This window comes from Puntigrus tetrazona, chromosome 16, assembly GCF_018831695.1.
Source record: "Puntigrus tetrazona isolate hp1 chromosome 16, ASM1883169v1, whole genome shotgun sequence".
Lineage (NCBI taxonomy): Eukaryota > Metazoa > Chordata > Actinopteri > Cypriniformes > Cyprinidae > Puntigrus > Puntigrus tetrazona.
This window is the reverse complement of record NC_056714.1, coordinates 24,873,129-24,925,697: the sequence shown is the minus strand read 5'-3', so window position 1 is coordinate 24,925,697 and position 52,569 is coordinate 24,873,129. Positions and strand designations below refer to the sequence as shown.

The 52,569-nt window shown below is 37.6% G+C and overlaps 3 protein-coding genes across 7 annotated transcripts; 1 reads left to right on the top strand and 2 right to left on the bottom strand.

Annotated features, from left to right (window-relative positions):
• Positions 1–1,755: 1,755 nt before the first annotated feature.
• si:ch211-1i11.3 (mitogen-activated protein kinase kinase kinase 5) lies at positions 1,756–18,321 on the bottom strand. Of its 2 annotated transcripts, XM_043260488.1 has the most exons (28): positions 17,856–18,318; positions 17,628–17,767; positions 16,243–16,430; positions 15,964–16,132; positions 15,275–15,381; positions 14,993–15,163; positions 13,760–13,872; positions 13,243–13,402; positions 12,600–12,750; positions 12,348–12,452; positions 12,085–12,134; positions 11,013–11,108; positions 10,519–10,609; positions 9,120–9,253; positions 8,566–8,693; positions 7,252–7,388; positions 7,061–7,166; positions 6,815–6,972; positions 6,266–6,461; positions 5,697–5,859; positions 5,425–5,593; positions 5,106–5,288; positions 4,796–4,901; positions 4,460–4,700; positions 3,565–3,683; positions 3,069–3,148; positions 2,885–2,961; positions 1,756–2,597 (listed from the first exon to the last, which is right to left on the bottom strand). In XM_043260488.1, exons 1-28 carry the CDS (start codon positions 18,184–18,186, stop codon positions 2,501–2,503), a joined length of 3,966 nt encoding a protein of 1,321 aa, XP_043116423.1. In that variant the 5' UTR covers positions 18,187–18,318; the 3' UTR covers positions 1,756–2,500. The 2 variants fall into 2 exon arrangements, with proteins under 2 accessions (XP_043116423.1, XP_043116424.1); XM_043260489.1 differs by lacking the exons at positions 1,756–2,597; positions 2,885–2,961; positions 3,069–3,148; positions 3,565–3,683 and adding an exon at positions 3,690–4,243 and having other exon boundaries at positions 17,856–18,321.
• An 855-nt stretch (positions 18,322–19,176) lies between these two features.
• LOC122360137 (polycomb protein SCMH1-like) lies at positions 19,177–32,852 on the top strand. Of its 4 annotated transcripts, none has more exons than XM_043260492.1 (16): positions 19,177–19,287; positions 20,661–20,707; positions 21,382–21,462; positions 21,680–21,750; positions 21,845–22,079; positions 22,416–22,504; positions 22,641–22,887; positions 25,389–25,633; positions 27,060–27,230; positions 27,322–27,448; positions 27,529–27,729; positions 28,977–29,144; positions 29,256–29,387; positions 29,482–29,622; positions 29,984–30,126; positions 31,521–32,852. In XM_043260492.1, exons 2-16 carry the CDS (start codon positions 20,683–20,685, stop codon positions 31,641–31,643), a joined length of 2,199 nt encoding a protein of 732 aa, XP_043116427.1. In that variant the 5' UTR covers positions 19,177–19,287; positions 20,661–20,682; the 3' UTR covers positions 31,644–32,852. The 4 variants fall into 4 exon arrangements, with proteins under 4 accessions (XP_043116427.1, XP_043116428.1, XP_043116426.1 ...); XM_043260493.1 differs by having other exon boundaries at positions 19,186–19,287; positions 21,385–21,462; XM_043260491.1 differs by lacking the exon at positions 19,177–19,287 and adding an exon at positions 19,943–20,066 and having other exon boundaries at positions 21,385–21,462.
• A 7,630-nt stretch (positions 32,853–40,482) lies between these two features.
• Positions 40,483–42,825, bottom strand: cited4b (Cbp/p300-interacting transactivator, with Glu/Asp-rich carboxy-terminal domain, 4b). The gene is made up of 2 exons (XM_043261492.1): positions 42,630–42,825; positions 40,483–41,903 (listed from the first exon to the last, which is right to left on the bottom strand). Exon 2 carries the CDS (start codon positions 41,892–41,894, stop codon positions 41,139–41,141), a length of 756 nt encoding a protein of 251 aa, XP_043117427.1. The 5' UTR covers positions 41,895–41,903; positions 42,630–42,825; the 3' UTR covers positions 40,483–41,138.
• Between the last annotated feature and the right edge of the window lie 9,744 nt (positions 42,826–52,569).

Below are 52,569 nucleotides of genomic sequence, written 5' to 3'. Positions count from 1 at the left end.
TTTTGGGAGCTGATTTTACAACATGTTTTGTTTTTATTTGTCAAAAAGATACAAAGGCTTTGAATGGGGTGATATACTTTCTACAGGTGCACCTTTGTAACTTTTGAGAGCGTACCATCCCAATATTAGCTTTTGTGCCTTTTTTTCCCTGAGAGCATAACATGCGATCATCAGCTGTTTAGTGTACAATGTCCAGTTTTAATAAAGAACCATTTACAAAATCTTCGTATTATCAATCAATCACCTTTATTAATATAGCACTTTTTAACAATAAATATCCTGTCAAAGCACCAAACAGTAATAAATCAGTAATGTATAATGACAAGATTAAACGCTCAATTTTCAGCTAAAAGCATTTCATCATTTAAGGGCAGTGACTTCATTGTCTAGATCAGCTGAGTTTCAATAGGATCTCTATAATTAAAATGACAATAACAGCTGGAAATAAAGTCTCCCCACTAAGAAAGCCAGAGGCGACAGTGGCAAGACACCAAAACTCCTTCTGTGACAGAATGGAGGAAAAAAAACCTTGGGTGAAACCAGGCTCAGCTGGGGACCAGTTCTCCACTGGCCAGACGAAACTATCAATTCATTTCCAGTTGAATTTTATTAGCTCATATCCTTTATGATGAATTGGGTGATTAAGACCTTTGTGTTCTTGCTTGATCATCGAAGTGCTTGACCGGACCAAAAAAGTTCAAACAACCTCACACACATTTAGCAAATCCAGGAAATTTCCCTGCGGTAAAACAATCCTCAACCTGGAGGCAGAAGTCAGAGGATGATGTAATATCTGTTGCTAAGGCAACATAAACAGTTCAGAAATACAGGAAGCACGGCTGGAACTGTTAGATCAGCTTTAGCGTATGGCATCACTTCTTCCAAAGACGACTGTGAACCACCCATCTACCAAACACACGCTCGACACACACTTTGTATTGCCAGTACGGACTGAAACACATCTCTGAGGAATGTGAATAACGTCAGTGAGATTTCACACTGGAAAATGATGCTGCTAAACCTTGTTTGTGCAGATGTTTTGGACTCCCATAAAATCATGTATTTAAATATTCATTAAACAGTATTTAGATACTGTATCTCCGCCGCAGCCTCTGTACATATACAATTAAAATAATATATTTTGAGAAATCGGTTTTGCATCTAGATAGATAAACAACGGTGCACAGTGTCATTCATGCACACAAACACCACCATGGTAAATAAATATGCAATAAACATGCATTTAACAACAAAGATGTAACATACAACCCCAATAAACATAACTGACAGGAAGAAACTAAAGAAACAGCGTTTTGTAATAAAATTTGAAATTAAAATTTTAATAAGATTTGAAATGCAAAGCATGGAATACCAATTTACAATTTTTCCCTGTAAATGTTTTTTTTTGTTACCTACAAAAACTGTATTTTACCATCAAATTGTCTGAAATGTCTATTAGTTTTCAGGGGAACTTACTGTTAGGTTTTTACTGTAGAATTTTCAGTTTTTCTTTTTTTTTGTTAATGCCACTGTCATTTTTTTAGTTACACACATTTGACCAGATGAATAGTGTGGAGAAGGGAAAAAAATAAAGCAAAAACCTTGTCAAAAAGCGAATTGCTAATATGGTTATATATAAACTTCTTGGGCTAAAAAAAAATACATTGGGATTACTTAACATTCGTTTAAAAATTGTATTTGTTATAGCATAGCACCATTCAAAATGAACAAGAAAGAAAAGCAGACCAGTAACCATTTCATTTCACTTGTTTATTAGAATTATTTATTTCTTTAATAAATTACTATATTGTAGTTATTTTTCCTAATTTAGCTGTCAGAATTGCTGTCTTTAAGTATATAGGTAGTTAGTATTTTTGAATGGATAAATGAAAGAATGGACAATTCATAAATAATTCATTTTTGTACCCTGTACAGTATATACACAACTCAATTCCCTGCGCAATAACATGACTTTCAGATAATGTTAGCAGAAATATTTCACACAATACAGAACTTTATATCCATATAAAATATATTTAATCTCTTTCTAAAAGGTAACATCTAAGAAACTAAACTGTTCTTAAGATAGTACACTACCATTTAAATGTTATTATCATTTATATTTCAAATAAATTCTTCAAATAATGTTTCCACAAACATATTAAGCAGCACAACCGATAATAATGTTCAACATTGCAAATGATAATAAATGTCTCTTCGGCGTCATATCAGCATAATGGAAATTATTTCTGAAGGATCGTGTGACACTGAATATGGAGTAATGACCACTAAAATGAATGCAGTCTGGAAGACCATAGGAGCCTTCTTTCAAAAACATGAAGATCTTGTTAATCCCAAACTTTTGAACAGTAGTGTTTTTGTGTGTCAGTCATACACGTAAAATAATAGTACCAAAAAAAAAGGCACAGACTCTATAAACTGCAAACTCACTGAGCTCATAGCATGTAAAAACTGGTCAAGAGAGAGTCATTCGTGTCCGTTAAAGAATGGTATCTTCAATGTCCTCTTTGACTGGACTGAGATGAGACTTCCTCTGCTTGGAGATGGCAGCCCACAAACGACACAGCACCCCGCCTCTGAGCGACAAACGCATGAACACGTTTACACATTATACAGACATGATCAAAAACATCGCTTACAAATAACTGCTTTTGAGCTTTCTAACTATAAATAAATAATAATGTATTTTCGATCAAATAAATGTAGCCTTGGAGAGCATAAGACTTACTTTTCTAAATCATACATCTACAGACCCCAAAGAGCAGTGCGTATATGATTTCTTCAACCAAATGCAGAATTTTAAATATATCTCCTGCACCTTGGCAGGTTATTGCCGTTCAATAGTGATGTCTAATAGACTTACTTAATGCCACAGTACTGCAGATCATCTCTGCAGGTGAGATGGAGGAGGGTGTCCAAGGTGAACTCGTGAAAAACGAGCTTAAAGAAATCAAAGGACAGGCAATCGCTATCAACTATGTTTTCGCTGTTACAAGTCTATAAATATGAATGAGCAAAGTGATCAAAAGTACCATTTTTTCACTTACTAATTCTATGGTTTTCTCATCCGCTGGAACCCCTCTTAACCAGCGCACCAAAGCAGCATTGTGGGGTGAAGTTTTTTTATCTGTGGGAAAGAACAGACATATCGTTACTATGGATGCATAACCATTACATTTACAGTAATGTTACTACTAAAAAAACTGGTCACTACACTTCCGGAACAGGGATAATATTTATAAAAATACATGTTGTGAAAACGCAAGCCTCGAGGGTAAGGCATAAAATTGGGTTGTTTGAAATTGGGTAACAGTTATAAACGATTACAGGGCGTGTTCTCCCGAGTCTCAAAGCCTCCTCCCAAAACAAAAGACAAGCAGTGGCGTGTGGACTGGATGTGAATAAATGTGACACATGGCCACACCTTTTGACCGCCTCAGGTGAGAGCTTTCTCTAGTATGGAGGAAGAAGTTTAAAAACTATTGTTCAGTGGTAAACAAAAGTTCTTATCTCAGAAGATATAGTTGAAAAACCACGAGTTACCTGCTGTTGCAGACGCAGTCCTGACCTCCAGGGCGCTGATGTGTCTTTGTTTGGTTTGAAGTGAGTTCCTCAGAAGCTCCTGGAATTCTTTCTCCTTTTCATTCAGTTGAATTAGCAAGCTGGAAGGCAATGAGCATGAAATCAGTGTGGTTTTCCCCTCATCGCCCTCTTGTGGCTACTTAAAACTTAGAAACTGCAGCACTTAGATAAATGCTTGTCTATAGCTGTGGCTGCATCACGCACACGCTACTAGTCCAGTGTTTGTGTGCTTTTAAATAAAAGTGTTTTATATGCTGGCTACATATATTTGGTTGACAATTCAGTATTGTAATAATGTTATGTAAAATGTATCACAAATTTCCCCTTTTTTTTTATATTTTAACCTCTGAAGACCCTGTGACCTCATATGAGGACATAATATATCAGAATTATTATGAAAATCATCTCAATTAATACTCCCATTATTACACTTAGCATTACATGTTGCCCCAAAACACATTATTTTGCTAATTAGAATTACACATAATTTTTTTTTTATGACCTAAAAACTTTTTTTTTACTTTTCAGCAGCTATTATTCCAGTCTTCCGTGTCATAAAATCTTTCAGAAAAAAATTGTTTTACTTACATGTCACATATTATCAATGTTTTTGTAGAAACCCTGACACATTTTCAGGATTCTGATAATGAATTGAAGGTTCAAGAGATAGAATATTATTTCTTTTTAAAATGCTTTCACTTTCACTTTTGATCAATAGAATTGCAGAATTAATCATTTTACTTAAAATTTACATTTTCTGACCTCAGACTTTTGAATGGTAGAGTACATTATACAAGTATTGTATTCAATAAACGCTTTTTTTGACAGCAAAAAAGGAAAGCATAGGTTTGAATACCTCCTGGACTCAAGTCGAAGTTCTGATAACTCCTTTGCAAGTGAAGAGTGGCTAGAGATGAGTTCACCGGGCAGACTGCTGCAATCGGCATGACTCTCTTCAGAATTTTGACTGACACAACATTCCTCTTTGTTCTTCGTGATGGGGGTGACGGTTGTTTCAGAATCGGCCTCAGTGGGCTGCTCGGTTTCTGGAGAACTTTCCTCGTTTTCAAACGATGACTGTAGCTGAAGCCTGAGCTCTGAAAAGATATTTTGAGAGATGGCAATGAAGTCAAACAAGTAACAGAGGACTCATGGATGCAATAAAAGTATCACCGTTTTAATTGAAATGCACCTGGGAGCAAAACCGTGATAGCATCTTGTACAGCCTGCCTCAGCAAGTTGTCCAAAGCAAACATCCAGTGAGGTTTTATTTGTTGTTTCCTCAGGACCTTTTTGACCTTCAAACACAATATTAGGTGAGATTTATGAGTAAATAAATGCTCAAATGTGTACACAATTATATAAAGAGCAGAAATAAACCTTTTTAAAAACGATTTTTAACAAATCCTTAACCCTAATTACAAATGTTGGTAATAAGTCTTTTAGTTTTAGCATGATTTAGGCTTCCTGAAATGAAAGCAAACTCAAAGCAAAGAACATACTGCATCCTGGAAGCTAAAGAGCACCGCCTGCAGGCTGCTTAGAGGCACGGAGGCTTTCAGTAGGCTGGAGCGCAAAGTCAGGAGGCTGTTAATCAGGTGCCTTTTGTCTGGAGAGCGGATGTTCTCTCGGAGGCAACCAATCAGCTCGTTGATGTGATCTGAGGTAATGCACGGCTCCTCTGCCTGTGAGATGAAATAAAAGACAAATCTTCACACACACCTCAATTCAGAATCATTCAAGCATTTAAGAAAAGGCATTGGTGGTGTGACAGCATTCCACATCAAACGCATCCGGTGACAGGGAAGTGTGTAAATGTACCTGCGGCATTGTTTCCTGAATGTTTTGAACCACACTGCTGATGTACTCTGTAAGGATCCTATGAAGCGTATCCCTGCGTTCGCTGTCCTTTCTCAGCATGAACAGACCCAGATTCTCTCCAGAACCAGCTGGGCTTGTGGTCATGTCTGCATGAGGCTCATCTGGCACTCTGTCACCAGAAAAATGAATACAGCATGAAGACATTTCAGGTGCTGGAAGAATGTTTCTCAATATGCAATTCCCAAAAATTGGGATATGATGCATGGACTCACGTCAAAAAGCTATTGGAGCCAGGTGGACTTTCAGCCATGTCATTTCCTTTGAAGGCAGGAGTGGTCCTTCTCAGATCAAAAGAGGAGGACAAGTCATTGCGTTCAGCATCTGTGTTCTCCACACGCAATGCAATGGGTACGGACATGCTCCTATGAAAGTCTCCTACAATATAATGACCATATAAAATCAAAATGTGCAAATATTCGGTAATTAGCATCAAATTGCTTTAATGTAGAAGTCATTCATAAGTGGGTGTTTGTTCCAATTTTTCACACTCAACTTCGGCACTTCATGTCCTGTGGTTCAGTTTCAGAGTTTCACTGGAATTGTATCCACTTTATTCTACTTTTGGCTATATGAAAATCTAAAATCTGGTTGTGAAACTTTTATTATGTCCTCATTTTAAAGCTGCCAGAAGGGCCAAAACAATGTACTTATAAAATAATTAAGTAATTTAATTATGAATGAATAACTACGAATGAAGTGTTTATTTCCAAAAGCAGCCAAAGCTGAAAAAGCTCCCATTTAAAGCATTTATAGATTAATAGATGCGTTTCTACAAGCTCACCAACAGGTTCTTTTAGAGTGCTGTCAGAATGTGGCTTTGCCTTTTTCCTGGAACTGGCCTTCAGAAAGCTGTTCTTCAGGAGCTCTGAAGCTGTTGCTCTCTTGTCTGGGTTGGGTTCAAAGCAGTACATGATGAAGCCTTTGGCTTCCTCTGACATGCACTCCGGCACTGTGGGATGGATCTTAAACATGCCCACCTGCAGGGCGAAAAAAATTATTAAACCTTTGTAAGAGTTTAAAAGTAAAACTTTCTAAGAGATATTAACATTTAGGCCTGAAACTCAAGCAAGTGCCAGAAAAAAAATCATAACATCAGCATTAGTCTTTTCCATAACGGAGCTGTAGCAAACATTAGCCTAACTATATTACTCTTTCATACTAGTTATTTGTCTGACCTAACTATAATATTAAATACTAAATATGCACTGAGCACGAAGTCAATTGGGAATGTGAGAACGGAATGTAAATAAACTTCACAGATCATTTAACATGGTTATATAAACATCAACTAAAATAACAATCAGATTCCTGCTTCAAAAACCTGGAGCACCTTAAACATGGCTGCTTGAGGACTTCCCAGCTCATGAAAAGGTGGCTTCCCGGTGGCCATTTCTATGATGGTGCAACCCAAAGACCAGATATCAGCCGGTTTGCCGTAGCCACGAGGACCTTGGTCGATGATTTCTGGAGCCATGTACTGCAGAGTGCCTGTGGACGAATGAATCAGGAGGAGTTAGAAAAGCAAACACACAAAAGTACATAATGTAATGTGAGAAGTATGTGCTACGAGACCCACCTGTGAACGTCTCTGTACATGGATTGATTCCTGCTAGTCTCTTCGAAGTGCCAAAATCTGATATCTTGAGCAGTCCGCTGTATGTATTGATCAAAACATTATCACCCTGGTGAGATGAAAAGTAATTGCGTGAGTAATTGTAAAATTGTAATTTTTCTGAAAGCAACAGTGGCAGAGTCATCTATTTGTACCTTAATATCTCTATGCACAATCTGATTATCGTGGAGATATTTCAGCCCTTCGAGAATCTGCTTGGTATAGAAGACAATGGTCGCCTCGTTATCTTTAAGAGGCCCCCACTTCGATCGTAAGAGAGAGGACAAACTTCCTGCGAAGGGAGGAAAAAATAAGTGGATCAATTTTAAAATAATACACTGTGCATTAACATAAATGAATAGAAAATGTTGGTTAAATATCTAAAAAAAAATTAATCTAAAACACGTTCTAAAAATATAACAATTATATTTATGTTAATGTAATGCTCTATTTTTATTACTTTAGGTTAAATTACTTGAAAATTAAAATGTCAATACATTAAATAAAAAAAATTTGAACTAAAAATATTTCTATCTTTAACATAAAGATACTTTTATTTAGTAAGGGCACATTAAACTAATTAAAAAGGGCCAGTAAAACATTTATAACGTTACAAAATTTTTTATAAATATATTTTTTTTATTTAATTCCTCCTCTCATCTCTCATTCACAGCAACCTAATGGTTGGAGGGATTGTCAAACTGATGTTATCAGAGAAGGAATGCAAATGATCAGATTTTGGACCAAGGCAAACAATTTTTGTCAGTGTTTTAACTTGCATTGGTTAATTGTTTACCCTAAGATTAGTAACGTGCACTAACATGAATACTGTAAAAGTAGTCTTTGACACACATTAATAACAACTGTTAACGAATAGGAAATAATTGATTCGGAACATTGATGAAATAATAAAAATGTTTAGTGCACTTTTTTATTATCATCAAATGTACAAAAGACAAAACATTTAAAAATAAATAATCTTATTAACCCCAAAACATATTTAATTCCCTTGAGCACATTTGAGTGTGCACATCTTACAGTACTTTTTACTTTTGTGACAGATTAGATTTTACTCCTTTTTAAAAGGAGTATACTGATCTTGTCGCGAAGATCTACAGCGATATAACTTCCTTTTTTTCTGACACTGGTAAACTAAAGCTGCTCAGATATTACCATTTTAAACCTACTACTTCACAACAAACTGCACATCTTTTTTTCATGACTCAGGTTAGTCAATATATAAAAGTGTAGGACCAAACGCATCAATGAGTGTTACATCACTGACACTGAACTGGTCTGTGCTGTTCGGTATAGCTCATTTCAATTACGCTCTCAGTTGGAGCTCATCCCACACATCACCATTACAAACGACACACCCTTCCTTAGAACCAAGAATTTCTCAATAGACTTTGTGAAAAATCGACATTTCCCCATGTCACCAAAAAGTAAAAGTCAAAAGCACGCCACACCTCCAGGGACCTCCTCCATGAAGATCTTGATGAAGCCATCTTCACTGACGGAGCCCAAATACTGAACAATATTCCTGTGCTTAAGCCTCTTGTGTAGGGCAATCTCCTCATGGAGCGGCTGAGAGTAGCTAAGTCCCAGAGGAAAAAAAAGAGAAAGAGACCAAAATTGTAAACAAAAAGTAAATATTATGATCATCCAAGTTATGCAGTTCTGACTATAAACATAACAGTGCGTATTTGGTTAAAACGGTAAAGTACAAGATTTGGATCACATGGAAAGGTCTACATCTGCTAACTCTCCATGTGACGACAGTTTAAACAAGCATCAGTCCTACAGACAAACATCACTGGGGACCTTTGAACAAGGTGAGAGGTCGACAAACAATCACTGCATTTCCACTGAAGCAGACCAACCGTGTACAAATAGTCCTTTTGATTCTTCATGATGCAGTTCCGATTATATGAAACTAATTTACAGCTAAACTGATAAGGAACATATTCTAAAGTATGCGCCCCACTAGAAAAATGATAGCAATGAGAAAACAAGTTCATACGTGCTGTCCTTCTCGGGGATCTCTTTGATTGCGATGCGCACTTGGTTGCTGAGGTCCCGTCCAGCGTACACCACACCATAGGTTCCTTTCCCCAGCACCACCTTGTCTCCATTCTCATTCCTCTCATAAATATACTGAAAGATTTGTTTTTAAGAAATTGTTACTTTTGCTCATCAGGATCAAAAGTGACAGCAAAGACAACAATAATGCTACAAAAGATGAGTTTCTAATAAATACTTCTTTTACCGTTTCAGCACAGCTGTTTTCAATACTGATAATAATAATAATAATAATAATTAGCGTGTGACACTAAAGACTGGAGTAATAACATCACACCAGATGCTGAATTGCAATATTTGACAATACTGCTGTTTTTTTTTACAGCATTTTTCATTATAAAAGATTATCCTCAACGATTATAAGAGATAAACATTTAAACTTAAGATTTTTGACCGATAATATGTTTCAGGAAATATTTGACATTTAATTAAACAGTGATTAAAAGAACATTTAATGTGTAACATTAAATTACAGATTAAAGAATCTGTGTAAAATAAACCAAGCTTATGTTCTGACAAAGCATCACATGAAAAACATTGCCTTTAGCATTTAAAGGTAACACCAGATGAATTATTCTCTCAAGCAAATTTTGTAGCAAGAGATTCCTGCCAGCTCCTGTTCTCTTATTATAAATAAATTTGAGTCAGTTTATTGAAACCCTCGCCTTTTATTTGTAACGGCTCTTGGTGGCTCTGCCCCCGTATTTGAGTAGTTTTGCTGACTGGATTAAGACTGGTGTAATGGGGGAAGGTTGCTATACCTGAATGCTTCATTTGCATGCTTTGTTTAAGGTCATCACCCAGCTGGTTTTTATCTCCATTTCTAAGCACTGCCCTCTAATGTATATAACCTACAATGTATCACTGCCTAGTTAGGCTTTTGATGACTGCAGGGAGTTCTGGTGAAGATACCTAAATGTCTTCTGGTCTTTGCTTCTGAGTTTCAAACAATGCCTAATGCTTGTTAAAAACCCCCCCAGCAAGTTTGCTAGGAGGAAGCATTACATTTCAAGGTTCACTAAGAATACATGCCAGCAGGAAGTAGGTTTAAATTTGGAGTTAAGGCAATACTAAAAATAGTATAAGTAGAAAAAAACGAAAACAAACAGACATCGCTGTTTCATTATAATAATGTCTTATACAGTGGTACCATATTTCATTAATATCATTAAATTCTACCACAGGTCTACATCAGCGGAAATCCTTTTAAGTGTATATCAAGACAAAGACGAAAACAGCTGCTCAATTAATCAAGTGCACATTTTCACTAATGCCGATCATGTTTACGAGCCTGAACAAAGAATAAAAGGTTATATGATATTTATGTTGATTTCTCTCACCTCTAAATCTCCTTCTCCTCCACTGATTGTGCTGGAATCTTCCACGGGACTTTCTGTGTGATGCAACAGAGAGTTCACCAGATCACAGAACCTGACATGCAACACACAAATGATAGGGTTTGAGAATATTTTCAATGGAAAAATCTCTTAAATTGTGACACATGATAATTTAGCAAAAAAATTCCTTTATGATGTTAAAATGCACCTAATCGTTCTGCTATTACATAATCGCTCCATACTTATTTCACTGGAAGAATGACAAGTTCATAAAATGAGGTCAAACGTGACTTGCAACAGATACAACAGAACACACGAGAAAATAAAATGACATGTATTTAAAGGCTCAGATTAGATTTACATTATTCTTAAAACATTTCTGAGAACATAATCTTATAAGAGATCATTCTGTGTCAAAACAATTATGACGCTGGAGCTCTTCCCTCATGTTGTCCTTGGCAGCGCGTTTAAGCAATGTGCTGATGGGAGGAGCTCACCCTTTACAATGAAGATCGCTGGGAAAGTACAACTGGAAGTCATCTGAATTGTACAGGACATACAAAAAGCAGCTCCGCTCGTCAAACTTGGAGATGCTGCAAGAGTGGAATAACAGAGATTCTAACAAGCCCAAAAAATAAAACAACAGATAAAGTGTCAAGCCTTTTTACACCGTTTCAAAATACTGATTCGGTTTTAAATATTTGTATATTTAAAAATGTAATTATAATTATACTTAATTATATTTTTAAACGCAACAAAGTGAATTTGACAAATGTTGTAGGGCTATAACTCACAATGGTTTCACAGTGTTTTAATAAGTTTATAAGCAGTAGGAGAATATGTAATTAAATGCGTTTAAAAAAAACATTTGAAACTCTCTTTAAATAATGTCAATGTACATTTTAAGCGATATTTAAATATTCACAGGAAATTCCTGAGGGAATCCATTGCAAATAAGCCTTCCCGGATGACCTACAAATTAACGTCTTGACTGAACAGCTAATTGAAAATATTTTGACAAATACAACACTTTATTAAAAAAAACCCAGACAAATTTTAAGATGCCAGATTTTTTTTTCAGTTAAAATGCCATAGAAAATAGAATCATGCGTAGATAAACAAATAGTGCACATCTGTGTGGAAATACTAATCCTACCAGGAATACAAACGCTTCCTGGAGCTATTATGGCATAACTGGAAAAAAAAGTTTTAACTATGGGTCAATCTGACCTTAAATATTAACACCCAGTGTCATTTATTTTGCAACCCGAGCTCTTAAACAAGGCATCTGTTGCCCTATGGGTTGGAAATAGGAACAGAAACAGAAAGTGACATTGACCTATAACTAAAAAGCTGGAAAGAGAATAACAGGCGTCAACCAGGCCAAGAAACAAGTAAGGAAGTTAAAAAAAAACCCAACATAAAATAAATGTCTATTCAGAGAAAGCCACTGAACTGTGGCCAAAACAGAGCAGCCCTTGTGGGATCATGAACGGCTGCAAGCTTGGAAATGGAAAAAAGAGAAAAAAAAAATGTGGAAATGACAGTATTCCCATAAGTGCATAGTACCTTACTCCACGAATCGCAGATGCTGGGAAAGTCCACTCATGAAGACCTTTCTGGGAAAGCCAAATACAGCGCATTACATTCCCACAGACATTTACACAATGCAGAAGTTTACAGCATAAAGCACCGGGTCACTCTGCCCTCTTCCGTGTTAAATGATGCCTATCACATAAATAATTTAATAACATGGAAACTCCGCTAGGTGACAACACACACTGCAGCCTGCGCAACGTGTGCAAAAAGCATCAAGGGTCAAGGGTGTTTACCTCGAGTGGAGTGACGTGTCTCAGCTGCACCGTACAACTGTCATCTTCTTCACTCACGCTTATTATACTAGGTTGGAAGACTTTAGTGGGTTCCAGGATCAGAACCTAAAAAAACATATATATTTTGAGTCTGTTTGTGTCTCCACTTTTTTGGCCTTTCCCGGTTGTTGCTGAAGCAAAGCGAAACAAGCTGTTTTTTGTACGGCAGGGTAATGTTGTACCAAGGAGAAGGGAGAGAAGAAGCAGTCTTACTGGGCAGCGAGCTGTGGAAACGGTAGGCTTGCATGCCTGCACCATTAACTCCATCCAAAAATCCACAGCTTCCTGTTTAGGATAACTGACTTCTCGAGGTTTGGCAAACTGCTTGTAAAGTATATATGTCTCCATGATGGACGCCACATACCTGTTTTTAGGGAGAAATCTTATTTAGGTTTGTCAGCTAGTGTGTAAATTTAAATAATATTGCAAATATTCTTGAATAATCTAACTTGAAGTATCACCTTCATGTTTTGTATAATATAAAATACTACAATCTGATTCCTTTTCGGTTTTATTTATTGAGGTGTTTCTCATGCAGTTTATTGATTTAATCTGTATATTGTGCAATGAATTATATTAAAATATGAAATGATAGGCCTACTCCTTTTTTGTATTAGGATTTTGAAAATAAAACATTTTAAATGTAAATGTAAATCAATTTGGAACCGCATTTTTATTATTATTATATTATTTATTCAGTAAAAGAAATATAGTTATTATTATATTTTTTATAAATAAAAATCATTCCAATAATATTCATTAATAGTAATAACCTGAAATTCTAATTTCACACTACTTTAAAATGATATAATAAAAATATATTAATAATAAATAAACCTTCACTTCCTTTACTCACCACATCGGCGCATTGAGCCTGTAGAGCTTCTCAGAAGCTTCAATGACTTTCTTGTGCTCATTGGCCAAGATTCCAGCCCCCAGATAAAAACCCACATCCCAGTAGTCCTGCATTTTCTCTAGACTGCCTTTCCGGCCCAGCAGGCTACTGAGGGTGACACCTGCACAACGCACAAAAAAACACCACAACTCAATAATAAAAACTGTTTGGTAAACTAATGAAGAGTTGGAGTCTAGCAGTGTGAAACACTTGTTTAACCACCTCAAACTGTTACTTTCTCACATTCTCTATTCACGTTCTTTGTGTCAACATGCATTCATGTTCAATGCCTGAAGCATCTGCATCGTACAAGTAGGCCACCAAATATCAGCTTCTACACACTAGCCTGTTATACAGTCATGCAATAGCCCACAAAGCACTACCGTACAAGATATGTAGACCAAACCATGACCCATCTCGCTGTTTAAAGTGCTCACAACCAGAGCAGTGAAGCTAAATGAGGGACACACAAACACACCGATTTTCCGCAGCTCAATAGAGGTGTCGAATTCGTGCCCAGCAGCTATCAGAAGCACAACGTTATTGATTCCAGAGTGCAGAGTTGGCTCAATCTCAAAAGCCTTTCCATACCTGCAGGACAACAAAAAGGTAGAAACATAAGACATCATTAGTGTAAATGATAAATATTAGAGAAATTAGCTTTACCACAAACACTTAAACATACATGATTGCATAGTGGTGATACATATTAGCACGCATAAAAAGTTTTTTTATGTAAAAAAAATATTTTCTCTCATGCTCAGTAAAAGAAAAGTGCATTAATTTGTATTTGTCTCAGGGAATAAATTAAAAGAATTAATTTATTTTTCTTAGCCCATTGCTTGTACGCATTTTGTTTATTTAAAGCATAAATATATAAAGCATTTTGTGTGTGTGTATATATATATATATATAGCTTAAATAATAATTGTTTATGTGAACATTTTATGAAAATATTTTTGCTTAAAACAGAAATCTACATATACATTTCAGAAAATAAGAAATTTGTTTTATTATTAAATTTGTGTTTTTTGTAGCGCTTTGTTATTTGTTACTTCCACAAAAATCTCTCTCCCCTCCCTCCAGGACATTTACTGCACCCGTCTCACCCGTAAAGCCCTCTGCATTGCAGGTGATCCTACCCACCCAACACACATCTTCTTCAGTCTGCTGCCATCAGGGAGGAGACTGCGGAGTCTCCAGGCTAGGACCAGTAGAGTGAAGGACAGCTCTCACACCCCAGGTCCCAGTTAAATATAAGACTGCGATTTATTTTTACACTTTAATCAAACTGATAAGCTCTTTTGCACTACATTCTCTATATGCACTGTCATTTTCAATGGTTTGCACTCCTGTCCTCCTTTATTTATCTCTTACTGTCCATATCTGCATATAATTGTATAGTTACTCTTTATATATTTTTTCTTTTTTAAATTTATATGTAATTGTACTGTCAGTGTTACCTGTATAAACTTAGGAGTAACGCAATTTAAATTCTCTGTATGTATGTGCTGTAAGTATGGAAGAACTGACAATATAGCAGACTTTACTTGAATTGATTAAACATGCGCAGACTATTGGATTACTATATTTTCTTTGTATAATTTTAGATCAGATGTGAAGTGGTGTTTATAAATGTGGGCAACACACATAAAAATCAACAGTTACGTGGCGACTCTATTGATCAAGAGGGTAATTTGTAATGACTCACCAGTAACAAGCTTGATCTCTGCTGTTTGTGTCTTTGAAGCTCGAACTCAGGAACATGTCCTTGTAAATGCGGCCGCACAGGCAGTACACATCCGAGGCCACGGTGCCCCCCGATTCCACGATGGGCAAAATGAGCTTTAAAGCCTTGGCACGATCACCAGGGTGATTCCTCCTTTAAACACATTTCAAAATGTTTTACAGAGAAAAATTTATATTTTCTCAAATAAATGCTTGTTTTTGTGCACTGCATTATTATATATATATATTTTTTTTTAAAGTTTACCTGTTCAGTGCAAATATATACTGAAACTTGATGTTCTGATGTGCGGTCACCATGCACATGGGCAAATTATTTAAGGTCTCCACCAGATTTATGATGGCATTGTAGTCCTCGAATCACAATAAGAAAGAGAGTTACATTTCAATGAATTATTCACACATTTGGGCTGGCGCCTCTAATATTTCACAACCATTGTCAAATATTCTTGCTTATACCTCTGGGTAGGCAGGAAATTGCATATAATCAAATTAAAAAGAGCAGAATTAAAATATTCAAGAACAATACTTTAATACTTTTACTATATGATTTATTATATCAAGGACGGTGAGATCTCATGAAATGAATCTTAATAATTAAACAGATTCAGGTGCGCACCCTAGGAACAATCATAAATATTCACACAAAGAAATTCTGGCACAAACATGCATAGAATGGCAACAATTAAAAATTAAATAAAAATATATATATATAAATATATATATATATATATATATATATATATATATATATATATATATATATATATATATATATATATATATATATATATATACATATATATATATACATATACACACACACACACACACACACACACACACCGTACTTTCATATACTACGCACTATGAGATCATTCATAATTGCCATGTTTGCAAGTTTAGTGTTATGCGTATGCAACTTTAAAAACTCACTGGGATGTCCCGGTAAGATAGCAGGAGGCTCATAACAATGTCTGGAGTCAAAAGCTCTACTGAGTCCAGGCGCTTCTGGATGCGGCCCAGCTCCTCACTGAGGGCCGGTCCGGCGAAGTGCTCTCGGGCCAGACGGATCTCTCTGCGGATTGCCTCGTGGAGGTATTCGCTATGAGGCAAGAGTGTACTAAACGTTAACGCATGCAGTTTCAAAGCTAGTATTTAGCAACTGACTTCCAAGAAAAGACGACTCACAAAAAAAAAAACATCACATCCTACCTAGAATGAATGTGAACGCTCTCCAGCAACTTGACCAGTCGGTCCACCAGAGGAGTCAGCAGGGATTCGATTTTAAAGCTGGAATGAAGGAAATCTTTGATGCCCCTCATCAGTGTGACATCAGAGGCAAATACTTTACCTTGTGGTGACACCATATAGGGGATGAAAGTGTAGCTCCCACATTGCTCCTAGAATAAAGAACACAAAAGACCAAATAAACACATATGATACTGGGGGTTTGTCACAAGATGGTGGTAACTATAACGTTAGAGCGATAAGTCTAATTCGATCGTGACTCTCATAACTGAGATAAATAAGATTTTAGCATGGTGATGCATATGACAGAGTTAATGTATCTGGTCTTGGCGGGCTAGATATGCTATGCTGTCAACTGAATTGCTGCTGCAAGCAAGTAGAGGAAAGCATATGGCGATACAGTGCTGTGAGTATTTAAGACATACTGCTGCACGAAGAGAGCAGATCTACACAGGCGGAGCTAGGGAAGGTGGAGGGTTTCAGTGAAACTGTGAAAGCATGTGGCAATAATCTCAAGTGAATGCTAGCCAACCATAGAAATGCAAGGCCGTTAGGCTGCATATGTAGCATGGACAAACCAGCTTGCGCCAAATTGTTTTAACTCTCTGATATCATCAGTTACGTTAACAACCCATCAGCCTGCGGCATCTAGAGTTTCACGGCTGAACAAAATATTGTATATAAAGCAGCTTTTTTACATTAGTTTCAAACATCAAGTTAAATACTTAAATTGCAATTTTATTTGTAAATGCTGCCATCCAAACAGTGCCTAAAATATCAGTATCATTATATTTTGAACCGTATGTTCGTAAATGTGTTCACAATAAGAACCAACAACTATTTAATGAAATTTTACTGAAATGTCAAACTGTGTTTTCTGGATTTTTTTTTTATCTCTTATTTTAAGAATAATTTTAAGTAAGATTAAGTAATGTTTGTTTGTTATCAGAAAAATACAACACACACACACAAACACACACACACACACACACACACACACACACACACACACACACATATTACTAGAAAGCAAGGCACAAAATATTGTATTTTAGAGGAAAAGTGGTTTGCTATTTATGTATGTTTCAAATCATGCCTGATTATTAATCATTTCACGTTTCATATTAGTAGTACTGTTTCAAAAGAAGGCCCCATTACCCCATATTGCGTCATGTATTTATTTTTTTATACATTTTTTTGTTTGTTTGTTTCTATACAGAAACTGACATTCAAAAAAATGACTCGCACTGAAAAATATTCAATATTCATTGGAATAAAAGGTGTGACAACTGGTATCAGTGTACTTGGTGACTTTCTGAACTATGTTTTTGTGTGCAGCGCAGTCTCACCTTCACAACCTGAAGATCGTCTTCTCGTTTGTTACAGTACAGGATGACATTATTGGTCATACTGAAACTCTCCCTGACACCCAGGTGATAAAACAGAGAGGGCTGGCAGATGGTGTTATTTATCTCCACCACAACAACATCTAAACACAGAGTTAAAATAACAACCGCTTACAAATGCACTTTGGAAATATTCCCGATTATCCCAGATGTGTACGTGCCACAACTTGCCTGCGTTGTAGAAAGTGTCCAGAATTTCAGTGGTGCCCAAAGCAACGCGCTCAAAAGAAACGCTCTTCAGGACCGCGTGCGAGTCTGCGCAAGCTTCTTTAAGGCATGTCAGTGAAAGATTCGCCTCGGTTTGAGGCGTGGACCCGTCGTCCACGACGATGTACACCACGGATAAAGCCCTGGTCCGACTCCGTGGGGATATTACGCCTTTGCTCCCGACGCCGATTTCGAGAGCCAAAGGATCCTGCCATAAACTTCCAGCTGAAACTCGCACTGGGTCCTTTCTCTTGGTCTCGTGCAGGCTCATGCGCCTGCGTTCAGTCGTGTACATGGTGTAGGTTGAAAACAGTGCCTAGCTAATTAAAAAGAAACATCCTGTGACCGCGTCCTGGACATGCCTTCACTATGGCGTTAAAGTATTCCTGTAGTTTTTTCCAGGTAAGACTGAAGGAGGATCCTTTTAGACGCGCCCTCCTCCGGTTCCCCGCCTCCTCGCGTCGCGCTCCACAGCTGTGCGACCTCTGCCTGCGGCACGCTGCAAAATAAAATAAAAAAACAACCTGACATGGATTTAGCTCACTATTAAAGGTATTAATACTTTTTTTCATGTCTCATACCTATTACATAGCACCGTTTTGACTCATTGATAAAAAATAAAATAAAATATATAGAAAAAGAAACAAAAATGAAGGAATAAAATTCTGGCAGAGACTAATAAATGTTTACATTTTATTTTATATTTGAAATAATTCGTTTTTTTCCACTCCTTTCCTTTTTTTTTATCCCACCACAACACATCTGTCAGGGATTTTTTTTTTTTTTTTTTTTTTTTATCACAGTGCACTATGGATGTGAAACAACACGGGAAGCATAAATAAATAAAATAATACAAATATGAAACAAAATGTTAAATACAAATGCGCCTCGAAATAAAGTCCAGCGAACAACATAAATAAAATATATTTATAATAAAAGGAAATAAATAAATATAATTAATATGCCTATATAGTTAAATTGAATACATCATGCAGTCAATATAAGTTGATGTACACTTCACTGTACCTTTAAGTATTTATTGCAACATTACATGTTTTGATCATTTTATTGTATGCTCTATTTAGTATGCAATTCATTAGTCAGGATTTCTGCATTATTTTTTATCTATAACCTGTTCGGATAAATAAAAGAAACCAATCAACTAGTTTAGTGTTTATTGCAGACATTGTTGTTGTTCCAGGCAAATTTACACTACAAAACAGATAACTAGTAGTTGGCTTCTTGTCCCATTTGATAGGAGTCTAATCGTCCCGTGCAGTCGCGTGCAGCCCCTCCCCTCCACTGACACACACAAGACTACACGCGCACTAAAAACATGGCGGATAAACACTAACCCTCACACTTGAGAAATCACACAAAAACCTTTCTCCGCAAGGTAAACAGTCCCCTTCATACCGTCCGCAATAATTGCCTAGCAATTATTGCACCACTTTATAACTTTAGTTTTGTTAAACGGAGAGAAAAAAACAAAAAGTGACTCAGAGTTGCTAGAGGTTAGCCTTTAGCTAAGGCTTGTTGTATAAGCATTGAAGGCGAAGTGTTGCCTCATAATAACAGAAACCCAAAGAAGTATATTTTTGCTGTCTGTTTCTTGTGATCAAGGTCAGTGTAGCGTAAAGAAATGTGAAGTTGCGAAACGCGATGCGAAACATGGCATGATGCTACGTAGCATAGCGGTATATTTGATGTGGATTTGAGAAGAGTGTGGTGTTTTCTGTGTTGTGTCCTTAAAAGTGTATTGATTTATATCGATAAATGCATATCAATCGTCCCTTGAGGGTTCGGCGTGATTTTAAATGTACAAAATAATAAACAATAGGATTTTGTTAGAGTTATCTAGTGGGAACGCCGTAGCGTCCCAATGAAATGAGGCTGCTGTGGTGTTTGGATTGTGAATGAATCTTCTGAGTGAATGAATTATCCGTTTCCATGTATCGACTCGTATTCAAGCGCGCGGTGGCTGCTTTCCTGCCGCGCTAATGGATCATTTGAGCGAACCGATTCTAAAGATTCGATGCACTGGGATGAATCAAATCCCCGCCACTACAGCGCTGTCATTTATGGAGAGGGAGGGACTGTGTGTTTGGCGCTCAAAGGCGCTCTGCTTTTGAACAGAGAACTGGAAAACTGGGAGACAGGGAGCCATCTTTTGAGGTATCTGTGCGCATACAATTAGTTTGAATTCATTCATCTAGTCGGAATTTTGACATAAAAGGGGGCTGTACGAAAACAGAAACGATCACATGCTCGCGGGAAGAATAACTTGGGTTCAGATTTGATTGACTGCTGGAAAACGGTGCGCGTGGTTTAACTGGATGTTTGCGTTGTTATTACTGCAATTGTTTTATATTCTTCCGTTAAATACGGTAGGTTCCGACTGTCTAAAAGCAGCCCGTGTCGCTTGTTGTTTACTAGTTCACATTGACCTTTTGGGTCATCGCTTCTTGTTAAGCGTCTGACCCAGCGACCCCCCCAGTCATTCTAGACAGGAAAATTGTGAAGTGTTCAATTCGTGTTAGAAAAATTACCTTTTCTTATCGATGTGCATGTTATAGATCTTTGGGGAATAGAGCTGGCAGGGGTTTGTGGTTAACGGTTCAGCATGTAAAGAATGAGAGAGCTGTGACAGCTGAGCAGGACACAGATTCACAGCCTGGGAGACAGACAGACAGGCCAGATCGAACCACATAAAACAGACCGGCGTAAGAAGTAGCTTTACAATCTCAGTTCTGTGTTCGTCTTTTGCAGAGAGGTTGGAATAATCTGGATCATGAAGAAACCAGTACCACAAAAAGGTGAGAGTCTTGTTTCGGTATTTTAAAATGAGATAATTTTAAACCGATTTCAAAATAAATCTGTCACTTTACGTTGCTATGATTATGTGTGATGTGTCTGGCACATTACTTTAATTTTCTCTCATTTACAAATCTGTAATTGATATTAAATCTATAATTAAATCTTTCAAATAAACATTTTTTTTGTGATTAGTTATTACTATATGAACATTTAGATCAACATTTAAACAGAAAAAAACCCCAAATATGTATTTTATACAAATAAAATAAACAGTGCTTTTTAAGTTTTTTCAGATAGGTTTAAGCTTTAAGAAAAAAAATATATAAGTGATATTAAAATATTAAATTATAATGCACAGATGTCACTATATAAGTTACATTAAAATTTATTCAGTCTAGAGTAGTGAGGTTTTTTTCTGTTTATTAACATCAAGCACACAGACAATAGCAGGTATATTATACTAACCTAATGTACCAATCTAATATATTGATGTAAAATCGCAGATATTTTACTGAGATTTTAGGCATAACCTACTATGTAGCAGGATATTCACCAATTTTGGCATAATTTAATTTTCTTGAGGTTACTGTAATCAGGAGATGTACTGTGACTTATGATCCAGGTTTCATAGTAAATGTAGTATTATTATATTGAAGTTTTTTTCCTCTCACAGCAGCTATTGAATGGAAAGATGGCAAACGGATCAAGCATGCTCGCAGTGGTCGCCCATCTCGTGTCCCATCACAGTACCAAGGTATCAAACTCACTGCAATTAAATAGCTACTTTGAGTCTGATATCACAGAGATACCTTCAGCATTATCTGAATGTAGTTAGGGAAGACTTAGGTTCAGGTTTAGATTACAGCTCCTTGTTAACCATCATCTAATTACACAGGGTTGCTAATGAAGACATAATTCTTCATTAGCAAGAATTCTGCTACGAAGCTGACATGTTTACCTTTATATTTAAGGGCATTTCAGTTGGGAGAAGTACCTAAAAGAAACAGGAGCAGTCGCTGCTCCTTCTCACTGCTTTAGACAGGTGAGTCGTTTCATGCACACATTAAAATGTGAAACACGTCATTATTATAAACTATTCAGAAATGTCATAACTGATTGCGAATCCTTATTCTCAGAGCACAACCCCTCCGGAGAATGAGTTTAAGGCTGGCATGAAGTTGGAAGCTCAGGATCCTAGAAACACTACATCTACCTGCATCGCTACTGTAGTGGGCCTGACGGGCTCCCGCCTCCGCCTGCGGCTGGACGGTAGTGACAACAAGAATGATTTCTGGCGCCTAGTTGATTCCTCAGAAATCCAGCCCATTGGGAACTGCGAGAAGAACGGAGGCATGCTGCAGCCACCACTTGGTGAGAAAGGCATCACATTACTCAGCTTTGCTGTAAATTAGACCAGTCTTGCGTTTTTAAAAACGTTTTTAAAATTCAGAAACTTGATTCTATTTGCAGCTAAACATTTTTAAGCTTTTCCCTTAACAGCTTGTGTGTGTATAGCGTTTTCATGAAATCATCTCCTAAATTTAGCTATAGTATATTTTGCATGTTTTTTATAGAGAAAACAATACAAAAACAATGTATTAGTTAAATCACCGTCTCATCTTTCAACACAGGTAATCAGCAACATCTTTGTAAAAATGTGGTTTGATAAAATTGAAACGATTGTGAATGTTCTGTGTTCTTCTCTAGGGTTTCGTCTGAATGCATCATCATGGCCTATGTTTTTATTGAAAACACTAAACGGAGCCGAAATGGCCCCAGCTCGAATTTTTCACAAGGTATCTGTCACAAACAACAATAAAAGGTCGAGTTAGTTGATGCTAAAATAAGCAAAGTGTGTAAGTTTGCCTTTCATCTTTTTAGTTTTCGCCTTATGTTACACTTACTTTTGCCTTCATCTCTTTGGACCTACAGCAAGAACCACCTGCCCCAGAGCAAAACTGTTTTCAGGTGGGCATGAAGCTGGAGGCAGTGGACAGGAAGAATCCTCACTTCATCTGTCCTGCCACGGTGGGTGCGCTGCGGGGCGTCGAGGTTTTGATCACCTTCGATGGCTGGCGGGGCGCTTTTGATTACTACTGCCGCTACGATTCCAGAGACATCTTCCCAGTTGGCTGGTGCACGCTCACAGGAGACAACCTCCAGCCGCCAGGAACTAAAGGTGTGGCTTACTCCGTGTGAATTCAGATTTTCCCATTCTGACATCTTTACATTGGCATACATGCACAGGGAATGATAGAGGTAAGATGTACAAGAACTGAAGACATGAATTAAAATGAATTAGCCAGTACTAAATACACTACAGTTAAAATGTTTGGAGGCAGTTAGTTCATGAAAGATCAAAATCACAGAAAAAAAATAATAAAGCACAACTGTTTTCAGCATTGATAATAATAAATACATTTTACAGTAAATCATCACCATATAATGATTTCTAAAGGATCCTTGACTTGAGTAATGCTGGTGAAAATTCAGCTTTTTAGGTTTCATTGAAAACATTTTTTTTTTTTTTGTTAAAGAGGTAGTTGATTTCGATTTCACATTTTTCATGTTATTGTGTAATGTTGTTGTTTGGGCATAAACAGTATCTGCAGCACTGAAGGTTCAATGCAACCGATGATATCTTAAAATGCTGGCAGTTTAATGTCTACATAAATGACTGGTGGAAATGGAACACCATTCATACACTTATTTTCACATAGCTTTGAAAAGCATTATATATGCAGGTTGACATGTATTAAAGCTTTAACGTATATTTGATCATGTTTTATCATTTTATCATATTTTATAAAGCCGTAGCATTTACAAAGAGCAGCTCATCTAAAAGTACTAAACACCAACAAATAAAGAACATGCCATTAAGAGTCGTGGTTGTACATGCTCTGCACAATCCTCTGAGATCTTCTGCATCTCATTTGGGCTCAAATTGAACATTTATTTAGATGAAGTCACTGTATACAGTACAACTTTAGCATTTGTGCTGAGTTGAATGGAAAGGATGGTTAGACATGCTCTAGAGGCAGTTTAGCCAATTACAACACACTAGGCCAGCTAACTGATCAGTGTGTTTTTCAGAGTTAAATTATGTAAAAAATAATGGCTTTTTTAAAAAGCAAAGCATTAACACATTGGACTGCACCCTATAAACACAGAAAAAACAGTCAACTACCCCTTTAATAATATTTTATAAAGTTACTGTTTGATCGAACAAATGCAACTTTATTATTATTTTTTAATCTTACTCCAAAATTTTGAGTTAGAGAGTTGTACCAATTGTAAACAATAGGTGTGCTATTAAGTTGAATCTGAGACATGTGGAGTTTACTTCTATGTACATGTATGTTCACAGTGGAGCTTTTTTTTTCTTTTTATACCAAAGAAATGAGTATCTGTCAAAAAGCCATGTATGTTTAATTCATTGGGAAATAGAAGATGCTACTTTAGCCATGCAAATGTGACATCGAGGAAGTAGAGAATAAATAAACAAAACAAAGAAGAGGTAAAAATAGCCTGGGTAGAAAAATGTCTTTGGGTGGGTGAACTGTTCCTTTAAGCAATAAAGGCATTTGATCAGAGAGAACATTAGTTTTGGTTTACAAGGAGTTGGCATCCACCCAGCTGGCACCGCTGCAAGCCCTGTGCCCAATAGCAGGCCTCGCATTAAAGAGCTGGTGTGACTGTTTGAGTGGGATGAGAAAAGAGGGTTAAAGAGACAACACAAGGAGGAAGAGGAAGACCAGCTTTGTCAGGCATTTTAAACACACACTAAACTTCACAACAAGTTGGGGTAAGCAAGTGTTCATTGTGTTTTATTTGTGAGTGTCTTTGTGTTTAAAACTGGGAAAATGTGTAAACGGATCAGTCTGGGAAAGAGCCAAAGCAAACTCCAATGTGTTTGTGCTTTAAAGACTTTCATGGTTAGCAGTAATAGAAAGATGGCCGTTCTGTCACTATCCGCAGACTTTAAGACTTTAGAGAGCAGATCGAAACTAAGAGGCAGGAAGGAAGTGAATTGACTGAGAGAGTAAGATGCCACAAATTGACACGCACTGCAAGATCAAGAGCAGACCCTCGTTCAGTGAGGTTGTACAGTCTTTATTTCTCTGAGTTGGATAAGTACGAACTGCAATCCTGGCCTCACTAACAGGTCTGTAAAACTCTGAATTGTTTGTTTGTATTTGCTGTCTTTTGCTTTAAATTGATTATTTGACTCTTCTGGTCTTTTTGGCCTACTTTTTTTGTTGTTGACAAGGGATTGGGATTGTGAAATGTTCTATGCATTCAAATGTTCAAAGTTTACAAACTTCATTCTTTCTAGCTTTTTTGGTTGTTAAGGATCTGTTTAATTCACATGTGTCAGTCTCTTGCTTTCATTCTCTCTCTTCTCTTCCTCTTTTCCTGTGCGCTCTCTCTCTCTCTCTCTCTCTCTCTCAGGCTTGTATTTTCTTTTCATCTCTGTAGCACTTCAGAGGCCACTAGCACCAAAAATGTGTAACACAACTCATTTCTTTGTTGAGATGGCTCAAAGAAAAATGGGTCAGCTCTGCACACAAAGCCTGCCTTTCTTGTCTTCTCCTTCTATGTTTGTCGCTGCACGTTGTGTGATATTGCCCTATGTAAGCTTTATTTTCTTTTCTCCCCTTTTTTTTTTTTTTTTTGCAGTCGGATTACCAAAGGCACTGGGTGCACTTGGTGCCCTACCAGAGAGTGGCATAGAGGGGGCAGGCATGCCACCTACACCAGGCAGACCCCCACCCCAGAAGAAACGTAAGCCTGGCCGCAAGAAAACTAAACTGTCTGGGCCCTGGGGTCAGAAAGGACCACTTGGTCCCCAGACAAGCCAGTCTGGAAAGGAACTGGAATCTATTAAAATCCAGAAGAAACGAGGCCCTAAACCAGGGAGCAAGGTATTTAAAGTCATCACAATTAATAGCATGGTTATAGTAGCCATTAGGTTCTTCACTTTACGGTGAAATCCTTGTTGCACAATGGAGAACATATATACCAATCTGAGGAACATGCTTAAAAAACGAAGGCTGACGATTCTCAGAATTGCTCAGAAATCGTGTTACATCAGGGATGTCCTATTATGCCCTTTCCTAGGGATATGATATGTGGGTTTCTTAGGGGGCTGTTGAAGCAAAACACGTTTTTGCCTTTCACTGCAATTCTTTTTCATTTTATTTTATTTTTTTATTTTTTATTTTTTTTAAGTAAACATGCGCTACATGGATTGTTTTGTCTGTTGTGCTCATATCTCACGGTTGAAATGTGTTCTAAAAACCCATCATGTGGGAAAAAAAGCATTTCTTTAGACACTTTTTTTGTTCCATTCCACCATTGCAATGGATTGTAGATAATCTGTGATTTGTACGGACCAGTCCCCACGGTTCGGCACACATGTGATTCGCAGACACCTCAACAACAAGTTATGTAAAAAAAAAAAAAAAAAAAAAAAAAAAAATTCTGGTAAATGCAGTAGGTTATGTCCATGTTTAAAGCTAATGTATATAGCCGACTAAGAAAGAAACCGAATTTGTGCCGTATTAGGTCTGTACGTTTCGTCTTAAAAAGACAGCGGCCTAGAAATGCCTACTTCTGTCTGCTAATCAAATAATACTGCAGCTTTAACAAAGATTAATCTGTATTTAACTTATGCAGTAAGCATTATTTTGTTGTTTTACACTTAATTACAACATTTCTGCACCTGAATACTACTATTACTAGCTGAGCTGAGAAAGAAAACATATTACAATGTATTAGATACGGCATCCCTTAAAGTGACGGTAGTCTAAAACTTATGCTGTTTGTCATTTATTTTAGACAAACAACAAAAGAGATCTCTCATTGCTCTCGACTGCATCACTTTTGTAACTTTATTAGGAAGAAATATAGATTTAATTTGCGCAGTGAAGAATATGCAATGCATGTTTTTTACATATTTGATTTTATGTATGTAACATTTCTTGTTTATTCTATTGTAGTTTTTTTGTTCTATTGCTAGTTTCTTATTCTTGTTCAGATTTAAGTTTTAAGCTCCCTCAACACAGAAGTTTTGTTATATATTTTTTACAGTTAAAATTGAATTATGCTGTAATGTTAAATGGCTATGTCAGTGGTTAAATGTTAAAATATAAATAGTATTTACCTTAAGATTAAATGTGAAATAATTGCAATATAAATATATATATTTAAAAACTTGAGTGTTAGATGGGTTTTATCAGCATTAATGTGCAATTAACAATTTCTTTTTAATCGATTGACAGCATGCTTCTACCAAAATACTTTAAAAGGCAGTTTGAATGCGTTTTGTTTATTTATGTTGTCTTCTAGCTAAGCTGGGCCAAGAGGACAGCATGGCTTGAAGGAACAATTGGAGGTCCTGGTAGACCTATCAGCAAACCCAGAGGAAAACTACCAGCCAACTGGCCCCTGAAAGTGCAGCAGAACCCAACAGATCCCATTAAGATCCCAAAAAAGAGAGGCCCCAAACCTGGCAGCAAGGTGCAAATCTTTATCAGAAACAGGAGTGATTGTTATAAGGCAGCATCATTATTTATGCAGATTCCTCCTGACCATGTTTATTTGTATATAGAGAAAACCCAGATTGGGACCCAACCCTATGCCCACCTCCCCAAGCAGTAGCACTCCAGAACCAGACACCAGCTCAGTTCCGCTGGACAATGCAACCATTCCCAGCGCTGCCTTACAGGCCCCTACAGGTACTGCAAGTGTCCAAATAAATACGTATTTTTCTTGTCATGTATCATCTTTGCTAACCTTGCAATTATTTGTTCGTCAGTATGTGTGTACCTGAATAAGTATGGGAAAGTGGGTCCCCATCTGGATGCACGCCGTATCCAGTCACTGCCAGATCACTTTGGTCCGGGCCGAGCTTCCTCTGTGCTGCAGCAGTGTGTTCAAGCCTGTGTTGATTGTGCACATAACCAAAGCTCAGTCTTTTCCTGCCTCAAACCAGGCCACGGAGGAGAGCTCATATCAGGTCAGAACGAACAGAACCACAAGGCTAATAGAAATTAACTAAGAGCCTCCAAAGCTTCTGGACTTCTTGCGATTTGAGGAAAATATCTAGTTGCAATTTTCCTGCAATTACAAATAGGTTCAAATAGAGGTCACACTTTAAATTAGGTGGCCTTAACTACTATGTACTTGCACCAAAAAATAAGTACAATGTACTATTGTGTTCATATTGGAAAAAAAGTTTGGCTATTATTGAGGTGGGATATGGGTATGGTTAGGGACAGGTTTAGTGGTATGGGTAGGTTTAAGGGTGGGTTAAAATGTAAGCATAATTATCAATGTTATTACATATAGGTTTTTGTAAAAATATAGTTACAATGTAAAAACATGTATGTACACGAGTGCATTGTACCAGATGTTTCAAATGTTTAGTGGTTAAAGGAATAGTTCACCAAGAAATAAAAAAAATGACCCCATATTTTAGTTATTTTAGTTTTGAAAAAAAATTATCTTGGCTCTTTCAAGCTTGGTAATGTTCATGGATATCGGACATTTATTTTGAAGCTCAGTAAACTGAATATAACCACAAGTACTGTGACACGCTACTGTTATCACATGTTTTCAGAAGCAGACCGATGGGTTTTTCTAACGAAAAAATGTTTCTAGTTATAAAATTATAACTGACTGAGTTCCTGCTACTTGACTGATCTATGACTTGATGTATGACACAACTTACGTCGAGTCAGAAGTCAGCCAAGAAGCCTGAACTCAGTGGATAAATGTTGGGGGAAAAAATGTGCGTCTGAGTGAAGAAAGTCATACTCCTAGGATTGCTTGGGGGTGAATAGTTAATGGCGTAAATTTCTTTTAGACCACTAATATGGAAATTGAAATGCTGATTTGCTGTGCTTGTTGATACTGTAGGTCTGCACAACGTGGCCAACTATTTTGTGTTCTTTATCAACTATTATTGCAAAATGAATCTTCCCTATTGTAGTTTTTTACAGTAAAAATGTGCTATTTAAAATAAAATAAAATCGTTTTACGGTACTAATGGGTATGTATGGAAACAGTGCTGTGATTCAATTTGAAACACACAGCACTTACATTTAATTCAGTTGCAGACTTTGCAATTTGATCATCGCACTAAGCCATATTGCAAATTCGGTTTAATTTCACTTACTCTTGAAGCCCTTAGTTTAATGATTAACTGATCTTTTTTTTTAACAGATTAATGACCACTGAACTTTGTCCATTTGACTTCTACAGCCTATTTTGAGCAGCAGCACCACACTCTAACACTGCCGGCAGTGAACAGTGTGACGTATGTCCTGCGCTTCCTGGAGAAACTCTGTCACAACCTGCACTGCGACCCATTGTTCGGCAGTCAGCCCGTCCCCGTGGGAGGGCTTCACTATGACAGCCGGACATACACAGGTCAGAGTTCATGCGAGCAAACAAATCTGCTGGGGCCCATTACTGTATTTTGTGCATTCTTTGATCTTACCGCTGTATAGATGTTAAAAGAGAGCCTCGTGTGTGTTGTAGAAAGAAGAAACTTTGCAGAAAGTTTAAGTTCTGGACCCGGTCGGGGCACTAAGAGATTCATACAACATGACGCCTACAACAGCAACTCTGTACCGCACAAAATAGCCAAAAACCACCGTCTTTCCTCAGAAGGTATTTCGCACTGTTCCACTGCTAAAACAGCGTTAAGTTAGTGAACTCTGTTGGCCCTCTTTGTAAGTGTTGTTATATTGTTGCGTTTGATCAGAGCCCTTCCTGATGGAGAATGGGGTTGGCAGCTCTGAGGTGCTTGAGAAAACACACTTGTCTCCTGGACATGGCTTGGCAATGCGTTCCCTTTCTCAAAGTAGCAGCTCACCAGGGAAACTACATCGTCTGGGCTCAACGGGTACGCCGACTAGCCCATCGTTGAAGATCCGTTGTCATATTTACAAAACCACACTGAAAATCTTGAATTAAACCTGATTTGTAGGATTGTTTCTAGGTTGCTAATCAAACCTAAACAGATTTGTGATATTGACTCCTCTGTACAAAATTCTGCTAAAGCAAAAAGCTTGTTAAAGAAAAAGGAGTTTTTTTTCAATTTCATTTGTAACGAACAAATTATTTTTAATAATATATGTTAAATTGATCATGTTTTTTTGTGTTTTATACTCATCATTCCCACTGTAAATCTCGCTATAAATCATGAACGTTTTTATAAAAATAACTCCAAAATTTTGCTCTGAAATATCTTTATTGCCGCCCAGGTTCCGGGCGTTTTCTGAGCTCGAGGGAAAGCCCACGACCAAGTGGACAAGACCCTAACCTGTGGACGGTGGAGGATGTTATGCAGTTTATCAGAGACATCGACCCTCAGCTTGGACCCCACGCAGAGCTCTTCCGCAAACATGTAAGAAATTACATTTTTAGAAACATTTGATCAAAAGTAACGTCATTAAAAGGCAGAGGAAGGAAAAACAAATATTTCTATACAGCCAACTTAAAAGGCAATCATTTAAATTCATTAATGTGAGCACTACATGTTCAAAGTCAAAAGCGACGCTTTCCTCTGGATTGTGTTTCCAGAAAATGTTTGAGTCAATAAATACAGTGCATTTATACCTAGCTATTACTTACTGCTGATAAATTATCAGTGTTAGTTTATGCTTTTTTATTTTGTAAAATGCTGCACTTCAAAAGTCCAGCGTCACGCATACATGTTTTTTTTCTGCTTATTATTGTTATTCATACAAAAACTATTGATATCCTGTTAGAAGGAATGGTTAAGAAAATGAACACATTCGTTATATACACTGTGATAGTATCAGCATTATAATCAGTTTATTGCCTTTTTATAGACCCATTATTGCATTAGTGAAATCCATTATCACTTGACCTCTAATAATATTGATTAAAACCTGTCTAGCATTTTATTGTTTTGCTGATAAGCAGTATTAAGTACTAGTTGAATGTGTGCCCCAGTCAGTTTAGCTTAATACTGAGCGTTACGGTTTGGTACAGTACTGTACGGTACAATTCGCAATTATGTCTATTTCCATTGTGAACGGTACCAAAGTAGCGAACCGTCCCATACCACTTTTTTGGTTCCCTTCCGTAAGGGTACCTAGCACAGCAAAGGATACCGAAAGGGTGGAGCTAAACTCACTGCAGTTCCTGATTGGTTAACTAGAATTGTCTTTTGTTTGATACATCGGGATCCCTTTAACTCGTTCTGCTCTGCAGTCCGTGAGTTTATTTACATTGGCTTATTTACATCAGAGTTGCCAAACACATATGAGTGTATTCTATTATTTTATATTTTCACACAGACCATAGTCGTTTCTCGATATATGTTCTTTTCTGTTCTTTTAGACTTTGCCCAAATTATTGGCCAAAACCCCACTAATTTTCAAAATATCGTATCATGAAGTGTAATTTTAAGAGTTTTTCAGGCAAGAGTGTAGTTTATTTTTAAAGATGGCTCCTATTTGATATGCAGGTTTTGTAGGCGATCACCGGGTCTCAGCACAGCAGCCTAAAGCTCAGCTAGTCCCTCCAACATTTGCCGCTGGCTCTGATGTACATGTAATGATTAAACATGAAATACAATTTGTTTTAGGTAACAGCCATTCGTGGTCTCCTGAATCTTTTATTTGTTCCCGGTCATATAGTTTTGGCTAAGCACAAAGTTATTTTTAACTTTGTAGATTTATTTTGAACTTGATCGTAGTAAGATGCTGTCTTATTGTTTGTCCAATAAAATGCTAACGATTGTCTCATCGGGGCGATGCTCTTCTTTCACAGGAAATTGACGGCAAAGCTCTCCTCCTGCTCCGCAGTGATGTCATGATGAAATACATGGGGCTGAAGTTGGGTCCTGCCCTTAAACTCACCTTCCACATTGACAGACTGAAACAGGGCCGTTGACCTTTATGGCACTTGAATGGGTTTTCGACCTTTACCCCTTCCGAGCACATTTCAAGATACACGGCATGCTGGGATCTTTGTGTCCCCCAGTACTGTAGCAGGTGTCGGCGAGCTTTCGAGCTCTGCCCATCGCTTTTACCTTTCATTTTGTCCGATAGTCCGTTTCTCCAGGTTTTAATGCATTGTTATTAATTCTAGCACTGTTATAATCAGTTTTTATGACTGATATCCTTTTACGGTTGTCCTCGCGTTACACGGTTGTGTTAGTACCGTATCAGAACATTTCACCTGTTTGAACTCGACTGAAACAGTGAAGTGGACAATATAAAGGCCGTTTTTGGGCCTTGATTTGTACGACATACATTTACTTGTATATTTTTCATCCTACATCAATAAGGGTGTTTTGTATGGCTTTTTTATACAAGACAGATTTTCTTCAATTAACTGCAGATAAACACTAGACCTCCACCATTATGCTGGAAATCACTCCGGCCTGACACCACAGAGACCATTACTCTCATTACTTTCTCCATACTTTATACACATATTTAGGAATTAAGATGCGGTCACACTAGACTTAGAGCATGCAAAACTACTAGAGAACAAATATGGGCTTACAGGATATGATGTCAGTCTCTGTTTAAATCTGTTGTAACTGACGCATTAACGATGCTTTTACAATGTTATATTATCAGCAACACTGCAGACAGTACAGTGTTAAAGTTATTATTCTTTGCATTGCATTGGTCCAAAAAGGTCAATGTGTGACATTTAGATCCTCCGTTGGTCAGATGTCTTTTTGTCACACCAATTAGCAGTTCAAAGCAAAGCAAAGCACAAGACTTATTACTTGCATTCATGCAACTTGCATTCATGTGTTCAAATGCGTGTGACAGGAAGCCTAGTATGACCGCACCTACTGCTACATACTGCTATTATACACTCTGCCTGTATTTTATATCGTGTTGATGTTTACATTGTCTTTGTTGTTTGTACTTTTATACAATATTGTAGAGTGCATACGTTGACAGCGTTATACTCTAAGCTTCAATTAAAAATATGGAGCTTTTCTACTGTTGTGTTTTTTTTTTTTGTTTAACGTTGTCTTGTTCGTTTCAATGTGCATACTGTATTTTTTGTTTATAAATGATTTTGTTATAAGCTTTATTGATATAAAATAAAATGACACGAGTTAGAGTTTTAAACTAATTAGATCTCAAATGTCTGTTTGTTCAAAAAGAACAAAAATCAATAAGATTACTATCTCTATGCCCCACATGGGGGCAGCACAATCATTGGTTTCTTTTCTTTTCATTTTTTTTAGCTTGAAGCCAGCAAACTTTTTACAATACTATCTATCTTCTTTACAGTCTCGAAGATATTTCAAATAAAATATACACGTTTCGTTTGAACTATATGAAGGTTATGTTTGGTCAGGAGATGTTTTTATAGTAAAAAAGCGATTAAATCAAAATTAATGCCACAGTTGTAGAATTACTGGTTTCTGAGTACCACAGCTATAGTGAAAGTGCACTAGCGGCGGTTTTCAATAACTGACGAGTACACGTATAACGCTGAGGTGAGGGGATGTCACATACTGTAAATCTCACCACATTCTCAAAAAAACAGGAAGGCGTCTTTTAGGGTGCAACACGCTGACCAAATCCCTCGGTATGTGTGCACACTACGGTACACAAATACAGTGAGAATAACATAGTCATGTGACTTACAAATCCCTCTGTAGTTTGTAATGTGGAAAACCCCTCTCCATCATACTAGCTGAACCAACATGTTATAGAAACATGTTGGAGTTTCAGTGTGCTCTCTGCGTGATTACAACCAGTCCTGATTTTAGTCAGAGAGAATCTATTTACATCAGATCTTCAGATTAAATGTGCTGGAGTATTCTGTACCTTTCCAAAAAACCCAGGCTGTGTTTTGTATAAAATGAAGACATTATAGAGAAATGGAGTTCAACTAAGCATATTTCTCAAATCTGATTTCTCATGTGATTAATATCTCCCATGTTCATGACACACCATTCAATTCAACTAGTATGTTACTAATGATGAATAAATGATCATTCAACATTTCTCTCACCTTGTCCACCATCTTGGATTTGCGCTTCCTTCTAGGATCGCCTCTGTGCATTCGTCCAAGATATTTTAGGAATCAGATTTCTGTCAAATCTTAAAAGGTTATTCCTACGCCATTAGTGCCTTGTAAGAGAATTACAAAATGAATGACTGTTTTATCAACACTGCCCCTCCGTCAATGACAAAACAGATAGCAGTGTCTCAAGCTCACACCGCTGGTTGAGCTACTGTTGCTGTGTTGGGCTGTACAAAATTTTTATGAATTTTTTTTTAAATAAACGTTTTGATAGTACCAAAGTTTTTGCAATATTCAGGGGGAAAACCTACAAATGGCTTACAGCAATTTATGAGAAGGGGGCAGATTTAGAGTATGTTTACATGGCAACGATGTACTAAGAACAGAAAAGCTTTGCGTTTTTGAAAACGATGAATCATAGTGTCTCGAAAAGAGTATGCCAAAGTGTTACAACCAAAGTGTTACAGTCTTTTTTTATTAGACTTAAAAAACTCCAATGACCCCTTTTAACAGTGACAAAAAAGGTGCAACAAAACATCACAGAAAAAGAAAAATGAAGTGTAAAATGTTTTACACTTAATGCGCTTAACTGTAGCAGTTTTAATTACTTCGTAAAGGGGGGTGGGATATCAGAATCTGCTTATTAATGACAAAATAACCTTACAAAATTCATACACTACATGCTTAAGTAAATAGTACACAAGTACTTATATTATATATGTGTATAAGTGCATATTATATAGTAAAAGGATTTATTCTATCTAAAAGAGAAGGCTGATCCAGACAGGACTAAAACACCTTATTCAAACACGCCCCCACATCTCTACATCACAGTGTGGTGATATTTGCATAATGCAGCACAAATGTTCACACGTTGATTAGTTTGTTAAGATTAGTTACAACAGAATAGCACAACCCAGGTGTTTGAATTTGTGCAACGCATTTTATTTACGACAGTTTCGTGAACCTAGGAGAGCACAAAGATTGCAAAAATGGGACGATTCTGACATTGCTCGGACAAACTGGCGCTTCTGAATCAGTGACTGTACATATGTGTTGAAAATATTTGAAGTATTTGCTATTGACTAATCAAATAAGAAGCTTTGCGCTCGCGAGGCACAAGCCATAGCACGGCGCATCACAGTGCACCGTGTCAGCTGGCCAATCAAAGTAGATTGTGCTGGTTGGGAGGAGGGACTTTGTAGAAATCAAAGGTTTTAAGAGAGATGGGTATAAAAGAGTTACAATAATGTACAGTATTTGCAAAATTATGTTTTTTTTTTAACATTACACCAAATACACAAAAAAAGATCTTTAAAATTTAATCATATGACCACTTTAAGCAATTTGAAATGTGTAAATGTACAGACAATAACATCAATAAAAAGTTTGCTATTTTTGTTTGAAACTGTGTTGTGTAAATGCTCCTCAACGATTGAAGAAGTCCCTAATACATCACCAGAATGTAAAAATTAAAGTAATAATTAAAAAATAAAGCATGAATCATTCACAACAAAATCAATATGCATTTCGAAAATACACAGAATTTCCATTTCACAGTTCCCTTTTTTTTCGCCTTCACGACCGTGGCACTCTTGTGGCTACACCTTGGAAATAGTGCGGATTTCAATGTATACCCTGTTTTACAAACCCAAGTCACAATTTTCAGTCTTCTGCAATAGCTCAATTTTTACTGAGCCCAGTACATTCTTTAAAAACCTCTGTTCCACAGGGCACCATAAAGATGGGTCAAGATCCACAGAATCCAAACTGTGATTTTCAGCCTTTTGCGATCACAGCGAGTATATATTTAGAATTCAAGAGCATCCAGCAAACACAGTGGTATCCAATCGGAAGAGCAGACAGGTGCTCTCTCAGCCAGACATGCTACAAATATAAAAATGTGTCTGTCAGGCTCCTAGAATATTCTGAATGCTTAGAGCGCTGACACACTGTTGTGTGCCAGAGGGTGCTGGGTTAGTTTCTACCATCTGTGATACAGGTTTTGACCACTTCCAGTCCCCACTCAGTTCTTTTTTACATCAGCTTTATAGTTCACCAAGTACTGTTTCACATCTCATCTCAGAAACCATGTTTCTCGCTGATGTTTGGGAAATGTTGCATGAGTCGTACGTCACTTGTCAGCGTGATAGTAATCTCTAGCGGGCGATATCAAAACCCACATGGCTTTCTCAATCTGCTCCGTCTCGACCTGCCAAAACAGTGTGCTTGAGACTCTTCCACGGCGCTCTGGAGACATTCGGAGCACACACTTGGATGACCTCACCTGGACAGCTCGTGTTCAGCGGCGTCCATCTGCCCGTATGCTAGAAACTGACGTTCTTAGAGCTAAGGGATATCGGCAGTTGAGCGCTCAGAGATGAGATTAACACACAAGAGCTTAAAGCCGCCCCACAGACACACACACACACACACACATGCACAACACTGAACAAACAACAAACAGTGCCACTCCTACCTCGGCTTGTTGAAGCTGGCCTGGCTGAGAGGTAAGCTTCACACAGGAAAATGAATAATTTACACAGTGCCCTTAACTTCAAAAGCCCAAGGCAATAAACAGTGGAAGGGGAGGGGAACGATGGGAGCAGAGCGAAGAGAATCTCCAGCGATTTTAGCTGTCAAACACTCTTGGTGCCACGGCCTGCCTAAACATGTGCGGCATCATCATTTGCACCTATATAACGAAGATATCGATATGTGTGAAGACCTGTGATGGACCAGAACATGAATATCCAGAGTTAAAAGTGGTATTCGTAGTTCTGTAGCTATAGAGCTACTAGGTCTAGCTGATGCTCATCCAGTGGTCCAAATTAGGGCTGTTTGCTGGCAGTCAGGCGAAACAAGAGCAGGAAGTGCGGTCCATCACAATCAATTTCTTGTGTACGATCATGCATGAATGGTTAGTGTGGGGGTAAAACCAATTGAAGTCCAAAAAAACATATCTTTATTTGAAAGACAGTCTGCGGAAGGGAAACATGTTGATGCATGCTCCATTCATCGATCTCTTCCTGTACTTTTCTCTCTGATATAATGATCTGAAGCTGATATAGGCTTATTAGATCACATGGTTTGTCATCTAATAAATCTTTGGCTTGAAAATAAAGGATCTGAAAGGTGTTTACAATCTGGTGCCATAAGAGAACCATTTTAAGTTATGTGGTTCTTCAGAAAACCTGCTTCAAAGAACCCCGTGGGCTTCATGTTTCCTTGTTTACACTCGATAACTTGCACCAATATGCTGAATTTTCAAACAACCTTTTTATTGTAAATCCAAACAAGCTTTTTAAATCATTTAAATCAATAGTTTATGTTCTTCCGACCCTGGATGACTTTCTCTCTTGTGTGGGACACAAAAATGGAATTAAATGGCGAGCAGTTTATGGAGTTTATGGAATTCGGTCCAGAACAACAAACACAAAAAAAGTTAACACAAAAATTGGAAGATGACAAATCCCATTCAGCAGTTTTCAAACTGTGAGGCTCGCGAGGTTTTGAGAACTGCATTCATGGCATGCAAAAAAAAAAAAAAAAACTTAGAAGTTCTACAATTAAGTTAATGAGTTTGTTGGTGAGCGTAAAACTAGTGTTTACATATTTCTGACATTTTTGGCGCTAGTCCAGGCTTCACACGGAAATATGAACGCAGACAACTATGGTTCAGTTCACAAACACATTACTGTTATGTACTGTATCTTTTCGTTATTTGTTTAGAACTGTTCACAAAGTAAGGAGTTACCGCTTGGATTCCTTTTGATGAATCAACTGAATAAACAACCGAATCAACATTCAACTAGCTGATTAAATTGCGTCATTAAATTACCGTTTAATAACCACTAGGCTGCTCTTACTTGCTGTACTGTCAGATATTGTTTGCAGACATTTTAATATATCTAACTGCAGCATTTAATTAACTGTTCTCTGAAAAACTTATAACAAATATCCTATTTTATACATAGACTTGAATTAGTAAACGTCTCAGCCACAAACTGTTGTCGGGAATACGGTGTAAGAAAAAGAAATCGCTGACTACGTGATATGCAGAAGACGGGTGGTCTCCAGGATCCTTCATGGCTACTGGGTAAAACCCTACACAGAATTTCCCAGACTACTCTTCTCAATTTCAGTAAGTGGCTTTTTTCCCCAAGACATATCTTTTTTTATGACCTTGTCATTAGCTCATTCTACTGAATCTAAAGCTGTTCAGAGAGCTCACTCAGAAAGAAGAGTAGGTGTGTGTTCGTGTGTGTTTAGAGATTATTGTGGGTGGCCTCAGAGAGAGACAGCAAAAAACAGTCAACAGTACATGTCTCCTGTCACACCCTGCTTAGCGTACGTCTAGTCTGGTTCCCCAGAAGTGGATTTAGACCAAGCGTCTGACAATGAGAAAATATATGACGATGGCGTAATACTAAGTCTTTAGTACTCCACATATTTATGGAAAAGCTAATTATGATAAATTGATGTTCCATTGCATTCTTCTCTGTACAAAACAATTAGCTAAGAGCTGACAGTAATAATCGGTCACACCCAATTCTTATCTAATAGGCGGATCAGTGGTACCATCTTAGTCCTTCCCTAGGACGCCCAGAGATGTTACATGGTATAGTGATCTCTTTTACACAATAGCTGTATGTTTCATCACCTAAGAAAGTAGCCACACATACCTTCCCTCTCCCTGTTGTGCACACACACACACCTATATTTATCTATTTTAAATTGCAAAGTTCACAAAGACAGCTAAATTCCCCAGAGAGGTAAGATTACTGATACATCTTTGAACTGAAAACCCCCACTTTTCATTTCAAAAGCGTGCAGTTGAAATTCCTTTGAGCTGTTTCTATCTATAAATGTTGGATGAAATGTCACTTGGCACATGTTTCTCTTACAACTTCTTTACAGTGCACTCGTGTACAATTATAACATTCAGGTCATTTAGGTGAAAAAAGTATTTTTTTAATCATTCTGTCATATATGTTTTTAGGTATTAATGAAATAAAAACAAATAATCTTTTTATAAAATTTAGTTTTTGAAAGAAATCACTACGGCTGTATTTAATTTATCTTAAAAAAAAAGTATTTGCTAGTTTCGAGCTACAGATATATATATATATATATATATATATATATATATATATATATATACTTTTTTTTATGTAATTTATTCCTGTTATGGTAAAGATGAATTTTTAGCAGCCTTTTAATGTCACATGATACTTCAGAAATCATTATAATGTAATGATTTGGCGCTCAAAACACATTTGTTATATTTATTAATGTTGAAAACCAGTTTGTGGAAACCAGTTTAAATGTTTTTTCAGGATTATCTGACAATTAAAAAGTAAAAAAATTACAGCATTTATTTTAAATTGAAATTTGTAATGTTATAAATAACTTTACTGTTACTATTGATCAATTTAATTAGTCCTTGCTGGTATTCCTTTAAAAAAAATTTATTTATTTTATTATTAAACAAAAAAACGACTATCCTGTATCATTCTGAACAAATCTAGAGGATCAATTAGTTAGAAATTATAGGCATGAAGACATTGTGAATGTTAATTTATACTCAGTCACACCAATGCTGCTTATTGGACAAAGACTAGGCTTCAAGACCATCTAAAGGAAAGGTCACCAAGAACAAGTCAGAGACTAACAAACTGAGTAGCTTTTGAAAATAAACAGGGTGGAGCCAACCCTGAAAAACCAATGGTTTCTGTTAGTTGATTCCTGGCATTCATTCTGTATTATTAAGGTTTGTTCTGATACCAGCACAATCAAAGAGGAATCCAACACAAGTGCTACTACAGAGTAACCTCAATTGACTTTCTTCAAACCCTTCCTCCGCCGAGGAGGAACAGGAAGTGACAGTGGAGCGTTAACGGCTTGTCACTGCAATCTTCACCCTTCCCCCTGCCCGAACCCCTCGCCACAGCATGTCCATAAGTGGACAACACTTTGCCCTCCATTCCCAGGACAAAAACACGGGCCCAGGGTTCACATAAAGCCTTGTAATGTCAAGGTAAGCACAGATTAACCTGGACAGTTTCCACTACCTCCCCCATACACACCTTTATTACATCTGAAAGTAGGTAAAAGGTTCTTGCTTTACAAGCAGGCGTGTATATAAGACCCAATAAGTGCACACAAATGGAAGAAGTAGCTATTGGAGCACAATTCAACCACTTTGCATAAAGCATGAAACTAGTTTGTAGTTTTAAACCGAGACCAAGTCAGTGGAAGCGGTCATGGACCAACCATTCTCAAAACTGCCACTAGTCTAAACAACAGCTTTCAACAGGAGTCATTGTTTCTAATAGCATATTTCAGTTTAACACCAGGTGAAGAGATAGCTAACAATCTCAAAATTACATTAAAAAAGTAAATTTACCTTTGTGCTGTTCCCAACGTTTATGGCTCAACATTTGTGCCCATTCCCTGGACCCAAGACAACATGGAAATGTATAACGTTTTGGATCAACAGGAGGGTGAATTTTAATTTTTGATTGAATTATCCCTTTTATGATAATAGTAGATAAATGAAGTAACTGCTTTAACCAATTAGAAGCATTCCAATGCTTTGATATGACATGGTAACTAACCAAATAAAGCTAACCCAAGCTTTATAATTTCATAACTTTTCTGCTTGCTTTCGACAGATATGTCACATACATCTCTATTTATTTCCACAAATAATATCAGAGACTGATGAAAAATTAGGCCAGGAGTTAAAACTTGGCCATCTTTATTACAAGTCACACATAGGTTTGAGCCCTCCTGGACTGTCGGGGTGGGGGTTGGGGGCAAATAAATAAAAGCAACTTGATTTAAGGCAATTCTAAAGCTTAGACAGACCAGTTGTATCACGACAGGCGTTATCCACTATTGTAAGCAAGCAGTGGTTTGGGTTTGCTGAAACTTTACTGTCCAACAAAACATTAGACAGTTTGGGTCTAGTTCTCCATCTAAAATGATCAAAAACAATTCAGCAATACCATTCTGGGACTTTCCCATAAACCACAGGTTCTTAATGTCATTGCTTTTTTGTTCTATGTTAATACATCTGATAAGCAATAAATAAATACATTTTTAAATGTAAAACTGCATTGAAGACAAATAAGGTTTGAGTGTCTTTACATTGCACCAAGTTCACAGTTCTGAAGTGTTGTTACATTCATCCATGGATCGCTGCTCGGCGTTCCTTCCAGAAACAGAACTGTAGTCCTGACAGGAGCTTGACCACCCGTTTCTGCGGACAAGGAGGCATCTGATCACCTCTCGTCTTGGTGATGGCGACAAAAAAAAAGAAAAAAAAGGATCAAAAAGAGCAACTTTTGCTGCCCATAGCGTCCATATGTTCCAGTCTCAGCAGCTAACGGTGCTCGGCTGCTGTTTGCTCACAAAGTCTGAGATGAAGTCAAACTCATTCTGTCCCAGAAAGAGTTCAGGGAGTTCCTGCACCCTGTCCAGTCCTAGTTCCATGACCAACGACGTCAAAACTTCTTCGTCAATCAAATCTGCATCCATGCCGTTGAGACTGAGAGCCGGGCCGGCCATATGCTGCATGTTGCTCAACTGGGCCTGACCCATGCGAAACTGCGCCCCGTTCCCCATGTGGTTGCCATTTATGTGTCCCAAAGGGTGTCCATGGTACTGGGTGTTGAGTTTCTGAAGGTGCATGCTGGCCATGAGCTGTTGGGAAGTAAGACCCCCGCTCATGTACTGTTGTTGTTGTTGTTGCTGCTGTTGGGGCGGGGGTTGTTGCTGCTGCGCTTGGTGCATGTGGTGGTGTTGTTGATGCTGTTGATGCTGCTGAACGTGATGTTGCTGCTGCTGGCCCTGGTTGTTGAACATCATGTTAGTTGACTGCATTTGGTGGTGACCCATCTGTCCATTCATAGGCCCCACCATGTTGGCCCTCTGGCGCATTGCAGCTTCCATGTTTCCCTGAGGCCCCGCTCCATAGTGCATCATCTGTCCATTGGGCATTGCTCTCAGGCCGGGCTGGGGCGCATGCTGCTGGGGACCCGCCTGCAGACCTCCATTCATGCCCATCCGGTAGCCGTGCAGACCCCCGTTACCCTGTCCGTGGTTCATGGGCATCATCATGTGCTCTGCCATAGAATCTCCCTTCAATGAAACAGATGATATTAGGTTTAGAATTCGACTATTGATAACAGAAGCAAGTTGTTTTACTTTGAGCCAAACTGATTAAAGTAAACACATCTAGATCGATTGCAGACCAATTCTATTAATGCAAAAAGAAATCTAACACTTTAATCAATTTAGCAAAGACTACACTAATTTCCACTTTCATTGGACAGGTAGGAGAGATGGCTTTTTTTGCATCCTTCAGCCCACCTGACTGCCCACTCAACACACTACAACCTCTTAAATCCCAATTATGCACACTTTTAAAAATTGAATGCAGTATTATTCTCAGCACTAAACCTTTCACGCAGCCTAATTTAAATTCCAATCTAAATAAAATCAAAAGTATATTTTTAAACACTAGATCTAAACAATGGGGCTAACTGAAAACGCGTTTAAATGAAACCCTTACATTTTTGTAAGAAAAAAAAATTACACGCTATTTTTATAGTACAATCCTGTACTTAACGCGCAGATATTTAAAAAATGCACAACATCAATCTAAAGAAAGTGACCGTGCAGTGAAGCAAACAATGGATCTGCCACCCTGAGCTCTAAAACACAGGCGCCGTCTTAAAGCCCAGTGTGTTGCCTACCTAGACAGCATTTTGGGCACGCCAAGCGCACGAAATGCTGTCTAGATAGGCAGCGCACTGCGTTTTAAGACAAAGTCCGTGAGTTTCTCGAGCGTTTTGGATCTCTTACCCCGTGTCTTTTGCTCAGTGACTCCGCCGCGGCAGGACAAATGAGCTTTATCTGTTCAAAAGCCTCTGAAGAATTACACTTTATATTCCACAAGGTGAAGCTTCATACTCCAACGGACCGACGCACAAAAGAGCGCTGCTCACTATCTTCAAACGAGAGTGTGTATGTGTGTGTGTGTGTGTGTGTTTTCTGGGTCAACTCCACGGGCTTATATACATGAGAAAAGCGGAGAGGTGGAGCTATCGTTCACTCTCTATCCTTTGTTGCCATTGGCCCTGCTGCTTAATATCAGTGTGCATAGAAACCCCTAGCGGTTTCTGTCAAACACTGGCCAATTTCTGTCTACAGTTTTGGGTTGTTTTTCTGTTTCTGATTTAAAGTGAACAGGAAATCCCTTCAGAAGAAGCTGATCTGTTTGATGCTAAGAAAAAGCTTAAGGCCTATCTATGTATCAAAGATAGATAGATGAGATGTGTAAAATGTTGATCAATTCAAATAGATGGACGGATAGACAAAGAGATAGATAGATAGATAGATAGATAGATAGATAGATAGATAGATAGATAGATAGATAGATAGTAGGTAGATAGATAGATAGATAGATAGATAGATAGATAGATAGATAGATAGATAGGTAGGTAGGTAGATAGATAGATAGATAGATAGATAGATAGATAGATAGATAGATAGATAGATAGATAGATCTATTGGCAATGATAAACTCAAACACATGGCTAAATAGATGAATGGATAGACAGACAAATAGAGAGACAGATGATGATAGAAAGACACAAAGATTTATTTTTTTCCACTTAATAATAATACGCATTATGTGTTTGCATGTATATATGCATGTGTGCGTGCATTTAAACACATGACAAACATTTCCATTGTGATTGAAGACAAATATTTTTTTATTAATAATCCTGTTCTTCATCAGCCCAGTTTAATGTTTGTCCTCACGTGTTGTTCTCCAGAGGTGTTTTGTTTTGGTCGTTGTGGGTGCTTATACATTAGTGCGAGTGTGTGTGATCTGGCGGCTCTGTGGCAGTCCATGTGACCCAGCGCTCGCTCTGCTGTGTCTTTGCTGGGTGTGAGAGAGAGGGGAGGGGAAAGGAATGCTGCTGCTATTCTGGGCCACCGGCTGGAGTGGTGGTGGTGGTGCAAACCTGGGCTGCATGTGCAATTTATTGGAAGTTTCAGAGCACAAGGTAAACAGCAGGGGCAGCTTCCTGCCGGTCCGGTCCTGATGATCTTGATGAAGATTATGTAACATACCAAACTGGACCCTGATCACTTGCTCTGAACACAACAACGCTGGGCTTGTCTGTTAGAGAGGACAGGGAATCAACATTCTGTTCGTCACAATAGCTCTCTGTTTACTCAGAGGTCAACACTGGTCAGAGCAGAACCTCACACCTCTAAAGTGCATTATCTCTTGACGAATTAACATCTCAATTCCGCTGGCTTTGTTTTGTGTTATTACCAAGACCTTGGGTGTAATTTGTATGATAATCTGTTCACACCTTCAACAGCTTGCTTCACTTGTAAAGCGTTAAAGACAAATTTTGTGGTGTTAGGAAATATGGGACAGAAGTCACGTCACGTTATAGGTCATAGATAAGTTATCATGATAACTAAGTATAAACTGACGGGCCACACTATAGATCAGTTAAAAAGTTCAACTTGTACAAAACTGAGCAACGATCATCTTTAGTAACAGCGAGTACTTCATTGTTCCTTCTTTGTCATTGTTTATCTCAATACCAAAGGTCATCTGGACACTGTTTATGCATGCTGGGTTTGCTCATACTAGTCATCATGTAGCATTATTATATTCAAAAATCAAGACAAAACTGAAGCATACATATTTTTTAACAGTTACTGAATAGACACAATCACAAAGAAATAGCTTAATTATTTGCTTTATAAATATAATAGTTTTTATGGATTGTTTTTCATTCTTTTGTTGTCAGATGTTTCAATAAATTATTTTAGTTTCAATTTCTGTGAAGGTAGATTATGTAACATGTATGTATGTTGTTGTAGTACGTAGTTATGTCTTTTTGTTTGTTTGATTTTATCATTTTTACCTTAAGGCTTTCTTCACTGCTTCATTTTCTAAATATTACAAATATTTCACTAATTAAGATAGATTAGCGATGGATTAGGTCACCAAAAAGGCGTGCGACATATTTGTCGCATACATGCTTAATCTTTCTAAACTCTTTCATCTAAATTGTCCAACAATTTTAATATTCACCACAGAGTGAAATGTAAAAACGTCTTTATTTTTGTTAATTTTACATAAAATTGTGAGTTGGACCCAATCAGATTGCCCACTTTGCGAATGGGGATCCAAATAAAGAATATGAAGGCCTTCCTCAAGCCTTTTGCACTTAAAAAGTGTAAGATCGAAAAGATCTCAGTGTTAAATAATCATTTATCTAGAGTCAGGTGTTGTGATTCTCTAATAGAATAAAGCAGCTGTGGTTAAATCAATATTCCAGTGAGAATAATCACACCGCATATTCACAATTACCTGTGCATTAGACCTCATCCGTTCCTCGAGGCAGATGCACGGTCCATTGAGAACTCGGCTCTGGGAGCTGCTTATTTACCTACAATGCCACAGCTTAACGAAGGTGTGCATGTAGACATGGAGGATTAATGTCTATTGACACAAACAATTCAAACATGTGATTAAGCCTAAACAACTAGACGTGCCCGTGTATGTCTGAAGACTTGCTCTACAGTTAGTGGTTTAGCGTCCAGCTTAGACACCTAGTTTGCCGGCTTGTTTGTACAGTGTGTGTCTGGTCGGCCACGGGCTCGTCCTCCCCCACACCTGATTAGCAAAGAGGCAAGAAGCTGGAGGAGGGGCCGGCCAACTGCCACCGAGAGCTGCCTGCTAAAGGACCCGAGAGGCTAAATACAGTTGATATCATATCGGGACTGTAGATTGCATGTGTAAAACTGACAGTTTTATCGTGGTTGTTTTGCTCCCATTTACATGGTCAGCAAAGAATCACCATTTGTTGCGGATATGCTGCTGTATAGGCTTGCAACCCAACCTCATGGCAAGTCGTACATATTTTATGATGTGGGTAATTCACACGACTTTGCTCTTACGAATTTGTATATTTGGGAAAAATCGTACGTATTTTACGATATGGCAAATTTGTAGGATTTCCTACAAATGACCGGCCCTAAACCTACCCCTCACAGAAAAAGTACAAAATAGTGTAAGCGAGGTCATACTAATTAGTACAAATTAGCTACTGTGTAAAATATGTACAAATTGGTCAAAAGAGAGTTTTGGCTTCTTATGGACCTCATTTACGAAATCTGTTAACATTCAGTAGTCTGAGGTCAGTAAGTTTTTTTTGGAAAGATATTAACACCTTTTATTCAAGGATGCATTACATTTATCCAATGTGACAGTAAAGACTTAATGTTACAAAATGCTATTCTTATAAACTTTAAATTCATGAAAGAATCCTTAAAAAATGCATCATGGTTTCTAGTAAAAGCAGCACAACTTTAATCAACATTAATAATAATAATACTTTTTTTGAGCAAATCAGCATATTAGAATGATTTCTGAAGGAGTATGTGAATATATTTCTATACTTCATTTTATTTTTAATGTTTTCTTTTTTTTACAGCTTTTAGTTAACATTCTATAAAAAATAATTTTTTTTTAGCCCCAACCTTTTGAGTAATAGTGTACATCACATTGTGGAAGTAAACAGAGCAGCAACATTTTTTTAGCAATTTCCTCAAAAACCATATCTGTTACAGCATGCTAAGGCATATGTAAGAGTGTTTTTGTCAATCAGACACTTTGCCCCGCTTTGCTATGAAGAGATCAGACTCTGTCCCAGCCACCCCAACCCCCTCCAACCCAGTTACAGAAACACTTCACTATCTACCTTGTTTATTTAGCTCCAAAGTGACTCTCTCTCTCTCTCTCTCTCTCTCTCTCTCTCTCTCTCTCTCTCTCAAGAGTTGAGCAGCTGGATATTACTGCAAATCTGTTGTTTTCACCCTTGTGTTTTCAGTAGATTTCTAAGTAGGCTAGGAACTCGTTTTCATCATGAATTCTCAACAAACTGGAAGTAATATGTGTTACTAGGGTCATATCAGGTCAGGTTTTGGGTGCTGGCTGCCTTACAAGTGCACTCCCAGTAAATATATGATGCAATTATGAGTTGCAACAGTTCGAGTATGATTTAGCCGCACAATTTGCTGTTGACTTCCATGGAATATTAAAAACAGTGTAAATCAGATTGAACATTATATACGTGACGAATTGGGTTATTTTTTTTTATATGGGTCTTGCATAAGACGTGTAATACGGCATGACGGCTGTAATATAACAAAACCGTCATTTTATCCTGTGAATGGTCCCATAACTTGTAACGCCACAATAATAAGTCATAGTTCAGATATTCCCTTGACTGCATGTAGGACAGCAGGAGTAGGACCTTCTACTGTTTCACCAAAACAGAAACACACCTGCTGAGCTTCAGAGAATCTTCTCCCCACCCCCAGCTCATCCATCCCTTCCCCCAAAACCCTGCATATCCATAATGCTTTGTCTTATTCTACAGATAAACTTCTCCTGAAGCACAAAGACTTAACACATACTTAACAAAATAAAGAGCGTTACCACCCACTCAAGACACAGGCAATTGAAGATGTTCATCTCAGTGCTCCAGAACCAACGCAGGCGTTACCTTATAAAGCTTAGAGGCTGGCCCATAATCACCGAGCTGCCTGCTGGAGCATTCACAGATAATTAAGGAAAAGATGTTCTCAGAAGATCAGGATGGCAGCACCATCTGCTATTTTGTTGACTGCTTAAACAGTGATGTTGGTTAGCCTACTTGACATTTGGCTACATGCCGACTTTGGTGTATCCGTGAACTTCAGTTCTGGTGGTTTCAGCACCTGCAGACCCAGTTTTGTTCACGCAAAACAATCTGTTTCAGTTGTGATCTGTGCACCATTTTTGCATGATCTTGTCCTCTCATGGAGCAGCTGACTGGTGCAGCTGTGGGACCTGTAAGAATCCACGTCCTGCTTGTGTTGTTCTAAAAGTGTGTGACTCAGTGTTTACGACTCTCGCTGTATGTATAGTGGAGCAGGTTTTGACAGAAGGCATTGTGGGTGCTGCCAGCCTTGAATGTACAACAGCCAGATGGTTCTTGAAACTATTAAACAATGTATTTTTTTCCCTAAGCTTTAAAAAATGTTGCTCTGTGTGTATATACATTGGCTAAAATAACTATTGTGAAAAAAAAAGAGATTTGTTACCGTATCTTTTTCATATGTGTGAGTAAGGTAAAACATTTTAAGCTTTTAAATAAGTTATAAAATACATTTATACACAAATGCACATGTTAATAAAGTGAGTGAATAAAAAAAAAAGTTTATATTGTGTATATATTTACATATTTGGAAACATGCATTGAATATCAGTTTAAGGTATTATCCCAAAATATATATTTTTAAAAATAATGTCAATTAGGTCAAGACTTCTGAGGTGTGATGATTGAAATCTGGGAGGATATACATATTTATCATTTCAAATTTAAATTTCATGTTAAGTTGATTGTATGTTATACAGTAAAAACATTGTTTCAGCTTAAAATAAACTTAAATATTCTAGTTGTCACTTAGTACAGCATAACATTCCAAACTGACTGATCTCAAAATTTTAAGGCAGCACTAACACTTTTAAAAATATGAAACAACAAATTCTTGTACACTATATATAACAGTTCTCAAACAACAATAATAGAATATAATAATGATAATTTATACCTTTAAAAGTCACAGAGTACATCATATTCATAAAAAGTGTTAGCGTTATTCTTAATTTTGTTCAGAGACCATACACTCTTAAAAATAAAGGTTCTATATTGGCATCAGTGGTTCTATAAAGAACCTATGGAACCTTTCAAATGCATAAAAGATTCTTTATATTTTATATAAAAGTTCTTTAGAGAAGCAAAAATACTACTACTATGGCATCACTGCAAAAACACAATTTTGTAACGACTATAAGCAATGTCTGATATATGTAATCAAGTTTTTTTTTTTGTTTGATCCAACATAAACTGAGAACCCAGGCACCAAAACTACACTGTAACAAATTTTTCCCTGATTACTGTGACATTGAAATCATGCAATTCTACGTTAGCTGTCAAAACCACCTTGTAAACTGTACCTATAGTGCAGAGCTCTCAGTTTTATTTTCCTGTCATCATCGAACAGCGAAACTAAAGTTTGATTCTATCTGCACTCAACCCCCCCTTATTTTGTGTTGTGGTGTTGAAGTGGCTGAGGGGGTGGGGGTTTGTTATTGTTCAGACTTCTCATACGAGAAATGTCTATAAATACATGCAGCGCTTCCTCTTGGTGAACAGAACGCCCCATCGCTGGGAAGTGGAGGCTGCTGGACATGTTGAGTCAGGGCCACGGGAGAGGACAGTGGGTGGATACACGGCCACTGAGGAAGAGTCTTACGCTTTTGCACGAGATGGGCCTGTTTCGGGGAGCGAGAGCAGCATCTGTCTTCTCTAAACCCCTTTTTTGAGAGTGCCACATCCTGTTGAAGCAGCCCTACAAATGAAAAAAAAACATCATTACTGGATTTTTCAGAGGTCAATGACATCCGACTGCAGCTAAAAGCACTAAAATATCACAATCATTAGAGAATTGTGTGGAAATTTACTGCGCATGACTTACACTGTACCTGTTCAGAAATGCATCTCAGTGAACCTTTAAATGCTGCTGAAATTGCCTTTCCACTGTTAGTAAGTCACTGTTTACTCCACTCTCATCCATGCTTAGGTACTGAAAGTCCTGATTATTAATGGGTTATGGAGACAAGAACCATCCATCAGTTCTCAAGTCAATGACATGCCACTGCACTGTCGCTATATGTTTGTATTTATTAAATTAACCAAAAGATATGCAGCCATAAATGCTCTCCAATTAAAATAACTGCATACTGACCATCCTTTCTTAGTAGTAGTAATGTTATACAATTTATTCTCAAAGGATTTTTGGTAAAATAAAATGATATAAAGTATTGCTTGGGAATGGATTTGAAGTATGTCATATTAACAAATCCAAATTAAAGCAAGAGTTGCAATGTGTCATAAAAGAGAACCACAATTACAAGAAATAGAAAGTAAATGAGTGACTTTGCGATAGAAGGAACTAGGCAGTGATTCCATGGAAACTCCCATACGATCTCTCTGCAAGTGTCATGTTTATACAAAAAATGACACAAGAATTCGTCTTATCACCGAGTGCTGGATGTGATCCTTAAATGTTTGTAAATCTCCAATTGTTTGTGTCATTCAGGAATTATTAAACTGTGGGTATTTTCCACAGGAATTTCATTACTGGGGTTTTGGGCTGTAAAAGAGAGCATTTGCATAAGGGATGTAATGGAGCACAATGGTGACATTTCACTTCAGCCATTGTTTGTTGACATTTGAAAACAGCCATATCTACCCAATGTGTTATCGCAAGTTTGAAAAACATAGAAACCACCACACTGCTGGGAAACCCGGCTTGATAACGTAAAAATGTGACTTTTTTTGAAAAGAGTCATTAATGATTAAATAGATGTGATTTCTCTGTGCCTGTGATTTCAATCTCACGTTATAACTGATTGACGTTTAAGATATTTTAATGGATTTTCACTTTCGCTTTTTACAACACTAAATCATTTTAATTCACAACCTTTCCTCCAATCTCCGATCTGAAGGCACTTGGCACACAGCCATGACACAAGATGGCTGGCAGCCTGAATAAACTGAGAAAGTGAGAGGGACCTGTATGGATAACAGATAAGTATCTTGCGCGAGAATCCTCGGGAGACGAGACGAGGTGGGAAAGAGCGAGAGAAGAGCTGAGCGTGCAGCGACGCTAAGAATGCAGCATGAATCTTTTATTATCCCCTAGCCCAGTTAATGAGGTGGTGCTTCTTTAATAATTAGCGGGGAGACTGAGGCGTATTTCCATAGCAGAGCCTAAGGATGCAGAGGGCATCGGGGACGGTACGAAGAATGTGGGACGCATTAGAGACGAGCTGGAAACCACACGCTGAGCTGCGAGAGAAAGATACACGCGTGTGTTATCATACATGTGTGTGTGTGTGTGTGTGTGTGTGCAGAAGTTTGTATATATGTGTGCTTGGGAAATAAGCACTTTAGATTGGAATCCTGAGGATCTAAGGGGGTGTTTACACTTGGTCTAACTATACGACTGGGGTAAGACCCAATGTAAATGCAAACATAGATGCCTTAGGAGGTGGTTTGAGAGAAAAGCAGATGCGTTTACACTTGTGACTCAGTCATCTGGTTAGTCAGGCCATATATGTCAACTTTACTCCTCCCAAATGGAAATATGTCAACATAAGGATGTGTAAGAGCCTGACAATTACAGTGAGCAATCATGAATAAGACACATGGATGGAGAAACCATAAAAATAAAACACTTACTGAGGCTAAGGGAGTGTTCAACAGAATTTAAAGCATGTTGGTAACAACTTGAATTAAAATGAAATTGTAAATAAAAGTTTAAGTAGCATTAGCAGCGTCCCAAAAGTGTGCAGTATTATATTTGCATATAGAGCTGGAAGAGTAGAAAAAAGTATGTTGAATCATATTTATAAAAGTACAAATGGAATACACGTAACTAAATGGACAGCAAGCCGATCGATCAACACAAAATTAGTTATTTACAGTTATTTAAGTAAAGTAAATGAAATATAATAAAATGTAAAATGCTAAAATTTAATTTAAAATTGTTATAAAATAAAATAATAAAGGGTTAGGGTCAAATGGGTCAAAAGAGTGTATAAATAAAATAACCATAACCATCTGGACGACACACAAAATGACAAAACAGGCATAATGTATTCAGAAAAGTATTAAGAAGTTGCAAGGTGCTCTTTTCAATGCTAAAACTGCAAGGATTTGTGGAAAATCGAATAAAAAAATGAAAAATACTTCATTAAATTGAAAAAAAATTTTTTTTTGAATAATGTATAAATTGAATACAAATGTAAAACAATATCATTAAAAATAAAATTAGGCACAAAATAAATAAATGAATAGATTGAAATATATTTAGGTCTAAATTGCATAAGGCGCCTTATTACTTAAACTTTTTCATGCACAAGTTGTAAGAATGTTAGATCCCTTTACTGTTTCACTAAAACACACAAAACACACAACATACAAAAGAACAAGCCAAGAGCCACATTCTTGACACCCAACCCCATTACCCTCCCCCATTAATATACACCCCTCCCCCACCAGAGCACACCGGCCTGGGTTCACACACACAGACTCTCAGGGGCGGGCTGGCTGTGCGGCTTGCCCTCGATGTGAGTGTGTGTGTGTGTGCAAGGTGGAGAGGGGGATGTTTTCTCTTTAGACAGCTAATTGACTCACAGATGTCAGGATGAGCCGACAGAGGGGTGGCAGTGCAACACACACACAGTCAAAACGGTCTGCAAACAAATCTGTTATGGCCACGTCAAAGGCCTAGCTCTTCTGGTAAAAATAAATCCAAGGCACAAACAAGAGTTAGCAGAGCAAGCGCACACAACCACGAGCCAATCAGTCCTCGTACACGCACGTGCATGCAGACCAAAACACACAAACAGACACACAACACCTCGTGAGACGCATACACTGCTGCCAACAAACCAACCCCTGCTGTAACTCAACCTGAGCTGGTGTTTTCAACAGCGCACCAGTACTGTGCTCTAGTATGAAGAGACTTGTGTATAATCTATAATGAAGGGTTCCCCATGTAAAAGTCACTTTCATTTTCTTGAGAGAAAAAATAGAAAGAAAGAGTGATAACAAATAAAACTTTCAAGACAACCATGCAGGTTTTTAAA

Coding starts and splice junctions, on each gene's coding strand:
- LOC122360137 (XM_043260492.1), top strand. CDS start 20,683: ATGAAGAAACCAGTACCACAAAAAG. Junction 27,231..27,321: donor GCCCCAAACCTGGCAGCAAG/GTGCAAATCTTT, acceptor ATTTGTATATAG/AGAAAACCCAGATTGGGACC. Junction 29,623..29,983: donor ACATCGTCTGGGCTCAACGG/GTACGCCGACTA, acceptor ATTGCCGCCCAG/GTTCCGGGCGTTTTCTGAGC.
- si:ch211-1i11.3 (XM_043260488.1), bottom strand. CDS start 18,186: ATGTACACGACTGAACGCAGGCGCATGAGCCTGCACGAGACCAAGAGA. Junction 13,873..14,992: donor AGAGATCAAGCTTGTTACTG/GTGAGTCATTAC, acceptor GTTGTCCTGCAG/GTATGGAAAGGCTTTTGAGA. Junction 8,694..9,119: donor ATCCCCGAGAAGGACAGCAC/GTATGAACTTGT, acceptor TCTGGGACTTAG/CTACTCTCAGCCGCTCCATG.
- cited4b (XM_043261492.1), bottom strand. CDS start 41,894: ATGGCAGAGCACATGATGATGCCCATGAACCACGGACAGGGTAACGGG.